This window comes from Rousettus aegyptiacus, unplaced genomic scaffold (genome assembly GCF_014176215.1).
Source record: "Rousettus aegyptiacus isolate mRouAeg1 unplaced genomic scaffold, mRouAeg1.p scaffold_m13_p_5, whole genome shotgun sequence".
In the NCBI taxonomy this organism is placed as follows: Eukaryota; Metazoa; Chordata; class Mammalia; order Chiroptera; family Pteropodidae; genus Rousettus; species Rousettus aegyptiacus.
This window is the reverse complement of record NW_023416308.1, coordinates 117,103,929-117,172,038: the sequence shown is the minus strand read 5'-3', so window position 1 is coordinate 117,172,038 and position 68,110 is coordinate 117,103,929. Positions and strand designations below refer to the sequence as shown.

General features: G+C 50.4%; 6 protein-coding genes and 1 non-coding gene across 13 annotated transcripts in view; 5 read left to right on the top strand and 2 right to left on the bottom strand.

Annotated features, from left to right (window-relative positions):
* Nucleotides 1-5,543: 5,543 nt before the first annotated feature.
* On the top strand, nt 5,544-8,402 carry MRPL11 (mitochondrial ribosomal protein L11). The gene is made up of 5 exons (XM_016119330.2): nt 5,544-5,753; nt 6,094-6,189; nt 6,646-6,739; nt 6,826-6,985; nt 8,111-8,402. The coding sequence occupies exons 1-5, from the start codon at nt 5,631-5,633 to the stop codon at nt 8,214-8,216; spliced, it is 579 nt and encodes a 192-aa protein (XP_015974816.1). The 5' UTR covers nt 5,544-5,630; the 3' UTR covers nt 8,217-8,402.
* A 5,705-nt stretch (nt 8,403-14,107) lies between these two features.
* On the bottom strand, nt 14,108-19,784 carry NPAS4 (neuronal PAS domain protein 4). Of its 2 annotated transcripts, XM_016119512.2 has the most exons (8): nt 19,386-19,784; nt 18,512-18,663; nt 18,249-18,351; nt 17,869-18,130; nt 17,580-17,689; nt 17,103-17,238; nt 15,556-16,991; nt 14,108-14,855 (listed from the first exon to the last, which is right to left on the bottom strand). In XM_016119512.2, the coding sequence occupies exons 1-8, from the start codon at nt 19,558-19,560 to the stop codon at nt 14,827-14,829; spliced, it is 2,403 nt and encodes an 800-aa protein (XP_015974998.2). In that variant the 5' UTR covers nt 19,561-19,784; the 3' UTR covers nt 14,108-14,826. The 2 variants fall into 2 exon arrangements, with proteins under 2 accessions (XP_015974998.2, XP_015974999.2); XM_016119513.2 differs by lacking the exons at nt 17,580-17,689; nt 18,249-18,351; nt 18,512-18,663; nt 19,386-19,784 and having other exon boundaries at nt 14,693-14,855; nt 17,869-18,040.
* Nucleotides 19,785-42,004: 22,220 nt separating this feature from the next.
* Nucleotides 42,005-42,718, top strand: LOC107497473 (anamorsin-like; the record flags this gene model as incomplete). The annotated part of the gene is given in 2 exon segments (XM_036221614.1): nt 42,005-42,154; nt 42,157-42,718. Coding segments are annotated over 2 exon segments (600 nt in total), but the record flags the coding sequence as incomplete, so codon positions are not given.
* Nucleotides 42,719-47,118: 4,400 nt separating this feature from the next.
* Nucleotides 47,119-56,054, top strand: SLC29A2 (solute carrier family 29 member 2). Of its 5 annotated transcripts, none has more exons than XM_016119486.2 (12): nt 47,119-47,364; nt 47,602-47,683; nt 49,052-49,212; nt 49,445-49,584; nt 49,971-50,105; nt 50,740-50,837; nt 51,056-51,140; nt 51,691-51,827; nt 52,071-52,176; nt 52,280-52,365; nt 53,147-53,346; nt 54,035-56,054. In XM_016119486.2, exons 1-12 carry the CDS (start codon nt 47,315-47,317, stop codon nt 54,144-54,146), a joined length of 1,392 nt encoding a protein of 463 aa, XP_015974972.2. In that variant the 5' UTR covers nt 47,119-47,314; the 3' UTR covers nt 54,147-56,054. The 5 variants fall into 5 exon arrangements, 4 of the variants coding, with proteins under 4 accessions (XP_015974972.2, XP_015974973.2, XP_036077314.1 ...); XM_016119487.2 differs by having other exon boundaries at nt 47,120-47,343; XR_001593813.2 differs by having other exon boundaries at nt 47,151-47,683; nt 54,035-54,701; nt 54,788-56,054.
* A 6,312-nt stretch (nt 56,055-62,366) lies between these two features.
* TRNAS-GCU lies at nt 62,367-62,448 on the bottom strand. Its single transcript has one exon. It is a non-coding gene; the product is annotated as a tRNA-Ser (tRNA).
* Nucleotides 62,449-62,922: 474 nt separating this feature from the next.
* B4GAT1 (beta-1,4-glucuronyltransferase 1) lies at nt 62,923-65,246 on the top strand. The gene is made up of 2 exons (XM_016119481.2): nt 62,923-64,081; nt 64,362-65,246. The coding sequence occupies exons 1-2, from the start codon at nt 63,026-63,028 to the stop codon at nt 64,551-64,553; spliced, it is 1,248 nt and encodes a 415-aa protein (XP_015974967.1). The 5' UTR covers nt 62,923-63,025; the 3' UTR covers nt 64,554-65,246.
* A 257-nt stretch (nt 65,247-65,503) lies between these two features.
* BRMS1 (BRMS1 transcriptional repressor and anoikis regulator) overlaps nt 65,504-68,110 on the top strand; it is a 6,770-nt gene continuing 4,163 nt past the window's right edge. The window contains exon 1 of one of the 2 annotated variants that reach the window (XM_016119484.2): nt 65,504-65,659. The gene's annotated coding sequence lies outside the window, so the exon portion shown is untranslated. The remainder of the gene's footprint in view (nt 65,660-68,110) is intronic. The other variant, XM_016119483.2, reaches the window with a different exon arrangement.

Sequence of the window (68,110 nt, the reverse complement as noted above, 5' to 3'; positions counted from 1 at the left end):
AAAACATCAGAATGGGAAAATCTATAAAGACATAAAATAGAGTAATGGGTGTGTAGGGCAAGGATGGGGGGAGCAGAATAAGGGATGAAAGCTAAAAGGTACGAGGGTTTTTTTGAGGTGATGAAAATGTTCCAAAATTGATTGTAGTGATGGTTACACATATCTGTGAATACACTAAAACCCACTAAACTGTACACATTAAATGGGTGAATTGTATGACATGTGAATTATATCTCAATATAGCTCTGAAATAAAATTTAAAAAATAAAAAACAGAACAAAAATTAAAACAAACAAGCAAGCTCACACTGAGCAAAAGAAGCCTACAATGGAATATGATTGCATTGATATAAAGCTCAGAAGTAGCCCAAACTAAACTATGTAGGTTCAAGATGCATACTTCGGTGGTAAAAATAAAGAAGGGCAAGGAAGTCAATAGCATAAAAATCAGGACAGTGTTTGTAAATGGGAAAGAGTACAAGAAGGAGCAGTAGGTGCTGTCCAGGGTGCTGCTCGGTTTCTTCATTAAACGGTACTTACCTGGGTACTCGTTTTGTAATAGTTTGTTAAGCTGTACACTTATGTTGTATGAGCATTCTGTTTGCTTAAAATATTTAGCAAAATATCATATTGGGTGAAGGCCCAACATAATGGCTTCATTTTATCTAATCACTTCTCTAAAGGCCCTATCTCCAAGTACATAGTCACATTCTGAGGTACTGGGGATCAGGAATCTAACATATTACTTTTTGGAGAGTATATCAGCTCCTAACAGAGACCTTCCTGAGGGTAGGGAGATGGAGGGAGCTAGGAATAAAAGGGGTAAAACAGCATCCAGGTCTGCATACGCACAGACAGGGAGACACAGGAGAGCTCAGAGGTAGGGAGGAGCAGGTTGGAGAAGTTGGCCGGGGCGAGCTCCAGGGCCTTGAATCCCATACCAACAAGAACAGACTTTAGTTTGTAGAGTGATGAGTCTCAGCAGGATCCCCTGGGACACTGGAGGAGGATCCCAGTTTTAACAACTGTCTCAGATGGACCAAGATCCACACTCTGGAAAAGAAAGCTGTACGTGACATCAAGTTTTAGACAGGGGCCTGACACTAGCTGAGTTGGAGAGGATCGATTGGTGGGGCAAGAATGGAGGCTGAGAGGCCATAGAGGAGGCTGTCTTGAGAATCCAGCCAAGAAAATATGAAATTTGAACTGACAATGCTAGTTAACCTCTAGAGAGTACTCACCATATGCCATGTGCCAGGCATGAGCTAAGCACCCTTCCTGGGTAATCTCATTAAGTTCTTCCAGCAGTTCTGTGTGAGAGGTATCTTTATTATTCTTATTTCACAGGTGAGAAAATTGTAGCTCAGAGAGGTGAAGAGACTTGTCCTAAGCCACACAGATAGAGAGAAATATGTGTTGGGACAGGCAGAACCTGGATATCAGCTCTCCTCTCTGGGCAGTCACAGAGGAAATGGAAGGATTAGTGGGAGCCACGGGGACATAAGTGAGCAGGACTTGAGAACTAGTTGAATGTGGAGGTGAGGAAGAAGCACAAACTGCCCGTGGGCAATTTCTAGGCCCCAGACTCCCTACGTCTGCAAGCACAGGTTGAAGGGAGCTCAGCCCGCTCCTTCCTCTGCCTTCCCTCTTCTCTGTCTGCTCTTCCATGCTGCTCCAGGGGGCTCCCAGGGTACCAGGCATGGGGCTGAGCATGTGCGTATGTGCAGGGACAGATCTCAATCCCTATTTTCTGTGTGTAAGATACAGAACTACAGAACTTTCCTTTTCTCTGACTCAATTTCATCTGTTTCCATTGATAAAAATGTGGAATCCCTGGCCCTTATTTCAGCAGGACAAATCCGGCACCCGATGCTGTCTGTTCACACAGGTCCCTGTTGAGATGGTTTGATTGGACCTCTACCCTGAGAAGACCTCTGCCTGGTCAGCCTTTCCCTCCAGGGCTGGTGGCTTCTCTGTGCTTGCTCGTGCTCTCTCTCTGTCTCTCTGTCTCTCTCTGTCTCTGTCTCTCTCTGTCTCTCTCTCTCTCTCTCTCTCTCTCTCTCTCTCTCTCTCTCTGTCTCTGTCTCTCTCTCCCCCCCCCCCTTATAGGAGCCTGTCAGGAGCACAAGGACACAGGCATTTCTTCCAAGCCTTCAGTGGTCACTACACAGCTGGTCTTTCCCCAGGGTCTTGCCGCCTCCTAGGGGAATGGGATTAGCCACCCACCGAACCCTGGCCTTAACCACTTTTCTGAGATCCATGAACCCACCTGAGAAGCGGGCTACTGGCCTTTTCATCTGGGAACTCCCACATCTCTCATCACTCCACATCCCTCTTTCCTCTTTCTCTTTGTAGCCAGTGACTCATCATACTGTGTACATTAGTGGTCCACAAACCCCCTATATGCGAACATTTCATCCAGGCTTTTCCATTTTCTGCGGGGTATAGGCTCAGTTTTAGCTTGGTTTCGACTTCTTTACTTTCTTTTTCTCAAACATTCCTCCTGCAGCTTCTGAGATCCTTCACTCTCCTGGTCTTCCTCCTAACTCTGTAGCTGCTCCTTGGTTTTTTTTGCTCGCTCTGTCCTCTCTTCTCTTCATTCATTAAATGCTGAGTTCTCTTCTCCCCACCTGGGGGCAACCGCACTCTTGGCCCTGGCCTCGAGGACTATCAATTTCTGTGCTTCAGATGCCAGCATTTCTGTCAGCAGCTCAGGCTTCTCTCCCAAACGAGGCCCAGTAGCTGAGTGTCACATAGACACTGCCTGTCATGTGCTGGTCTCAGCCTATAGATAACCAATGCTGTGGTTGGCCTGGTCCTTGTGGTTCTTACTATGATAGCGGGCTGTCCTCAGCAATAACCATCAGGGAACTTTGAAAAAAAATAGTTAATTACTCAAAGGTCCTGGCAATTGCATGTTGCAGCTGGGGCCATACAGCCAGGTTGGCAGGGGAGCACATTAGTGCGGGCCTGGGATCCTGCTTTTATTGGGGTTGAGGGGCTAGGGTTTCATGGGCTCACTCTTTATTGGTGAATTTATAACATAATAACTGGAATTTAAAGCATGGGGTGATAAAAACAAGCGTTCCTAATGGATGATTGTTGAAACCAACTGAAATCTCTAAAACAAAGGGTCCCGGGGGTGGGGGTGGGGTACAGCGCAGACTGGCTCTTTATCTAGTAGCTGGCAATGTGTTTATTATAGATAGCCATCTTTGAAGTGGATGCCTCAGCAGTCAGAGCTTAAGTCAGGCATTTACCGTTACAAAAAAGAAAAACCAACATTCAGGGCTTACACTACACTCCCAAACCCAACTCATCATCTTCCACTTAAACCTATAGCTCCCATATCTCAACACTAAAAGTGAAAGGTTTTATCATTTATTTTCCCAAACTTTCCATGCCGGAATCCAGAGCATTACCCTTGGTGCCTCTTTCCCCTCCCCTAACAAATTACCCCTCAAGCACTAAGTCCGGTTGATTGTCAAAGAAGCCTAGGGAGTGGTTAAGAGCATGGACCCTAGAGTCAAAAGGTCTGGGTTCAAATCCTGACACTGCCACTTTCTAGCAGCGTAAGTTTGGACAAATGACTTAGCCTCTCTGTGCTTCAGTTTTCTCACCGATAAAGGGGGGATAACAATAGCACCTATACCTCCCGGGATTGTAACGAGGTTTCACTGGGTTCCTATTCATGGGGATGAACACAGTTCACACTGCACAAGCATTTGCTGATTAAAATAAATTTTATCTTCTAAGTATCTCTTGAATTGGTCCCAAACCACCAATCTCTCTCCACCATCTTCCTGCCCTGGCCTAATGGGTCTCCCTGCATCCACCCTTGCTCTCCTCCAATTCCTCTACATACTCAAGCCAGGGTCACCTTTCAAAATGCAGATATGATGCAAATGCTTACCACTCTTCGAGGCTTCCTGCTGCATAGGCCACAATCCTTAACAGGGCTGACAAGGCCTGTGTGATCCGGCCCTGCTCACCTGTACAGCTTCATTTTCACCACTGAATGCTCTGACCTCACACATTTCCAAAGGTAGGCTAGGGCATTACTGCTTTATAATCTTGAAGAGCCAGAATGATCAAAACTGTCCTTTTATTGTCAGGAAGTGGAAACTGCACTCAGTGGAATCCGGTTTGTCCCGGGCTGCATTCTTGGCTCCCTGAGCACCTGCCATGCCCATCTGTTCCCTCGTTCCTTCATTCGGAAAAGATTTATGTCTTTATTTGTAAATAAAGGTTGGGCAGTGTGGAGGACTCAGAGATAAATCATACCAGCCTGCCTTGTTCTGGACCAGACCCTCTTCTAAGCCCTTTACCTGAATTAACTAATTTCCTATGAGGCAGAAACTATTATTAGCCCCAGGGAAGTTTATTATCGATCCAAGGACTTACAGTTAGTAAATCAGAGGGCCAGCTTGGTTCTAGAGTCTTCATTAAGAGGAATGAGATTGAGTGTTACAGAGGAACTTGATGGACTTTAGAAGCAGAAACAATCATATTTAATTAATGGGAGTTTAACACAAATTTGTTATTTAAAAAGACAGTTTACAATGTGGTTTTACATGGATTAGCTCCTCTTACTAAATGAGACAATATAGTCATAAACGCCCTCCAAGGTTTAGAATCAGACAACCCTAATATTTGCTTCCCAGCCCTGTCACACAAATGATAGGTGTTTTTAGCCCCCTTTTTGTGCCTTAACATTCTCCATAATGATACATGTCATTGTGAGAATTAAATGACATAATGCCTTTAGCATAGTGCTTGACATGTAGCAAGTGCTCAAAAAAAGTTAAATAATGTCCGATAATGATATGTTGCCTTATTTTACAGACACAGATGATGTGTGCGAACATGTTCTAGGCCTGTTAAGCCTCACAATCGCTCAGTGAAGATCTTGTCTTCATTGTACAGTTCACACCTGACTAGGCGCCAGGTATCGTTCTAAAGCACTTTCCTAACTCAACCCTCACAACAATCCCTAGGAGTAGGTGGTACATATTGTAATCCCTACTGTATAGGGGCGGACACTAAGCATAAATTAACTTGATCAAGTTCACAGACAGCAAGAGGAGCAACCGGGCAGTTTGCTTACAGCGTCTGTACTCTTAACCATCTCTCTTTTCAACAGCAGGTGAGGAAACAAGGTCAGAGTGTAAAGCGATTCCCACACCTAAGAACCAGCTCTAGGTTTGTTTCAAACGCAAGGATAATCACCATGACCAGCAGATGGCGCCCTCGCGCACAGCAATCCGCATGATTTGCATAAGCGGTCGAAACTACTATACCAACAATGCTGTGCGGGCATTAAGGCCCTCCTCCTTCAGCTTAGCTGTCCGAAGCAGTGCCTGTGTGCTCTCCAGAAGGAATGTGTGTACCCGAGCCATTTGGGCTCTTCCTCTATCTTCACATGGAAAGGTAAAAGTTTTTAATCTCTTTTATCATCCTCCTTGTCTTACGAGTTGAAGAGCGAAAGGACTAAAACAACGGTGCTCTTTGTTGGTTTCACCTTCCCTAATCTAAGATAAGGACCCTTGACCTCTGACCCAAGATGGCGGCGCCCGGAGTCATGTCTCTTGCAGTTGCCCTGGGGTGAACTGAGTCCGTGAGTCCGGCGTCATGTCGAAGATCAGCCGGGCCACTCGGGCCGTCAGGAAGCCCGAAGCCGGTGGCGTGATCCGAACCATCGTGCGGGCGGGCCAGGCCATGTCCGGGCCCCCACTAGGCCCCATCCTGGGTCAGGTACAGCCGCGGCCGGAGCCCAGTGTGGGAGGCGCGGGAGGGTGGGAGCTAGTACGAGGGTGGAGGGTGCGGCTCAGCTACCCACATGCTTAATGTCCTTGCGTTAGTTGCATAGCCTCTTGGAAGCTCGGCTGCCTGAGTCCTTCAACGAACCGTTGTGAGGACAGAAAGGGATGATGCATGTAAATCAACTGGCACATAAAGCGGTAGTTGACTCTGGGTAGGGAAAAGAGGGTGGGAACATGGAGAAGTGGAAACGCAGGAGGGAACGGACGGAGCCTCCTGGGTGGTGGGAAGCCGTCCCTTCCCCCCTGCACTAAGCCTTTTGCTTCCCTCACAGCGAGGTGTTTCCATCAACCAGTTCTGTAAGGAGTTCAACGAGAAGACAAAGGACATCAAAGAAGGCATTCCTTTGCCTACCAAGATCTTCGTGAAGGTACAGAGTCGGGACTCTGATCCGCAGTTTGTTTTTCCACTGCCTGCCCACCCTGCTTCCCCCCACCCCACCAAGTCTTGCAGTTGGTCGTCTGGGGTCGCTACCCTGCTCTTAACTTCGGGCAAGACTCTTCCTATGATTAGGCCTCACCTTCCTCATTCACACGGTGGGGACTAGGCCACATCTTTTCCGAGCCCCCCCTCCCATGTTGCAGTTCTTCCTTTTGCCCCTCCGCTTCACCGGGGCTTCCTGAGCAGAATTGGGCTTGGAACAGAGATGACAGGGCTGTTTGCTGCAAATTTATTTTTCTTGTGGTTTTGTGGTCTATTGGAAGGACGTCATCGGAAGGCGAGTCAAGGGAAGAGGGGATAGGAGGTTGGAAGTGTCCCTGGGTTGAAGTAGCAGGGGTTGGGAGAGGCAGGAAGAGTTAGTCTCATATTTCTTTTTTCCATTAAGCCTGACAGGACATTCGAAATCAAGATCGGACAACCCACTGTTTCCTACTTCCTGAAGGCAGCTGCTGGGATTGAGAAGGGGGCCCGGCAGACAGGTAAGGGTCAGGATGGGCACCTGGGATTCTGGGGACTCTGGAAGGCAGCAGTGACACCTGAAGGGCTACTTGTTTCTTCTTTTCAGGGAAAGAGGTGGCAGGCCTGGTGACTTTGAAGCACATTTATGAGATCGCTCGCGTTAAAGCTCAGGACGATGCCTTTGCCCTGCAGGATGTGCCCCTGTCCTCTGTTGTCCGCTCCATAATTGGCTCTGCCCGTTCCCTGGGCATTCGTGTGGTGAAGGAGTGAGTGTTCTGGGAGGCGCAATGTAAGGGGAGGGCCTGGAGAGTTTTCGACTCTGGGACAAAACTGAGAGGGCTTTTTAGTGGAGAGTCAACTTCTGAGTCAAAGGATCTTAGAATCTTGGGAGTGGGGAGCACCATTCATCCATTGGGAATACACTTATTAAGTCCTGTTAGGTTTTTAGACGTTGTTTTGGGTATTAGATAAAGCTAGGAATGAGATCTCCATGCTTGGCCCTTCCGTGGAGCTCACAGCCCAGAGGTGGGGGCAGATCCGTAAATTGAACATTCGACTGCCAGGCAGGCATTGTTGATGACAGGAACTACAGGTGTCTTGAGAACAGAGTGTAGAACTGATTTTGCCTGGTGGGTCGATCAGGACTTTGTAAGGGAGGTGACATCCAAGCAGAGAACTGGAAAAGGAAGTCAAGGACTGTGTGCAAGTGTTGCAAGAAGTGGGAAGATTCTGGTGAAGAACAGAAGGTGAGAGAGTGAAGCAAAGAAGTTCACTGTGACCTGGTACTTAGTGATAGTGGCAGCGTGGGAAACAGTATGAGAGAGGCAAGGCAAACAGGGACCAGTTTCCCAAAAGGCCCTTTCCAGCTGTCTCAGGTTCAGACTGGATCCCGAGGCCAACAGGGGCCCCCCTCGTGGGGCTTCAGATGACCTCAGGAATTGTTTCTTTGAGGTGAGATGTTGGGTAGAGCGCTCTGGCCCAGATAGTAGCAGGGGCAACACTCAAGTCTTTTCGTGGCCTCCTGCGGCTGGTGTCATACCCGTGTCCGTGCTGACCGTCCATTGTCTCCTGGGAGGACCGAGATAAATCTGATCCCTTCTTGGGGGGGTCACACATGCACAGCCTGATGACTTCATTGTATGACATGTTTTAGGGCACAGAGGAAGGGCCAATGAATCTGGACTGGGCTATAGCTGAGGCCTGAGAGGACCAGTAGGGCTTTAAGAAGGGAATAAAGGCAGAGGCGGTGGGGGTAGTGGGCAACAGATGAGCAAAGTTACGGAGGCTGGGAAGTCCAGGAGGGGAGAAAGGGTTCTGAGACGGGGAGGCGCTTGAAACCTCCCCACTGATGACCGGCCACTCACTTACCATCTCTCTTTCTGCACCTTCAGCCTCAGTTCAGAAGAGCTGGCAGCTTTCCAGAAGGAGCGAGCCATATTCTTAGCTGCTCAGAAAGAGGCAGATTTGGCAGCTAAGGCAGAAGCTGCCAAGAAGTGACTCCTGTCCTGCCACTCCAGGACTTTGAAGGCAGCATCTGGGAAGGGGGCTGGTGGGAAGCCTGTGCCAAAGGGGAGGAGAGTAGGCGACACCAACCTGATTATTATTTCCCTGACTTTAGATTATATATTTTTACATGTATGGCTGTATCAAGGGATCAAGCCTAAATAAATATCGTTTGTCACCAAGTCTCGACTTCTGTCTTGGGCCCTCAGTGGAAAGGGACCAGTACTGACAGTAGCCGCCATGACAGATATTAGCTGCCCTAGGAAGTAGGACTGTTCATGCTGCTTCTCAGACATGTGATCCGAGGGTCAGCCGAGCAGAGCAACTTGCCCAGGTTCTAAATTCGTAACCAAGTCCTCAGCTGTTGTTTGCGCACACACACGCGTACACACACACACACACACACACACACACACACACACACAATCTTGTGATGAACAGCATTTGCAAAACAGTTTTTGGGTTGCATGTATAGCAGGCACTAGGCTCAGTTCCTATGAAAGAGAACACAAGAACAAATGTCATAGACACAGTTCCAGCCATTTAACAATAATTACACAAAAACCAGTTACAATTATCGGGACAAAGAAGCGCCATGGGCTGGGAGGGTATGAGAGGGGCGGAACCAAGCTTCAGGATTCACTGAGGAGTTCCCAGGGGAACTGATTTTAAACAGATCCGAACAGGTTTAAGGAAACACCTGAATGATGACTAGGACTCAGCTGAGTGTAGCATGGGGTTTTAGCCAGAGCTCTAGTAATCTTGTGCTGTGTAACAGTATTACCACACATTTAGCATTATCACACAATGTTTTATGTCACCATTTCTGTGGGTCAGGAGTCGGCACAGCTTAGCCGGGTTTTCTGTTTCCGGGTCTCACGATGCTGCAGCGAAGGCGTCAGCTGGGCTAGCCATCTCGCCTGAGGCTCATCTGGGCAGGATCCACTTCCAAACACATGTGCTTGTTGACAATGTAGTTCTGGGCAGTTAGACCCAGGACCTCGATTGTCAGCCTGAGGCTGGTCTCAGCTCCTCACTATTGGGTCTTCTCGCTGTGGCTGCTCACGTCCTCGGAGCCAGAGAGAGACAGTGTCTCCTCGCAAGAGTGTGAGTCTCACACAAAGTCATAGCCCCACCATCGTGTACATCCTGTTATCTTTGCCAGATTCTGCTGGCTAGAAGCAAATCACAGACGGGTCCCATCCACACTTCAGGAGAAGGAATTATACAAGGGAGTGACTGCCAGGAGGCAGGGATCCTGTGGCCACCTTAGGGTCTGTCCCCCACAAGAGTCAACAGCTCGAGCACAGTGGGATTGCGGTGCACGCTGAGCGATGTTGTCGGTATTTCTGCTCTCCTTCCCTCGAGCGATGCACTTCCCTGCTTTTTGAAATTAAGTGATGCTACGTGACTTGCTTTGGCCAGTGAAATGTGAGCAGAATTATTCGCTAGACAGTGTGAGACTCTGCAGTGCTTTTTCCCCCTGCTGCAGCGAGCAGAAGCCCCCGTCTTCCCTTCAGCACCAGAAGACTATGGAAGATTCTATTTTGCCCTTTGGCTTTCATCTCAGCTTCTCGGTCTCCCCCACCATTCCAGAGTTCAGTAACTATTCCACGAGGGAGAACAAGCCATGTATTCGGGGACTCATCTAGTTTCTGGTACATTATACCAGATCCTTATGACCACTCAAAAGCTCACTACCAGTGGATTCCCTCTGCCTGGAGTAAACCCAATCAGCCTGCACCCAGAATAGGAAAAGGCCCCCAGCGAAGAAGATGACGTGATCATCAGCTCACCCATGAAGAGCTCTTTGCTCTCTGGAAATTTAGTTCATCTAGTCATTTCTACAGGCCTGTGATGTCCTTAGCAATATGGATTTTATAATTTATTGATGTTACTCTAGTTATCACGATGGAATATTGTATAATAAACTCTCACACTTAGGTAGCTGCCACTGCGTGACACAATTATAGTATATGTCAACAATTTTTTTCTTTGAATGCTGATCTTTAGTGACATGTTTTTATTATATCAATAGTGCGATTTTCTTTCCTTCAATGTACTCACATAACCGAAATATTTTGGATTGTATACTTTCACTGAACTTGACCTAGTATAGATTATAGTAGCCTATGATTCAGTACACTACCCAGACCACAAGCAGTTGGTTTTGAGACAATGTACAAATGGGTCACTCAGCACGTTGCTTGATAAGGTTCTAAGACTGCTGACTCTCCCGATTTTCCATTTCCAATTGAGTTTTACATTTTAATTGTCACCTTTTTTCACTTCTAGAGGTCCTGTTGCTTTTTTTCAAGTCTGCTTTATCGCTGTTACTGTTTCATGTTCCCTGTAAATGGTCTTGACTTTATAATTTATTTCTTTAAACTTGAAAAATATAATCGTTTTAAAATCAGCGACTGATTATTCTAGTGTATAAAGTCTGTGCGAGTCTGGGGCTACCAGTTCTTGTGCATATTGATTGTCTTGCTTCCTGTATGTCTGGTTATATTGGACCGTCCTGCTTAATGCCTGTGACAAAAATTATGGATGTGTTTTGAGGCCTAAGGTGAATTGCCCTCATTCAGAGAGGTTTCAAATTCGTCCCACCAGGCACCAGAAAACACTACAAATTTCCCGATAGTCATCGTATCTCAATCTCAATAAACGGCAACTCTTCACCCAGTTACTGACGTCGGAGGCGCAAGACTCCTCTCTTTTCTTCATCCCCAAGTTAAACCCATCGACAAATAGTGTTAGTTCGGTCGCCAAATTATCCCAACTCCAGTCACTTACCCCGACTTGCGCCTGGTGAAAGCTCTCATCTCCTTTTGCCTGGATCACCGCAGAGGACTTCCTCTGTTTTCTAACCCATTCTTCACAGCACTGTCAGAGGAATGGCTGGAACATGTAAATCATATCACATCATCCCCGGTTCAATCTCAACAGATTCCTGTTGCACACGAAATAAAGTCTTTCTTACCACAGTCAAAAGGCTCTCAGTCGCATTTTTCCTCTTGTCCAACAACTCTTCCTCTTGCTGGCCTTGACCCAGCCACACTGATTTCCTCGCTATTCCTTAAGCAGGTCAAGTCTCTTCCTGTTTAAATACCCCTGCTCTTGCTTTTCTTTGGCCTGGAGCATTCTTCTTCCTGTTTCTCATCTTTGAGGTCTTAGCTCAATGATACCTCCTTAGAAAGGACTTTCTGACACCCCCCATCTAAATGATAACACTCTAAACTAGAGCTGTGATTCTCCACCGCAGCTCCTGGTTCTTACCCTCGTACATACCACACGCCCGTTCCAGACTACTTACTTTTTGTTATGTCTCCCACAACTGGAATGGAGGCTCTGTGAGCCCAGGGGCTTCGTCTCTCTTATTCGCTGCTGCATCCCCAGCACCCAGCACAGTTCCTGGCCCACGTAGTTACTGTAAATATTTATTGCATAAAAAAATAGCTGTAGACCTAACACTTGAGTTCAGTCCTATGACCCCGAAACTTGAGCTCTTTCTCCTACATTTTTCTTCCCAGGGCAGAAGCCAGAATCTGGGAAGGGATCTGGCTTCTGCAGCGACTCTGAGAATGCCATTGGGCAAGCCCTTTCCTCCCTCCTGGCCTCAGTTTGTCCATCTGTTCTAAGCTATGAAGCTTTGAGCCACAGGGACCTTGCCAGGAAAGGATCAGGAGCAGATACTTCTATGTCCAGCAGGTGGAACCATTCACTCTTCTAATTTTTTCTCTGCAAGGAACTTGCCTGCAGGGTTGCGGGAGGTGGGGGGGACGGTGAAGGGGGGTGGTCTGATTCTGAGTGTAGGGGTGCCTTCTCATCAAAACCCACACACCCTCCTATTACCCACCACCACTAATCACCAGTGAGGTGTTTCTTTTTTCTCATATCCTTTTTTTTTATTTTTTTTTATTTAGTTTTACTTTTCAAAAATTTTTTTGATTTCAGAATAGATTTAGATTTATAGAAATGTTGTGAAAATACACAGAGAGTTGCCATATCCTCGGACCTACTATTTCCCCTATTGTTAACGTCTTACACTTATATGGTTCGTCACAATTAATGAGCCAATATTGATGCGTTATTATTAACTAAAGTACATACATTACTCAGATTTCCTTATTTTTAAACCCATGCCCTTTTTCTGGTCCAGAACCCCATCCAAAATACCACATTTACATTTTGTCGTCCTGTTTCTTTAGGCTCCTCTGGTCTGTTACAGCTTCTCAGACTTCCCTTGTTTTTGAAAACCACCAGGGGAGTTTTTAGATCCCATGTGTGTCCTGAACATATAGTCACTTAAGATTCAAAGCTGAGAGTTACATCCCTTTGCCCTGTGGGGAACATAGAAACAAATTTAGGGGGTAGAAATTGGTAACTTTCTACTCAACTCTTTGGGCTGATCTTCAGAAATGGTCCTCTCAATAAAATATATCCAGTGTGCCTGCCACCTGCCTGGCCCTATGCTAGGTGCAAGCAAGGGAACAGAGCTAATACAGGGTCCTTCGGGGGCTTACAGTCCACTTCTCATGTTCAAGTTGGAGAATAGATACACAGGAAGGCAGAGGGGAACACTTCCCCTCCCTGTTTCACCCAAAATTCATCCAAGTGGAAAGGGGCGACAGGTCTCTGGAATGCCTTCCTTCCCATGAGACCCTCTGGAGGGCACAGCCCCACAGCGGGAATGAGAGAAGGTTTAGGGGGACTCTCAGTGTTGTGCTCTCAGGCCTTGGAATCCAGCCCCCACGTTTCACTGAGAGAAGATCGGGGCCTGGTTCCCTCTAAGCCTTGCAGTCACCATTGCCTTCCAATGTGCTTTAATAACTTGTCTGTTCTGTGCTCCTCTGCTTATAAAGACCCCATCAAGTTTTAGCAGCATCTTCGGGAGGTAAGTGCCATTTTTTTTCTAAGCCATAATTTATCCATGAAGAAACTGAGGCTCAGGTCCCACTCAGCAAATAGTCGATGGAGGTGGGATCTGAATCTGGGTCTTTCTGTCTCCTAATTTCCATCCCTCCCACCTCGCCATGCCTTGTGGCTGTTAAGCTCTCAAGCTTGGAGGAAAACAGTATTCCTGGAAACTTTTTCTCTTCATTGTTGTAGTCTGCTCAGAAGTGTGGGGCCTGCTCTAGCTTGCAGACCTAGAGGGAAAGAGGCGCCTGTACTTTTTGGGTAATCCGAAATGGGACAAATTGAAATGGCTTTGGGTGGAGAGGTGACAGCCCAGGGTGTGGATGCAGGTAATGTGGGTACGTTGCCCCCTTATGTCTCTCACCAGCTGTGGGGGGAAATCACTTTTTGACCTGTGATCTTCAATTTTTTCATCAGTAAAATGATGCTAATACGCCTGTTCAGAGGCTTTATTGCAGTGCATAGGGATGCAAAAGCATTTGTGGGCTTTTGAAAGCCCCATGCAAGGATCACGAGTCATCATTTCCAAGGGCACCAGAGGGAAGACGTTTCTCCGCAGGACTAGGCTGAAGAAAGAAATGCGTGTCCCAAAATTTCAAACCCATGTCCAGGAAAACGCCAAGCTGAATCGCTCACTGCCCATCCCCAGGCCCTTCTTCTCCCTCCCACACTGTAAGCACGGCAAGCCTGGAGCAGAGAGGAGACTCCAGTACCCCCTGGTATCAGATGCAAAGTGTAGCATCTGTTTCAGCCCCAAACTCTCCAGCTTCCAGCACAGGGTAGACCACACATTGCATGCCCAGCTGTTGAGTGAACAAATGAATGAGTGAATGAAGAAATGGCAGGGCCGTAAGCAGGCCCAGACTTTACCTCTCGACCCCTGGACCCCTGGAGCCCTGTCTGGGCCTCCCGACCTTCTCAGGTCCCCACACTTCCCTTTTTACAGCAGGGCATGACACCAGGGGTACCAAAAAGGCAAACTGGACTTTATTATAAAGTTGGCTACAAAGTCACCGCAGCACCACGAGGTGGCCACCTGGACAGGCCCAGGCAGTCTGGCAGCCGGGTGAGTCCCGCACCAGGTACACGCACTCGTGCAAGCACACGTGTGACAGCGGCAGGTCTGCCTTTCTCCATCGGAAAGGAACGTAGCATCTCTTCGCGCCCCTCACCCCAGGCGCGGGGCGCAAAAGTCACAAGAAGGGCCGCCAGGGCGGCAGAGTCCATCGGAATTGAAATCCCGTTACTGGTGTGTAGAGAATTCTACGTGGGTGTCAAGAGCCCCTCAGGGCACAGGCTGGCCCCGGTGGGCGCTGCCTTTCCCCCACCAAGGCCCAGGGGTGGCTTGGCCCCCAGGAGTGGAGAACTGGCCCAGGCCCATGGGGCAGCGCGGGAGGGAAGTGAGACTCCCCCATTCTCCGCTTGAAATCCCGTTCAAGGAAACTCACTACGAGTGAATACAGATTGAAATGGAAACTGGGATCGCTGGAAGTCTCTAAATTTTAAAAAGAAGCTCCCCTCCCTTTCCCTCCCACCTCCCCCGCCCCAGTCCTGCAGGGCCTGGGGAATCAGATATATTCCCCTCCGGCCCCTAGAATCCCCCCAGCAGTCCGGGGGGGTGGAGAGCAGCTCCACGTCTTGATGACAATATGCCATACTTGACGACGTTAAGTCACAGACTTATTCAAAACGTTGGTTCCCCTCCACTTCCATCTGCAGAGAGAGAGAAAGAGAGAAAAAAAGACGGTCAGTAGGTCCTTTAAGAAAGATAGGCTGAGGATGTGGCACACTGCTGGCACCTAGTATGGGCTTCGAATATGGTGGCCCGATGACTAAGGCTCTGCAGGAAAAGGAGCAATTTGGATGGATGGAGTGAAACTATGGTTATAGTTTTGGAAAGGCTGGTGCCGTAGCAGGGAGCCTCGATGGGGCCAGGGGTGAGTCCCCCTGCCTTACTTCCTCAAACTCCTATGAACTCTCACTCTGTATCCTCTTTAAGGGGCAAGAATACTGAGATGGCACTCTAATCCTTCTCCTATCGATTTGTTGCATGACCTTAAGCAAGTTTCTTTAACTCTGGGACCCTGACTGTCTTCATCTGTAAAATGGGGTGGTGATGGCTGATCTAGGTCCTTCATAGAGTTAGGAAGCACAAATCATTAGCCAAGGATTCTCTCGCATTTTATCCCATCCCATACCCCTAACTCCTTTCCTCTAGGTCTACTTGTCTGGAACATCCATATTAAGTTTTTTTTTTTATGAGTTCTTATCCTCACTGCTATCTTGGGGAGCAGATGATGTTATCTCATTAATAAAACTGAGGTACCGAGAGGGGAAATACTCATTTAATGCCACCTAGCGTCTCACTGGCAGGACGGAAGCTTGAGTTCTTAAACATTTTTGTGGGACTCACCTTCATGGAAGCTGTCTTGAACTTGGCTCTGGAGTTGATGCAACTCATCAGTAAACCCATCGTAGGGGAATGCTGAGACACCTGTCTCAAAGGCGGTTTCATATGTGGCCAGGTCCTCCAGGAAGCTGTGGTCTTCTGGGGACAGGTTGTTGCAAGGCGATGGGGCCCCTCCTGGGACTGCTGCCTCGGGATCCTCCAAACTCCATTCCCCATTGGGGTCTGGGGTAGAGAGATCCATGAAGATGTCTTCCACAGGCGTCTCTTCCAGGAATATGTTATCAGGGTCCACCAGGAAATCCAGCTCCTGGCATTTCCAGGGTTTCAGGTCCAGGCTGAGCACAGGGGGGCCGGCCCCTGACAGGGAGAGGTTGGAGTCCAGGGGCTCCAGCCCCCCAAGTGGCTCCAGCCCGCCCGTGCCAGCCTCAGCTGAGAAGGGCCTGTCCATGCCATGAGCCAACTGGCTGATCTGCTGGATGAGACGGTCTATCTCATTCTGCTCTTTCTCCGAGTAGTGGAAGAAACTCTGCTTGACTGGAGAGGCCTCAGGCGTAAGCAGGCCTTCAGGCACCAGGGGGACATCCACAGAGAGGGGACCCCGGAGCTGGGCTAGGGCCAGGAGTGTGCAGTCCCCATTACCAGGGCTGCTAGGACTTGGGGGCAACTTCTCATAGAGAAAACTGCATCCCTCCTGGGCGAAGTAAGTCTTGGTGGGATTGGGGCTCAGTTGTTCTGGGAAAGTTTGACTGGGGCTGTTCAGGTGTGCCTGGAACGCTGTGCCGGGAGGAGTCAGCTGCTCATGGGCAGGGCTGCCCAGAGGCTCTGGGAAGGTGGCCGTGCTGGGAAGCAGCTGCTCCGGGAAGTTGGAGGTGCAGGGAGTCAACTGGTCTTCATAGCTTCTGGCTGAGGCTTCGGTCAGCTGGCTCTGTAGTGAGCTAGTCAGTGGATCTGGGAATGTTGCACTGCTGGGTGTCAATTGTTCAGAGAAGGTCATGGTGCTTGGAGTCAGCTGTTCTTGAAGAGAGCTAGACGGAGTGGGCAAGCGGGTCTGGAAGGGCTCATGAAGACTGAAGAGGAAGGCACAGCCTCCCGGCTGGTGGGGCGTGTAAGGTGGGGTGCACACAATGTCCTTGCTCAGGTCGGCTTGAAGGGAAGGCTCAGGGCCAGATGGGAATGTCAGGTAACTGAAGCCCAGCTCTTTGGGAGGTCGAGGAAGCTCTTCCGATGTTGAGACAGCACCCAGCTGAGGAGCACTGGGGAAATTGGTGCTCCTGGGAGCCCCCAAGGCTGGGGTGAAGAGTGGGTGAGCGCTGGAGCACTGCTCCTGGGAGAGGACGTTCTCAGGGAATGAGGGCAGCATGGTCGGGGTGCCCAGGACATAGGCTGCCTGGGTGTCTTCAGAGTTCAGCTGCTGGCGGAGGCTCCAGGCCTCTGTGTCACTGGAAGGGAGAAAAGAGACAGCTGGTAAGGGTTCGGTGTCTATTCCCAGAGTAGTTCCTTGATATGTATCCACCTCAGCTGCCCCCACAGTCCCCTGCCTTGCAGCTCACCTGATTGGGTAGTTATTGGCAGTAATGGGGCCCTCCGGACCTTCTGAGTATAACAGGCAATAAATCCATGCCCAGCCTCCGAGTTTCGCCTGCAGCCTCACCACCATCTCTGCCTGGATATCTCCACTCTCAGTCACTGAGGGGAAAGAAAAGATGCGGAGTTAGAATGCCCATCAAGCAACACCACCTAAACTATCACCCCACTGACCTCTCCGCTGAGTTGGGGTATCTACGACATTCTCTTCTGACTACGCTCACCTGCACCACTCAGCTCCCTATCTTAACTTCGCCACTTGGAGTCCCCAAGTTCGGATTCTATTCTTGCCTTGACTCCTCGCCTTGATGTTCACCCTATAGCATCCAAAACTGTTGGTCTCTGGTATTTCCCCAGCAGTTATGGTCACAGCCCTTCTTGGTCAGGTCTCCCATGCCCTTTCCCAGCTCCCTGTCTTGTTCCCAGCTTCTCTGGACACTCACACAGGCGGTAGTGTTGAGCAGAAGCGTGGCCCAGGTCCTCAGGGTGCAGCAGTCCATACCATGATTTACAGAGCAGTTCACTGCGCTCAAAGCCCAGGTAGATTAGGACGCTGGGAAAGTGGAAAGGGTGAAGTCAGCTTTCTGTTTTTCCTGCTTCACCCGGGCATCTCAATCCCTCCCAGGTTTTCTGCCCCCTTAGGTCCCATCCTCCCTGCCCCTGACTCCAGAATCTAGGGTACCCTCATCTCTGGCCTTCCTTCCTCCTGAGGTCTGAACACTCTGGGCTTACCTCTCAGAGATATCCAGTAGGACCAGGTCTTTAGCATGACGGCTCTGGAACATGGCCAGGAAGAGTGAGACAAGGCCAGGGCCAGGTCCAGGGCGGGGTCTTGGCTCCAGTGGAGCACAGAAGGCTGTGAAAACAGGGTTTCCTGCCCAGTAGGCTCCAGGTGGGTGAGCATGGAATCGGCCTCGAATAAGCACCAGTTTGTTGCCTGCGCTCTGGCGCCTGAGGGACTTGGAGGTGTTGAAGCGACAGCGGAAGAGGCGATCTAGGTGAGTGAAAAGGAAAACTGATAAGAGGGTGGGTGGCCTTAAAGAGGTGGTCAATGGGGAGGAGGAGGGCAGCAAGAGAGCATTGGATTGAGGAAGGAAGAAAGGAGTTCTCACCAGAATCCAGGGCAGAAGGCAGGGTAAGTTGCTGGCGCACAGTTAGGTGGTCAGCTGGGTCAATGATGTCGTAGATACTGTCACCCTGGGCAACCAGGTCCACCTGGAGGAAGGTGAAGGAAAGATGACCATTAGTGAAGGCAGTGAGAGACAATCCTTAGCATCTTTCAGGGTATGAACCCTCCCTCCTGATTAATCCTCAAATTCTCAGAAGTATAAAGCTCTGTGCCCCAGCCCAAGCTTAGAGCACCCTTAGCACTCACCATGGAGTGGCCCAGATGCTCGCTCACACTCTCAGATAGATATAGCAGCTTCCCCTCAGCCGTGAACACAAGCAGAAAGCCAGGTAGTGCCGCCACTATGTCTTCAAGCTCTTGAGCTGAGAGAAGCCCTGTGGGGCCCGCCAGAGGAGTGCCTGCAGGGTAAGAAGACATGATGAGTCAGGAGTAAGACTAGGATGCAAAGCAGAAGTGAGGAAGGCATGGAGTTAATTTTAGAAAATCCAGAGGAATTTGTCATGGACCTGCCTCTGCACACACTTGTTGACCCACTGCCCGCGGCTCTTGCCCAGTGAACCTGTTGCTGGATCTTCCCAGCCAGCGAATCCAACTTCTAAGTTGGCCTGAGCATCCTCGGTCCTAGGTTTCAGGACCAGGGACAGCGCCCCCAAAGCCGCCTTAGCGTTCAGCACCGCGGGCAGCGCCTCACAATCTGGTGGTGCTGTCTGCACCATGGACAGCGCTTCAAAAAGGCAGAAGAGCCCTTTCAGGATCGTGAACAGAGACTGCGCTCCCCCAGGTTTTGACAGCTCCATCCCTGCAACTTCCCGGGCTTCCCTCTCCCGGCTCGCTCTCGGAGCGCCTCTGCGTTGGTGTCCTGTCCTGGCTCCCTCCTCTTATAAGACCAGCACCAGGGAGAGACACTATCCAAGCTCTCTAACCCTCACCCGGAAAGAACTAAGGTGAAGTCTAGACAGAGCTCAGGAGGAAAAGTAGGAAGTCCTCAGTCTCCCAAGTTCCTTCTCTCCCCAGCTCGCCAACAGGCTGCCTAGACATGCGGCAGCCCCAGCGGGTTCCCTCAGCCCCACCATCCCCGGTGCCCGCCAGCTCGGGTCTCCGGCAGCCCCAGTTTGCTCACCTCCAGCGAAGAAGACGCCCTTGCGAGTGTAGATGCAGGCAAGACTCATAATGTGCAGATAGGACAGCCGGACCTTGTCCGCTTCGGCCAACGGCAGCAGCTCCTTGAGGTTCCGGATCTCAGCGTTGATCTGGTCGCGGCGCGCCTTGGAGGCACCCTTGGTGGAGCGGTACATGGCTAGCGGCTGTGGAGCTCCAGCTCGGGCGCTCTGAATGCCTGCGTTCCCGCCTGGACGCGCCGGTGGCTTCCTCTTCCTTGCTTCCCGTCTCTCACTCAGGCTCTCTCCTCTCCTCTCCTGGGCTCCGCTCGGCTGCGCTGCCCCCCTCGCCTGCCTCGTTCCGCCTTATATAGCTCCTGCCAGGCGTGGGGGGCTCGCTCTAGAGAAAGGGGGGGCGGGAAAGCGGGAGGCTGGGCTAAGCAAGCTGCAGCGGGAGCTGTTGGCTAGGGAGGGGGGCCCTCCTCCTCCCTCCCTGGCTTCCGACGTCATCTCATGACGTAGAACGAGAGCGGGAGGGGTGCGGGAGGGAGGGGGAGAGCGGAGGCTGCGGAGGGGGCCGGGACTGGCGGCAGCTGAGCCGAGCGGCTGGGAGGCAGGCGCTGCGTTAGGAAGGCCTGAAAGGAGGTGCAGGGACCCAGGCGTCCGAGTGTGTTCCGCTGAGGGAAGCGACAGGTCGAGGGTTCGGGCTCTGGCAGGAGAGGACCGGGCAGGGCTGTTTCCGACCTCGGGTTTTCTAAGGAGATAAGGAAATGGAAATGGGCAGCGTTGTCCACAAATGTCCCCCTCGCTATTTGCCAAACAAATGTCACGCTCACATGGGGGGGAAGGACCTTCCTTGGTCTCTGTGGGATGGGTCACAGATGGGGGCAGTATCTCTCTAGGGATTCCCTTGGGCACTTTCAAAGAACAGACCTCCTCCCCCATTTCCAAACTCGGGCCTTGGCGATTCAGCAGGGGAGGGGGGTTACATGCGGGGGTCTCTGTTCCTAGCGTGGGGTGAAAAGGGGATCCTGAGAAAAAAAAATGACCAGCTGAATTCGGCCTTGGTTCTATTTTCCCACTGTCGGGGATAGGAATCCCGACGCCAGGGATGCAGTCTGCAGTGCTTCTTAGCTTTCCTGTCAACTAACCTCAGCCACTGACGGGGGAAATCGAGGCAGGGTACCAGGGCATGGAAAGATCTGGATCTGCACCTAGGTATCCCTCACCCTCCCCCCGACTCGCCCCCGTTGCCAGGCCCCAAAGCGAGCGGTTCTCCCCCCGCGGATTGCAAGCCGGTGTCTCCCCGCGGGCCGGGGGCGGGGGCGGGGCCGGGGGAATCCCAGCTCCATATTTGGATAGGAATCCTCCGGCTGCTGCCGCCGCAGCGTTGGCGGCGGGCGGGGCCTGGCTGTCTCCGCACCGCTCCGGAGGGCTCCCCCCTCTGCCTCCGGCGAGGAGGATGGGAAAGCAGCATAGAAGCGAGGGGGGCTGTGCTGGACCCTCCGAGATCCCCGCACCTCCCAGGGGCCCCTTTACTGAGTCAGGCTGTCCTCCACGTCCCCCTGCAGCCTCCTTCCCATCTTCCGCGCTAGGGCTTCTCTCCAGTCTCTCTACCTTCAACTCTGCACACCCCCCTCCCTTGGCCAGAACTAGTTTATCTCATTGCCTGCTTGGTGGTCTGTCTTGGCTTCGTGCACCCTTTACCCGCCCCCCAACCTTCCCCTTCTGCTCTCTCGAGTCTCCTTCCTTCCATCATCAGTTCTGTCGCCTTCGCTCTATTTCTCTGGCTCTTTTGAGCACAGACAATTGCTCTCTTCAGGGGCTGAAGGGCTTTCCTTCCTCCAGAACCCCATAAAAAGGGAAGGAAGCAGGCCGAGGGACATTTTGTGTGAAGCTTCATTTTGGGGAGTAGGGGTCTCTATGAAATAACGTGAGGGGCTGGAAACGAGGCCAATTAAAAATTGGGAGAGAGAGAGAGTGGCCTGATTGTAGAAAGTCGCATAGCAACGGTGGAGATGAACTTTGACACTAAGAAGTGAAATTTGAGATTAAGAAACTCCTCACTCCTCATGGGAAAGGGTAGTGGCAAGAGAGGCAGACTGGGAGGCGGAGACAGCTACGGAGAATGATGCCTGAGAAGAGCGTCTGTGCACCCAACCCCGACCTCTTGTGCCATTTTGGCAGAGGTTGGGGCCATCCCCATCAACCATCCTGAGACGGAGGGAAAGGGTGTGTGTGTGTGTGTGTGTGTGTGTGTGTGTGTGTGTGTGTCTGCTTCGATCTCTAGCATTTTTTATATGGGCAACAGAGAAATGGCTCCTTCAGGAAGTACATCTCTGTTCCACTTTTATCTCTATCCGACCCCTGATGGACCCACCTGCTCCTCCCTCAAGCTTCTATTTGGATAAGCCCTTGATCTTTGGAGGCCCTTCTTGGATGAAAATCCAGGGCAGTGTTCCTGTTTTCTTCACTCACTGATGAAGTCTTAGCCCTGGCCAGGAGACATTCTTAGTGTCCCTCTCTATGATAAGTGTCTGTTGATTAGGTCCAGCTGGTCTCCACCAAGCTGAGCAGATACTGCGCAGTGAAAGAATAGGGCGCTGGTCGCTGTCCGTGGTCCTGATATGATCACCAGTGACGTCATACTGGCATTCGTTTGGGACATCCAAGTACAGCTTGAGTCCACGCAGGCCTCAGAATGAGGCCCCAGTTGGCTGTCCCCTTCTCTTCTGAGGGTGAATTTTGGAGGGGGGTTTCAGAGGCCAATATTTCTGAGCTCTGGGAGTGAAGTAAGCATGGGCAGGGGACTGGGCTCAAAGGGACTTGGATTTTTCCAGAATAGACCAAGGAACCAAGAGTTTGAAAGAAGGGAAGATGCTGGGTGGAAAGAGGTGAATTAGGGAGACGCACTCTGGAAGGGAAGAAGGGTCTGGAAAGGGACAAAAGAGAGGGTAGAGAAGGGCTAATCCTAGTTTGCCCATTCTGATTCAAGTTGAGAAGCTCTGTATGCCCCAATGTCTCCTCTCCCTAGGCCAGCTCCCACTCTTCTTGCCTCCCACCTCCGTGGAGCTATTTTTAACAGTGCAGAACCAAAAATAGCTTGGCAGCAGCTTCAGGCCGTGGGAGAGGAGCTATTTATATCACCAGTGACTGCTTCAAAATAGCAAGCAGGAGGAGGGGGGCGGCTGGCACACTAGAGAGCTCCTGGCTGCTGCTAAAAATACTGGCAGTGTGAGTCATCCTGGCCTGGCTGAGTCACCCCACTCTCCACCCCCCCCCGGCACCAAGCGGCAGGCAGCAGCAGAAGAAGAAGCTAAGAATTGGAAGCCTGATATGGGGGAGGTATCAGACAGAGCCAAAAAATATAGGAAAGTGGGCAAGGGAGTGAATTGAGAGAGGGGCTTTGGGGTGAGCGTGTAGAAGAAATGGGGGTAGCAGGAGCCATCCAGCCAGACCCACTGGGTGAGCCTGCAGCATTCCCAGCTATGCACTGCTGTTCAGGGATTCTTGGACAATTGAAGGGAAGTAGACAGCTGTGAGGGTGTGTGTGTGTGTGTGTGTGTGTGTGTGCGCGCGCGTGTGTGTGTGTGACCATGACTGCAGTTGTATGTCTCCGTGTGTCTGTCTGCATGTGTCTTTGTAGTGGTGTGTCTGTACCCCCTGGATATCTACGCATTTGCCTATGACTAAATCCGGGCCTGTCTTTATATATATAAAAAAAAGTCCATGACTTCCCGTGCTGTGTGCAGTTCTATGTTTGTGCCTGCGTGTCTTTATGTGTTTGCAGTTTTCCGGGTGCCTCCCTGTCTATATGTGTGTTTGTGTCCACATCTGGGCCCGCCCTGCACCTTTCCCTCTTGGCACTGATGGCGCGTGTGTGTTTGCAGGCATCCCCGGCCTCCATGCACCTTCTGTTGTCGTCCTCCTCTCTGATGTCACTCGTTGGGCCCTTGCATCATCTACTCCTAACTCATCTCTCTCCACCCAGCACCTTCCCTTCTTTACATCCCTTGGCTCTCAACCATGTATATAGTTCTCTCTGTTGCATGCAATCTCTAGTAAAACGATGGAGAAAGAGAACCCCACATGACCTCTCCCTTTTCTCTTGAACCATTCTGAATCTTCCTTGGCCTGCAGGAGTAAGTGGTTTTCCATCACTCCATATTTGGGGAGCTGAGGGAAGAGAAGGACTTTCTTTAGTTCTAAAAAAATTCCTGGTGTGGGCACAGTCATGCGCGGCACACACACACACACACACACATACACACACATACACACACACACACAGCTGAGAGAATGAGAGAAAAAAATATCAAGGTCCCTTCTTTACTGAGAGGAGCTTGCATCTGTTGCCATAGCAACCCGCCCACTCCTTCCCCGAAAAATCACCAAGAAGAGGTGATGGCATCGAGGAGGGATTGGCTGATTTCTTTATTATTTTTTTTCCAAAAAAGGGCTTTTTATAGCAAGAACGGGCCATGAGATCCCTTGCCCCTGTCTTGCATAGCTTTACTGGGGACATGAAGGGACATCACCCTTTAACATGTGTAAGAGAAGAGGAGATATATCTTTTCTATAGATTTTGGGGAGGATGACCTCCTGGGAGGGAGCTAGAGGATGAGTAGGGAGTCTGCTTCTTTAGAACAGCATGGAGCCTACTGGTTAGGGCTGCCTTTCTAGACATTCGGGGCAAGGATCTGGGCAGAGGGCTGTCAAAGTGTGTCATGTCTTACTCTGGACAAATGTGTATGAGAAGGAGAAAAGGAGAGAGGGGGGGAGAGAAAGAGAGAGAGAGAATGACTATCACATGAATATAATTTGATGGGTCTTCAGAGCACATGTGACAAAGAATGCAAGCTCTCAGTGATGGTCAGACCAGACAGGTGGACAAGATGGCTCAAGAAAGATCTCTTAATGCAGTTGGTGGTGCTGCAAGTCACCACCAGACCACAAGTGTGGCTACTCGATTGGCATCCCAGGGAAACTGGGGCCATAGGTGAATGATCTAGGGGACTATTAAAGCTTACTTTCTTAACTCTAGTCCCAGCTTGTCTCAGAGACCTGGCCACAAGCCATTGCAGCCACATCGCTCTCTCAAGTAAACTGTAGCCTCTTGCCAAATGACTGGATGGTATAAAAGAAGGGATTCTTCATTTCCTCCTGTGCTTGGCTTGCTGCAGAAACGGGGTCACTTGGGGCTGGAGGTTGTAAAGCCAAACCAAGAATCTGACTCTAGAGAGAAACACCTTCGCTTTCCAGTGGACTGCCACCACCCTCAGCAGTCAAGGACATGGCCTGGGCAGCGGTTTAGCTCTACACGACATGATGGAATAGAGGAATGAAAAAGACTTCAGATTTGCTCTGACCCGTTAGACCTATTCTCAGGACAAATCTGACTGATATTATTATGCTCATTTGATAGAAGGTGAAACAGAGGCTCAGAAACAGACGATGACTTCCTCAAAGTCACACAGCAAGTCATTGGTAAGGCTGGGTCTTAAGCCTGGCTCCTGCCCCCATCCCAGGATCTTGAGGTAGAGCAGGGGTCTACAAACTCTGGCCTATGTGCAGAATCTGGCTCACTGAGTATTTTACAAATAAAGTTTTATTGGCATACAGCCACATCCCTTTGTTACCATACCATCTACGGCTGTTTTCACCCAGCGAAAGAAGATTTGAGCAGTTGCAACAGAGACCCTATGGCTTGGAAAGCTATGATTATTTTCTAACTGACTCTTCATTTAAAAAGTTTTCTATCTTTTAGAGTAGAGGATGAGTTCAAACTGAGAATATTTTTGGACATCTCTCCCTTTTTCATCCCTAAGTTCTCTGGGACCAGGGCATACCAAGACGTCATTTCATCCCTCTTTACTTTTCCAAATGCCACAGAACAATAGTGTCCCATACTCCTTTAGAGTGGGGAGATTGGGAAGCTCTGTGGGATAGGCTCCTTACTAGCTTCTAGCTTCTTTGTACCTGTGTAGACGTAGCCTCCCCATGCAGGAGTGATGCTCCTGTTTCCATGGCAATGTGAGTGGGAGTTGGCAGTGAAGAGTCAGGGTACTCCATTCCATCCCTACCCCAACCCCAGCCTCAGGACTGTATTTTGGGAAGGGGGGTGTCCCATGGTTGGTGGTTAAAGTGCCATCAGGAAAACAAAGTGCCCTGGTCAGAGAAAAATGACAGCACCGTGGGTTCTCAGGCCTCCTGGAGCCTCCAGGGGAAGAATCTCTATACACCTTCTCAGAGAAGGTTAGTCACTTGCCCAGGGTCATGTGGCTAGAACGAGATAAATCCAGAATTAGAATCCAGGTTTCCTGATTTCTATGTCTTTCTATTTTTTTTTTTACTAGATTATTCTTTCGGATTCATGGGTTTGAAACCATGGAAAGGTTTTCGAACAGATTCCCAAGTATCTCCCGCGTCCTGGGTCTAGGGCTCGCTGGTCCGTGCAGTGAAAAGTATCACGTAGCGCTGGTTTGTGCGATGCCTGCCTCGCTTTCGGCGGCACCTGAGCAGGCTGACTTCTTCTTCCTAAGGCCTTTCATTATGTTATCACTCCCCCGTTCCTACTTGCACAGAGAAGTATTCAGAACATTTTATCTATTTATGGTTATGAAATCAACAAATCTCATGTGAAGAGGGTACACACTGGCACCCACGCATCGAGACGGTCAGAGCTGGGTGAGTGGGCTGAGCGGAGAAGGTAAGGGACATGCAACCATTGCGGGGGTGGGAGGGAGAGAGTGTAGCTCAGGGGGGAAAAGATGAAGCTTTTCTGAGCAAGGGCCCGAAGGCAGAGCTGAGAGACGAGGATACAAGTAATGCAGTGAGGAGCATGTCAGCCCAGCCATGTTCCCAGAGGGAAGGAAAACCGAGCAACTAAAAACAGGGTAAGCACAGAGCAGGCACCCTGCACTTCTCAGCGCTGTGGGAGAGACAGGCTTGCGGGACATCGTCCTTGCCCTCAAGGAGCTGGGGGTCTGGAGGAGGAGACGGACCCTCCATCATTCATTTATTAGTTCAGCCCAGTGTTGGAGTCCCCTCTGCCATCACGCTACACCTGGTTAATTCCTCCTTGTCCTGCAGGTCCTCCAGTGGGCTCCAGAGCCCCTCCTCGACGGCCCCCATGGTCCGCTGTGCTTCTTCATCAGTGAAGCTCTCACCCTACTTTGTTAGTGCTTGTTTATTTGTCTGTCTCCCCTGCCCGCATCTACTCCTGGTCTCCATAATCTCAGTGTCCAGTGTAGGGCCTGGCCCAGAGCGGAGCCTCAGTGTGTAATTCATTCATGCACACACATCTGAGGGTCGAGTTTGTACCTGGCTCTGTGCTAGGCGCTGATGATGCACTGGTTTGGAAACACACACCTAGTCTTCACCTCACGGAGAATCTGGGCTAGTGAGAAAGTGGCAACTCGATCAAGCCGTTCGGGTGGTCTGCAGGGGGCTTGGGAGAGCAAAATCAGGTGTGGCCTCTTAAGAAGGCTTGATTGAGTTGAGTTACTGGGTGTCGAGCGACTGGCTGACTGGGCTAAGCTGTGCTGGGTGGGGTGGAGCAAAGCATCATAAATGAGGCTACACAGGGACAGGTAGCCATAAAAGAAGCCTGAGGCTGTGTCAACAGAGGTGCAGAGAGGAGGTGGCGTGAAGGTGTTACAGCCGGTGCTCAGGACGCCTGCGACTCTGACCAGGAGGTTTGGCTCCTGTGCTGCAGGCGGGACTGAGGTGAAACCACTCAGCCTTCAGCGGAGGGGTCCATGGGGAAAGACCGATACGTTCTTTGTGGACAGACAAGCAGGCGGGAGGGAGCATGAGGCTTAGAGAGGCACAGAGGGTGGAGGTGAGGAGGGAGGGTCTGGGGCTAGACGTCCACGTGGAGTCCTGGCTCCTTCACGTGGGGCAAGCGATTTAACCTCTCGCGCTTCAGCTCACCTATCTGTTGAATAGGAATGTGAGGAGAAAAATAGCAATTACATCAAAGGATTGGTGAGAAAATTAAATGAGTGAAATCATTAAAGCCCTTGGAAAAACGCCCAGCGCACAAAGGAGCACAATAAATGTCGCGTGATGAAATGTTAGTCATTATTTTAACCTTATGAAGAATATTATTTCGAACGAGGCTCTGAAGAGATGGCATGGGCTGGTTTGGGAGGCAGCACACGCCCCGTCACTGCTAAGTGTGGAGACAGGGGCTGGAAACCCACCGGCTCCTTGCAGCCTCGGCCCAGCTTGCTCTGGGAGCCCCGGGTTGGGCCAGGCTGGGGGCCAGAGCTGCTCCGGAGAGAAGGACGAAGAAGACAGCGGGGGACCTGGGGAGGCCAAGGGATATGCACCTCCTGAGGGCTCCAGCCTGGGCCCCAGTGTGCTCCTTCCCTGGGCATCACCGGCTCCTTTGTCTCAGTAAGTCCAGGGATGGAAGCCCAAGATGCGCCCCCAGGGCTCAGCGACTGGGCTCCCTTGGCCAATTTTCAAAAAGCCACCCTCCCCCAGCTTAAAACCCTCACGGGCCCCATCACTTCTCATTACCCAAAGCCCTCTTGTGCCTCTTATCCCCTTCTACCCGCTGGTGCCTAGGCCACCGTAGGCTCCAGGTTCAAGGGTCTCCTCATTACCACCTGAATATACCTTGTAACATGAGAGCTTACAGGTGCAGCACTTACCTGCACCTTATATGTCTAATGTGTGCATTAACTCATTCAAACCTCACAGCAGCGCTACGACATCCGGGCTATTACTATTCCCACTGGCCCTGGACCCAGCAGAGAGGACATCTGAATGGTCCCTGGGATCCCAGGAGAGACTGACGGGGTTAACAGCGGGGGTGATCGAGGGAAAGCTGTAGGCTTGGGACTAGGCCAGTGACAAAAGTGAAGCCTAAAAGCAAACCAAGAGACCCCCCCCCCAAGAGCAGGGGCATGATGCCCCCCAGCCTTGGGAATGCTGGAACTTCAGGGAGTGGGTCGAACCATGCCAAGAAGAGGGTGGAGGCAGTGATGGCCTATTGATGGAGCAGCTTCTGGAAGCAAGAAAAGCTGAGCTTTGGGCAAATAAGGAGGGGACACTAGGAAGCTTGAGGAGAAAGGACCGTTCGGCTGAAGGGAAAGCTGCTGAACCAAGCAGTGCAGACGAGGAGAGGGATGGAGGAGCCTCCTGTCAAGGATTCGAAGATCTGGAAAGAATCGGAGGTGGGCTCAGTCTAGATGCCAGTGGGTTGTGTTTGATGCAGAGGAAAGGGTTTTGGGCAGAAAGATCAGGAGACACTGATCCTGCTCCTAGCTCTGCCACCAGCCTATTGGGCTGCTATGCGAGCTTCTTCCCCTCGCTGGGCATCAGTTTCCTTATTTGCAAAATGGTAGGGTATGGGTCCGCTCGGCCTGGAAGAACCTCCCACCTCTGGCACTCTGAGCATCTCTAGGCTCAGGTCCCACCTGGCCAGTGCCTCTCAGGCTTTGGAAGCTGAACTATGCCACCCTGAAATCCAGTTTCAGGTGGGGATGAGCCATGTGCCCAGCGCTAGGGTCTGAGTGGGTCTGACGTCTCCCACAGCACCAAGTCCTTGGCCCTGCACGAGCAGGACCACTTTAGGCCTCGGCAATCTGGCCTGTGTGGACCGACGGGGGGAGCAGACCAAGTACTAGTGCTCGCCCTGTGGTTTTCCTTCTTCAAACCCAACCCATCAGGGGCCAGTCTCACGGGCCTGTGCCAAGTGCACCAGGGGACTCACCGTTGGAGAGATTCGATGGGTTCCGAGGGGCGTAGAACAGATGCCTAGGCCATCCTCAGAGAGGTCTGCACAGCCTGTGGCTGAAGCAACTCCTGCCTCTGTATTCCTTAGCGTCAGTCTAGTGGGAGGAAGAAGACAACCCCAGGAGCGTCCCGCAGACCACCACAGAGAGATTCCACAGCCTAGCAAGAGAGCCCACTTCGGAGAATCCCAGACTCACGGTTGGAGCGGAACCCCCTCAGAGGTCATCCTCCTGGTGTGACTGAGGCCTAGCGGAGAGTATGGAGTGGCTCAAGCAACATGGTCAACACTTAGTAGAGGTGGATTCTGAACCAGGTCCCTGGGTCAGAGCTCAGTGACCTTTGCACACCTCTCAAAGGCTGGCTTCTGGGATCAAGGTGCAGAGAAAGGGCCTGAGCCAAGAGGCAGGTTTCTGGGTCCTAGCCTCAACAGTGCAATGACTTGCTGTGTAACCTTGGCCAACAACGTCTCTTGAAGAGCTGCCTCAATTTCCCCTTCTGTGCATTGAAGGACTTGGCCCTGGCAATAGATGCTTTTTGGAAGAGCCACTCAAGGCTCAAGGCTGAATGCTCCAGAGCATGACTCTCTCTCTCCTTTGCCAGGCTTGGTTCCCACAGCTGGGCTGGAGCGATCCACCTCTGGGTCCTTAGCCCCGGTCCAGAGTAAGGGTCCGGGGAAGTCTGGAACCTACACCGTTCCTCGGACATGGTCAGGTGCTTCACAGCTGTCTCCTTCTGTAAGTCCTGGTCAGCACACTCACAGGTGCAGCAGGGAGAGTATAGGCATTGTCAGAATGGGACAGAGGAGTCCGCAGAGCTGGGTCCACGTGGCCCTGGGAGCCCTGCCAGACCCTGCAGGCTACACCTCCATCCAGAAGCCAACTGGCACTTGTAAGCAGTCTGGAAAAGGTTTTGACTCCAGAAAGTTCCAGGGAGCTGGTGGGCTGCATGAAGCCTTTGATGGAAGCTGACGTTTACAAGCAGCAGCCGGGCAGTTGGTCACGGGGTCCATGGGATCCAGAAGCTTGTCCAGGAGGAGATCGGTCCAGAACGCCTGCCCAGGTCTGGACTCTGCTGGGGAGCGGCGGCGGCTGGTGCCAGGGTGGGACGGCGCCCTTTCTGGCCCCTCTGCTAGGTGCAGGGCCCCTCTACTGCGCCGGCTATTTACGACGTCAAGAGAGGGGACAACCCCCTGGCTAGGAAGTCAGCATCCCTGGGTTCTGGCCCAGGCTCTCCAGAAACGTGCCATGTGACCCTGGTCAAGTCACTACTCTTCTCTGAGCCTCAATTTCCCTTTCGGTTTAATGAAGGGGTAGGAGAAACTGCTAAGCAGTCTTCTAGCTAAGATCTTAACCTGACCCCAGGCTGAGCCTAAAGAGAAAAAGGCGAAGGCAGGAGGCTGGAGGAGGCGTGGGTCTCCAGGGACCCAGGGTGGCCCCGCGGTCAGTGAAGTCCTCACCTGGTGTTTCCCTCTGTGGCCTTTTCCAGAGAGGATCCCCACACGCGCTAGGCCTGGCATCTGGTTTCCTTCCAAGGTTCCTACGGAAAAAGAGTCTCTCCTGTTGGGGTGGGGTGGGGGGCGAGGGGGCGAGGGGCAAGGGTAGTGCCTCCTTTCTCCATGGTTGAAATTTCCCCAAAGTGAGTGGAGGGTGTTAAGATAGGGGTGGGGTGGGGGAGGGGGATGGTGCCGGGGGCTTCCCCGGCCCGGGCCCGGTGCCGGCTCGCGACTCGGGGGCGGGGGCAGCTCCCAGGCTCTGGCGAAGCCGCCACTCCGCCGGTTGCCTTTAAAAGGCGCCAGCGCGCGCGCATCAGCAGAAGGGCTGCGGCTCTCTTCCAAAATAGGCAAGAACTGGGAGGCCGCGAGAGACGAGCTGCGAGCTGCACGGACGTCACCCGGGGCCTCCCTCCCCACCACCTAAATCAGGTCTCCATGGCAACGGCGTACCGCGGCGGCAAATGAATGAGCTATAGCTAGCCGAGGAGGAGCGCGCACAGATGCGCGCTCCCTCGTTCGGCCTTCCTGGCACCGAGGCTGCCCCGAGGAAGGGGAAGCAGACCTGGTGCTAGGAGGAAGGGGGCGCCCTCGTATTCAAAAAGGCTGCAAGACTCCGGGAACCCAGGAGCTGCTCCGTCCAGGGACCCCCAAGCCTTTAGTTCGGGGCTACCCAGCTCCCAGGGTTCCCCTTTACCTCCACCTCCGCCCTCACTCCATCCTCTGTACAACCCAAACTCTGCGGAAAAGCAGATCTCAGGTGCCTTAGCGCCACCGCGTGGCCGGTGGTGGTGCTGAGTGAGGGGTGGGGGCCGCAGTGCGTGTGGTTGCGGTCCCGCTGTCTATGTCGCCCTCTGGTGTTTGCGAGAGGGAAAAGCATAAAAGATCACAAAAGTCTTCGCATCCGGACCCTAACTAATAAAAGCACCATCACAACATCAGTAGTTAAGGTTGATAAGGTTCCTGAGGTGTTGGACGCCGCTAAGCGCTTTCTCATATCGCTTCATTTCATTCTCACAGCAACATTTGCAATGCAGATGATGATGATGAGATAATTTCTACTCCGACTACTGCCCTTTTACAGGTGAGAAACACAGGCTGCGAGAAGTTGCCACTTGCCCAAGATCCAGCAGCCGTGAGGGGCAGACCTGCCACCAGCTCTTAACTCCTCACTTCCAGTCTCTTTTGATCCACCTCAGAGCCTCTCGAGGTAAGCACGACAGCACTTATTAAAATTATTACCATTTTACAGATAAGGAGACTAAGACTCGGAGAAGGGAAATGTTTTGCCAAAGTTTCAGCAGCCATGGATAGAACACAGGTCTCTAGGCCCCTGATCTAGGGATCTTTAGGATGAGGTGGCTGGATAAGAGGGGTCCAGTCCATGAGACCTCGCTCCTTAGTAAGAGAAATGGAGGAGCTAGCTCATCCAGGGCCACTCCTCCAGCAAACGGAGCAGCCCAAGGTCAGGAGAGGGACAAGGACTCTCCCCTGTTTCCCAAGGTTTTAAGAGTTCATAGAAGATAGATGCTCCTTTTCCTCTCCATTTATATATGGATATATGTATTATTATATATTATATTATATATTATTATGTATTATACACATGTATAATATATATCTCTCATTCAGCGTTGTTGACTTCTAATGCGGTCTTCCTGCGTATGCTGGACCCTCACGCGCCTCTGCTGTTGGGGTGAGAAAATGCTTCCTGGTCTCAGCTTGCTGTTCTCAAATTGACCTGCCCTGTTTTCCAGTGAATAACTGTCCTCAGGTCTACAGTTTTCTCATTTTTCCTGCAGAGGTGTTGGCTCCATGTGAGTCTCTGCAGACTGTTGGTGGTTCGTTCTTACTGGCTTATGTTTTGCGGTGAATGGGTACCCCTGGCCCTAGTTTTGTTGTCAGTTTGACCATGTGACTTGGTTTTATTATCTAGTTGCTCTGGCCTTAAGTGACGATTCCTGGAGATTCAAAACCTAGGTCCCCACCGCTGCTGTTGTCCTTCCCGTTATTCTTAGCTAACGCACCTGGGGATGCCAAGGGTTTGCGTGGAAACCGTTAAAGGGAATCCAAGGGACTGGCAGTTACAATTTCTAAAGCTCCAGGTAAAGGCACTGCTGCCAGCGTGGTTTAGATTTTTCAGGAATTTTTGGTGAAGCATCAGCTACAAGGCATGTTGTCCCCATGTGGGTAACAGGAACCCCACATACCAGACCCTGAACTTCCAAGGGCCATCAATGGCCATCTCATCCCACTCAAGGGCCACCAACTCAGTCAGCATCTGTCCTCCATCCCGGATGACCCCGATGTTTTCCCATGAGCTCGTTAATAGGATTTGCTGCCATTACTGCAATCCTAAAAAAGCTGCAGAAATCCACCAGAAGTCACCTTTGTCTAGACTCCCCCAATGTGCCTCCAAGTAGCTTCTCCTAATTGCTTTCCTACTGTTTCCTCCAGCTGCTGACTGATACTGGGGGTTCCCCCTCTTTGTGACCCCAAAGTTTCTGTCACAGGGTTGTGTTTACAGCCATCCACAAAGATCCTGTCTGTCTCCTGACATGACTGTCCTGTGGAGTAGCCAGTGACTCCCGGAAGTCTATCAGGTTGTGATGATTTGGGATCAGTTGATAAATTCCCTATCCACTCATTGGGTTACAATCACCTGCTTTTGAATTTTATATAATTGCAAACACACTGTATGCATTTTACTACAACTTGCTTTTTTTTAATTCAAGATATTTTGGGGGTATATCAGTCAGGGTCCAATCAGGAGAGAGAAATCACATCAGTAATTTATAGAGAAAAACATTTTAACATAAAGAATTATTACTGAGTAAATAAGGCTTAACTACTAAGAGAGTTAGCAGAGAACTTGAGGTAGATGGGAACAGTAGGTGTTTGAAGTAGCTACTACGTCTGGGGCTGAGAAGGGCATACGAGGCAGAAATAGCTGGGAAGAGCCCCCGCCCCCAACCAAGACTGAAATTCAGACCTCACTGTAGAGGGAGTGCCCTGTGCTCCGCCAAATGGCAGAGAAGTTCACTGAGGTCTCACCAGCAAGGCCGGCAAGCAGAAAACCACCTGCTCGAACTCTGGCACACGTCCCTGGGAAGACATCTGCTGGCTGCATTGTGGTAAGAGAAAGAATAGAAGCCTCAGAGGCAGGAAGAGGAGCCTTTTCCTCTGGCAGTCTCCCTCCAGCGCCGCTATCAATAAGGCCTGATGTGCCAGCTGGCAAAAAGAGACATTCGCAGCGTCCAGCTCTTTTATCACAAAGCAGGGCAGGGACAGGTCGATCGAGCTGAGAGGCAATAAACTGGTGACTGGCACCGGGGCTCGATGGATATTGTGTCCGGCTGTACTTCACTCAGTTTCACTGTCCGCATCCTATTATATGAATATACCGCCCTCTACTGATACATCTTCCTGTTGCTAGACATATGGGTAGTTCCCAGTTTTCTCTATCGTGATCATTGCTGCTCTGAACATTCTGTGCACATGTGCAAGGGTTTCCAGGTGGTGCTGCAGATGGAAGTCCAGACGGGTACAGCAGGCTACTGCTCTTTTCAGCCCTTGGGGTGGCTGAGTGGGGCCTGGTGTGTCAGGGCCCCATTGACCAGTCATCTCTACCTGTGGGTCCCCCAACGTGCCGATGACATTTTCTGCTTTTCTACGTGTACCATTGTGTAAGAAAGGTTGGGAGACGCTGGTTTAGGGCTACCCAGGAGTGATGCTTTGAGATCACAGGGCATAAAAAGTCCTATTTCAGTAACACATCCAAATGGCCCCATTTATGCTCCTGCTGACACTGTGTGAAAGCTGCTCTGTAACCTCACCGATATTTGGTGTTGTCAAGGCCGTGGATCTAGGGGGCTGGAAAGGCCATCTCTCTGTGGTCACCCTTTACGTTTCCCTGAACGCCGATGAAACTCGACATCTTTTCGCATTTGTAGACCTTTCATATTTTTTCTTCAGGAATGCTTGTTCATGTCTTTTGCTTACTTTTTAAATTTTCCTTGTTGATAAATACGAGCTCTTTCTATATTGTGGATACTGTTTATGATTGTATCAGTCAGGGTTCCAATGCAGAAAAAGCTCTTCCTAGTTTCAGCATTAAGGGATTCCATACAGGCATTTCGTGTTTATAGAATAGTTGGAAGGACAGGATTTCAGAAATGACGTTCATAACAACCCCGCAGAACTGGCCTGCCCAGGGAACTGCGGAGCCTCCACAGCCAGGAGGCTGGAGAATCCTCTGTGTCAACATCTGGCTCTGGACCCACATTGCTTTGGCCAAGGACTGGGAAGCTGCCATGGAGAATGCTGGTTCTGGGAACCCTGGTCTGGCATCTGTGGATAAGGAGTCAGCCTCAGAGCCCACGGCACCTGATACGCTGTGCAGCATGACGCTGCCCCTGCCCGGTGCATGAACCAGCCCGGCAGGCAGGTCTCACGTGCGTGCCCCCAGCTGGCAGGGCCGAAATCGCACCCCAGAACCCGCCTATAAGCGGGCCTGGGAAGTGGGGCGTTGCTCTTTCCAGCCTCCGAAGTCTAGGACGGCGCACAAGCCAGAGGCCAGGAGAGACGCCGAGGGAGCCAGCTCACCACGTCTGCCGAGTTCCAGCCTCTCCGTCACTTGGCACTCACGTGTGACCTCTTCTCATCCTCGAACATCTCGGCGACGCATCGACGACCACACAGCCCCAACATAACGCGACTCTCACGCGTACAAACGTGAAAACACTCGCGCCCTCCTCGAAAGGAAACAGTAATAACCGGTCTTCCATCTGTCGTCACATCCACATCCGGGCATCGTTCGTCTTCGGCTCAGCCCCAGTGCCATCTCGTTATCCTATAATTTATGGACTAAAACATGAGCCACCACCGACGTGCCTTCTACCAGCCTTTCTCATCCTTGACGCTGTGACAGTTTGAGTCACACGATGCTTCGCTGGGGGACTTTTCTGTGCACCGCAGGGTGTTTAGTGGCATTCCTGGTCTCCACCCACTAGACGCCAGTGGCACCTCCCCCCAATGTGACAATCAAAAATGTCTCCAGATATTGTCAAACGTCTTCTGTTCATCAAAAACACCCCTGGTTGAGAATTACTGCCTTTGATGAAATAGAAGAGGAGGAGGGGGAGGGAAATTAGTTACATGACAGGGCAAGAGAAAAACATAAACTACCCATTGAAATGCTCACTTTTGCAATTGGTCTGGGGCTCTGGTTGATGTTACCTTTTCTTCACGAGCCTCCCCACATTCTCTTTGCCCTCAGCCTGCACCTTGGTCGATTGGGGTTGACTCAAATTTTCAATCCTATAAGGTTTGAACCATTAGTGATTCTACCTGATCTTTTTGTTATGAATTCACAGACCTATTCTTCCTACCAAATCCCTGACAATCAGTCGTCGTCATCGTCATCATCATCATCATCATCATCACCACCATCATCATATCTAATCATAGCAGGTAAATTTACATAGTGCTTACTATGTTCCAGGCACTAATCTAGGTACTTCACCTGTATTAATTCAATTATCAGCACAACGACTCTAAGAGGTAGGTACCATTATTAACCCATTTTAAAGAAGAGGTAACAGGTGCAGACAGTAATGAGTTGCAAATAGTCGCATGCACAGTAAGTAGCAAAGCTAGGATTTGAATTCAGGCAGGTGGCTCAAGTCCATGCGTTTAACAGCTAAGTTGTTCTCCACCACCCTGGTGTCGAGCCACAGCTTAGACCATGTTTCCTTTGAAACAGAGTAGACTAAATGTGCCTCTCAGAAATCTGCCCACTTAGATTTCCCTTCCCACCGTCCGCTGACACCGGCGTGCGGGGTGTAATGCTGCAGCTGTCCGCTTCCAGCCGGTGCCAGCACAGCACACAGAACCTTCTGTGCACCAGGTCACAGGTATGGGTTGAGGAAGACTGCGCAGGGACAGTGAGAATATCAGTCTCCTGCTCACTAAACTCACTTCTGCTCTCAGCCTGCGCTCGATCTCGATCTCGTATACATACCACTTTCCCTCGACGATGGAGAACAGAGCTGCATGCCCTGACCGTAGCTCAGTGGACAAGTCGCGATCCAGCATCTTAGCTTGGGGAGTCACTTGATGTCATATCGTCAGGTGCTTGATCTCACCCAGAGTCAAGAAGCGAACCAGAAATCGTCTCTCAGAAGAACATGAATTGCTTTCTGAAGAGAATGATACCACGAAGTTTCGCAAACTGGGTGTCTTAAACACATACGAAACATCATTTCTCACAGTTCTGGAGGCTAGCAGTCTGAGACCAAGGTGTCAGCAGAACCGGTTCCTTTGAGGGGCTTTCTTCTTAGCTTATACATGGCTGTTTTCACCCCATGTTGTCATATCACTCTGTGTCTCTATGTCCCAATCTGTTCTTCTTATAAGGACACCAGTCATGTTAACCCATCTTAACGACTTCATTTTCATCTTCTTACCTATTTAAAGACCCTGTCTCCAAATACAGTTACAATCTGAAGCACTAAGCACTAGGGGTTAAGACTTCAACATATAAATTTGAGGGAGACGGGAAAGACACATTTCAGCCTGTTACATGGGCTAAAGTTAAAAAGTGCAAGAACGTATCAACTGATACCGAAAAACTTTCAGGAAAATGAGAATAGAGGAAAATTTCCTAAACTGAATAAGGAGCATCTGCAAAAACCCTACAGCTAACATCAAACTCCGTGATGAAAGACTGAACGTTTTCTAAGATTGAGGACAAGGTAAGACTGCCGGGTCTCACCACTCTCATTCAGCATAGTACTGGAAGTTTAACCACTGCAATAATCATTTTCATTAAGGCAAGAAAAAGGAATAAAAGGCATATGGATTGGAAAGGAAGAAATAAAACCGTCCCTTTTCTCAGATGACATGATTATTTACATAGAAAATAGCAAGGAATCTACTAAAAAACACAACTCCTCGAAGTAGCAAATGAGTTGAAAAAGTCTAGCTCCTTTCACCCAGCATTATTATTTTGCGATCCATCCATGTGTATCTGTACATCTTCACTTTTTCATTGTGGGCTTCATTCCTTTGTGTGGGTATACCATAATTTGGTTTATCCATTCACCGGTTGATGGACATTTATGTTGTTTCCAATTTTGCTGTATTGCAAATAAATCCACTATGAGTATTTGCACACAAGTCTTTGTGTAGACAGGTGCTGTCATTTCTCTTGGATCAAAACCTAGAAGTAGAACGGCTGGGTCATGTGATAGGTAGATATTTAACTTTTTAAGAAACTTTCCATTTTTCCCAAGATGATAGAACCATTTTATATTCTTATTAACAATGCATGAGAGTTCCAGTTGTTTCTGTCATGGCCAATTCTCGATGTGGTTAGTCTTTTTAATTTAGTGATTCTAATAGGTGTGAAAATGGTATCTCATTGTGGTTTTAATTCACGTTTTTCTAATAATGATGAATATATTTTCCTAATAATGATGAATATATTTTATTTGATGATTTATTATCTGTATATCTTCTTTAGTGAAGTGTCTGTTTAAATCATCTCCATTGTTAAAATGAGGTTGTTTGACTTGTTGTTACTGAGTTTTAAGAGCTCTCTATATATTCTAGATCCAAGTTTTTTTGGATATATGTTTTGCAAATATTTTCTCCCAGTTCATGACTTGTCTTTTTCACTGTAGTGTACTGTATTTTGAAGAGCAAAAGCTTTAAATTTTGATGAAGTCCGATTTTTCATTTTATTTCTTTTATGGATATACTCTTGGTGTCATATCTAAGATCACAAATATTTTCCTATATTTTTAAAGAATTTTAACAGTTTAAGCACTTACACTTAGGTTTGCTATTCCATACCCCACTAATTCGATTACGGCACCGCACTTCTGTAGTCTGGATTATGATTTGTGTCCGAAGCATGCTCACGGTTTCCATTGGAAATGTAAGAACATTATCTTTATGGTTTTAAAATAGAAAAATTTCTTGATTTGATTTTGATTCATTTATTTTTAATTATGCAAATGACACTGGAGAATTGAATGTACAAAAAGAGCAAAAAGAACATGGAGTAGAAAGTGAAGGTCACTGTGGCAAACAGTGAATGTTGTTCATTCATTTAAGAAACCCGGGTGAGCTTGCCACTTACATGCTATTTGCACAATTCAGGATTCATTAGTCGCCAAAAATACTGTATCGGTGTCTTGTTGACATAGGATGACATGTAATGTTACCATCTTCCCATAGCTGCAATTTCTTATTCCAAAGACAACAAAATGAAAATCTTTGTATCATGACCAAGACTTTCATGTGCAAATTTACATTTTAAATCTAACTCAGAGGATGCAGGCTCTGGAGACAGAAGAAATCCCCGAGTGGCGAATCGTGTCTTATTCCCCGAGACTACAATGAGAAGACGGCTTAGAGGCAAAAGTTGTGTGTTTTTTAAATCTAACTTCAAATGGCCATCGTCATGGTCCAGCTTCTTGTTCACTTTCCCTAATTAACCGAATACGGAAATCTTAAGAAAGACACCTATGATGTCCTCAATATAAGCTCCAGGACAGAGCCGTGTGAGATCACCAACCACGGCTGCATCTGGGGGGCGCTGGGATGTTTCTCATTTGCTTCAGCTGGAGAATGATTATCCGGGCACGGTCTCCGCCTGTAATCAGGTCCCGCTGATCATCCACTACTTTCTTACTGTGACTCTGGTGTCCTTCACAAACTCCTACTGTTTCACCTCCATAAGCAAAATAGATCAGTGTCATTTCGGCAGATTTTAAGTCATCAAACACTGAATCATTCTGCACTGAAAGAGTACCACTCACATGGTCAAATGTACCTTTATTTCTTCTACCATCTTGAAACCTAGAGCAGTAAAACCAAGGAGCAGCTCACTTGTGTGGGGGCTCGGGTCCCCTGAGTGGGGTCTCCCTCTTTGGCTGCAGGATCCGACCGGGGCCTTACACATTCCCTGGACTCCCACCTCCGCTGCTTTATTAGCGCATCTTTCAAAAAATGCTGTCCCTGTCAGCAGAGTGCTGACAGGACCCTGGAGGAGGCAGGGTTCTCCTAGTTCTGGGGTGGCCCTTGCTGGCCTCCTGCAGACCCCTTTCTCTGGTGCTCAGCTCTTGGTCAGGCGGGTTTCCCACACCAGGCTCCTCCAGGACATGGCTTCCTCTAGCATCTGGCTCATGCAGATGGTTTTCCCAGTGCCCAGCTCCTGCTGAGCTCAACTTCCGCAGCTCCTGGCTCCTGAGTCGGCAGCGGCAGCCAGCAGCTGCCCCTGGCACATCCTCTGGAAGCTTCGTAGTGTTGCCAGAAAGGCACTTCAGTGACTTCTCATCGCCCTCTCCGGTGGCGTCTGGCCCCCAGCCTGTGGGGGAGTAGAGGGTGCAGGGGCGGGAGGTCTTCCTTGGGTGCTCCGACGGATGCCATGCCAGGACCATCACTGCCATGGTAAAACCAGTCCCAAAGTGAACGTTCGCTCGTCTTTCTCCTTCTCGCACTGGCACACGTGCTGCCCGGGAGCACAGACTCAGAAGCAACACAGCCTGGTTCTGCCCCTTTTCACCATGGGACCACAGACAAGTAACTTCTCTGTGCTTATCAGTAAGACGGGGACTTTAACAGCACCTCCCTCATAAGATTGTGATGATTACGTGAGCGGATCTATATAAAGAGCTTAAAATGGTGACCGGCACATAGTAAGTGCTCAACAGATATGATTTTTAAGTCTCTAAAAGAAAAGCAAACAAACGACAGAGACAAGACGTCGAGCCTCTAATGCTCACCAGCCCCCTGGGACTGCTGACCTCTGGGCTCACAGGCTGTGGCTCTGGCATGCCGGTTCTCCTCTGCTCCTGGTACTTGGAGAGTTTGTGTCCTCCTTACAAGCCTGGCCTGGCGTTGCATTTGTGGAGTGAGAGATTTTATTCCACATCTCTACGGGTTGAAAGTACTCAGCACTAGCCTGATCTTCCATTCAGACCAGAAGCTCTGCCTTACATTTCTGGCCTCCCCGCCACTCACCACTGAAAGCGTCCGAACTAAACTGGAAGGCGTTTTCAGGGGGGTAGCTAAGCTAGTGACGTGAACGGGCCCCAGAAGTGTTTGACTCGCTCTCACGGAACAGTTTAGAGTAACAGGTCCAGCTTGATGGGCGCTCTGCCCAACGCCATGCTGACGTCAGAACCGCCATCTTCCACACAGTGCTTCCGTGAGCTCTGCCTGTGGCTATTCCAGCCCTCAGGATGGGGGAGGGCATGGAGGGCACACGTGGAAGTTTCTATGAGTCAGTTCAGGAAGTGGCATGTGTCACTTCTAGTCATTCTACTAGAGAGAACTAGCGCAAGGCCAAACCCAGCTCCCAAAGAGGCTGGGAAGTGAAGTGTAGATGATGTCACGTGCCCACTATAAGCCTATTATTGCCAAAGAAGAGAAAGAATCTTGGTGGGTAGCAATCGGTCTCTGCCACTGAAGGAAAAAATACTGGGTCCAGTACCTATATACAATGGAATATTACTCGGCTATAAAAAAGAATGAAATCTCACCATTTGTGACAACATGGATGGACCTAGAGGGTATTATGCTAAGTGAAATAAGTCAGGCAGAGAAAGACAAACACCATACGATTTCAGTAATATGTGGAATCTAAAAAACAAAACAAACGAATATACAAAACAGGAACGGACTCATACACGTGGATAACAACCTGGTGATCGCCGGTTGGAAAGGGGGTTGGGGGACTGGGTAAAAACAGTGGAGGGACTAAGAAGTACAATTGGAAGTCACAAAATAGTCACAGGGATTTGGAGTACAACATAGCGAACATAGTCGATAATATTATAATAACTACGTATGGCGCCAGGTGGATATTAATCAGTGGGATCGCTTCGTAAATTATATAAACATCTAACCATTATGCTGCACACCTGAAAATAACATTAAATAATACTAAATGTCAACGCTAATTGAAAAATTAAAACTAAGTACTGGATCTTGGAACAAGGAGGCCTAAATTGATTTGAGGAGCGGGTCGGAGAAGATCAGTCGCCAGGACCTCCCTCAGAAAAAAATATTTTATGAGGAGTCAGAGTTACTCAGACAGAGAGGGTAAAACCTTCCGGCCGGCCTCGGGAAGAGAAAACCTGGAGGATCCTGGGAAACAAAAGGGGGCGGGGCGAGGGGAGGAGCCAGCTGGGCCCCGTGTGTCAGGGGCCCCTCAGCGGGAATCTCACAGGCTGTGTACAGTCGCAGCTCTAACTCTTAGCGCAGTGGGAAACCACCCAAAACCATAAGCAGAAAATGGATATCATTCGATTTTCATTTTTTAAAGGTCACTTCGGCTCTCAGTGCCCCGGCCTGGGTTTCTAAATACAGAAGCGGTAATGAACCTGGGCACTTTCTGGCCTTGTGGAAGTGAAAGAGCTACAGCAGGAGTCCTTGAGCTCCGAGGAGATACAGTCTGTCCAAGAACACCTGGGTTACCATAGTGACAGCTTGCTCTCTGCAGATCACAGGCAAAAACAAACAAACAAAAACAAAACAAAACAAAAGCCAACTTTGAAGTGGGCTCTTCTAGTCAACTTAAACTTTCTATTGCCAAGAAGTCTCCTTTGGTGAAGCCTGCTGTGGACCCTGCAGCTGCCAAGCTCTGGACCCTCTCAGCCAATGACGTGGAGAAAGAGAGCGTGGATCTCTTTGACTCAGATGAGCTGCTGGATCCAGATGATTTGAAGAAGCCTGATCCGGCTTCCCTGCGGGCTCCTTCATGTGGAGAAGGGAGAAAGAGGAAAGCCTGCCGGAACTGCACTAGCGGCCTTGCCGCAGAACTGGAAAAAGAGAAGTCATGGGAACAGATGAGCTCCCAACCCAAGTCGGCTTGTGGATACTGCTACCTGGGCGATGGCTTCCGCTGCGCCAGCGGCCCCTACCTCAGGGTGCCAGCCTTCACACCTGGGGGGCAGGTGCTCCTGAGCAATAGCAATCTCAGTGATGGCTAGACGGGGCCCAGCGTGGGGCACATCTGCTCCTCCGGCTGACTCCTGTCCCTCAGAACCCACTGCCGTGGTTCCTCGCGTCTCTGGATTTGCTCACACCTGTCGGAAATCCCTTCGTGGGGAGGGTGCTTAGCAGACAGAGTGAAGCTGGCTGTGGGGTGCGGCGGTGAGTGGCGCTGCTGTGCATCAAAAGACCAGGCATCACGGGACCCGGTTACCGTGAGCCGGGGCGTTTCTTCGCCTAGTGTTAGGGAAACAGGGTGTGTCCCGAAGAGACCCCTCGTGGTGTCAACGTGCTGACCGTAACAGTCTCTGAGCCCAGACGTCCTTAAGACGAACACCCTGACAGAGAGGGCCTGCCCCTGGTCGAGGCTCAGTGACTGTGCCGCTGCTTGTCTTCCGGAGTTGGTGGTTTTTCTCAACATGAAGTTCCCGGTGACATGGTCAGGTGTCTCATGACCTCAGGGCACCAGAGGAATCACTCCTTGGTTGCTGCGGTCATAGCCAGAGTCCCTCTACCCCCTTCTCCCCTGACCCGCCCCTGCGTTAGTGTATCGCATCTGTGTTCGGTCGTCCTTTCTGTTAATCTACAGTTATTAAACTTGTGTACTTCCACACATCAAAAAAAAATATTATCTTTGGTATTATCAGGGAATTCTTTAATTCAATCAAAGAAATAGTAAACATCGTAATTGTGATATTGCAAAATGATGTCATATATCGTTAGGTATATTTGAAAAGTTTACCTATTGGAAAAAAAAAAAAAAAGATCGAGCCCACTAAAAAGATGGGACTTATCATGGGATCATGGGATTTAAAAATAAGCCTTCTTGTGAGGAATTTCTAGTTTCTATTTTTGTAGTAATTTGATATGATCAGGCTTTAAGATTCTCTATTTTGGATTCGTTTTTCAAGAACACAGCCATGATAACCAGATTTAAGGATCAGTTTGAACTTCCAGGACTGGTTTGCGTATTAAATCCATCTGAAGCAGATATGGAGCGTTAGCCAGCACTGACGGGGAAAGGTAATAGAGCTTTAAAACTACATTCGAACCCCAAACATGACTAATAAATCTATTTCTTCGGAAAGAACTAAATCATGTATGGTAGTATTTCTAGCAACATATTTTGAAATTCTCATTGCACCAGTGAGAATGCAACAAAAGCAACAAAGCCAGTCGTAGATATGCATCAGGAGAAATCTAAGGAAGACTCCTTTGAACAGACTTAGAACAAAATGTAAATTAGTGGCAATAAATGCAGGGATCTCGTTGCATTTCATTAATAAAGTTGCTCTAATAAATCATGTTAATAAAGCCATAATTAAAAGTATATATAACCCAATGTTAAGAAAGCTACAACACGAAAATTACATTTTGTAATTATTTACTAATTCCGGCATTACCTGGATGTTAAAAAAAATCTTACTCAGATACTTTTCCCAGAAATAGACCCAACCAACCCCGCGACCTCTGATATTACTGCTTGTTCTTTCTTACCCGCCCATACTCCTTGTCGCCTACCCACATACGTTATGGTCTCCAAGTTCGTAAGTACTAGGGACGCACTCGCGACCTTCGTCTGAAGCCTGAAGTGAGATTTCAAAAACAGGAGACATATCTCCTGACTTGTTTCAGTACTGTCCCAATCTCGTATCATTACATCAGGAATTATCTTCACAGGAAACTCATAAATAAAACTCGGGTCATTTACAAAAACATCATAGCTTCTCAGTTTCTCTACTTCGGCAGTCTGTAGTTTATTTCAGCATGATCCACAGATGTCAATGAAGATTCTTTCAGTCTGCCCACAAAGAGCCTCGCTTTGTCTTATACGCAAGTAAGACTGGCCTGTTACTACTTACGGCAGCTGGAGCTTTCATTCTGGTGTTTGCCGGTATCCTTGCGCTTTCATTTCTCTGCTCTTCTTGGGTTGAACTGATTTCTGATCCTCTTACTTCTTTCCCTGACATGTAAACATATTCATTAGAAATGCGAGCATCAAGACTCTTTATTTTCAAGTAGATGTGCCCAAAGACTTACATGTTGAAATACATACTCTTTTATTATAAATTATTCGATTTTAGTTTTCCTTCGCACTACACTTAGGGCATTGTTATTGTTTTTTGTTTTTTGTTTTTTTTTTTACATTGTGGGGATGGGTTATGTTACTTGTGAATCTCTTTTAGGATTATCAAAGTGATGTCACAAAATATGTTATAAAAAGTGTCTGAGTCTGACAGAGCTCAGAACAAGTGCCTCAGAGCAGCAGTTCTTAACCAGGGGCAATTTTGCCCCCAGGGGACTTTTGGTACTATGTGGAGACTGCTGTACATCACAGCTGGGGGAAGGTGGTCCTGGCCTAGTGGGTGTGGTCTGCTCTGCTGCTACACATCCTGCAATGTGGGGACAGCCCCACAACAAAGAATTATCTGGCAAAACATGGGCAAAATATAGAAAGCCTGATCCATAGACTCTCCCAGACGCGGTCCCTCGCGGACGCAAACCTCACTATGCGGCGCGTGACCATCATCAGAGAAACGGGAACGGGTGGAAGGGAAAGTATACAGAACTCGACGTCCTATTTGCTCTACTATTCTGTAAAGCTAAAACCATACTAAAAATAAAATCTATTACTTATTTTTGAAAACCGTGTTGGCAATTTTCAGAGCCTAGACCCTAACCTCATTTTATACATGGACACAATGTACTATTTGTAAGATTTGAACATACTCCCCATTTTTTCAGCAACGCAGCTACCGTCTATGTAGAGGGACAGCTGCACTCTGTTTTGTTTGGAACTTTGCCAAGACTTGGTAACCATTTTGGAAAATCGCGTTCCCGATGGCCAGCTAGTGGTCTTTCAGTGGCGGGTTCCCACTCGCCTGCATTGTGCATTCACTGGGGTTTTATAAAGAGAGGCCAGTATCCAAATGCTTCACTGCACCTGAGTGTTCAAACACTCGAACACACATTATTTATTACTAAACACTTTAAAAATTTTTATCCCACATCTCACAATTAGGATATTATATTGACATTACATTTTTGTGTATAGGTAGGTTTCATTATCTATTAATTTCGTCACAAGATAGTAACAAAATATTTGTTATTAAAAGAGTGACCTATTCTGATTGAACTGAGAACCTCTCCGTTAAAATGAAATCCGAGCTTCTTCCTCAGCCCTCAGGCCTGTCACAACCAGCCCAGCTGTCTGTCAGAGCCTCTGCCCCTTCCTTCCACCATGCCTGCCAAAGGGATCTATTTGTGTGTCCCAGAAAGTGTTAGCATTCTCACGACTCGGGTCTTGGTACAGAATGTTCTCTTCCTGAAATGCCCTCATCCTCTTCAGCCGGGGCCTTCGGGAATGTTCCCCAAACCTCAGCTCTTCCTTCCTTGAAAACTTGTGCCACAGCTGTGCTGCACCTGCAGTCCCGTTTGGTTCATTTTTTTAAATGACTCATTTTTCATAAATACATTTATTTTGAGTTAAATGTATAAACGCATTTATTTCAAAATTTAAAAAATCATAAAAATGTGTGGTTTCATTATTTTAGCAAATTTATATTTTTAATTTACTTACATTTCATTTGTGTTAAATTTTACTAAGTGGATTCTAATTTAATTATATTTAATTTTAATAAATTTATTTGTTCATTTACTAAACTATACAAAATTTTATTTTTTACAAAAGCGTGTGTCTTTATTATAAATATATAAGTAGGAAACTAGCATGCATAGCCCTAAAAATAAAGCAACTATAAAAATAGAAGACACATAAAAGTTTTTAATCTCAATTTAGATGAAACCGTCAGCAGAAGCCCTGAGGCCAGCTCTTTGGAAGAGAGAGACAGTAATTAACAGGTGTTAGAAACATGTTAGTATACTAAATTGAGACTCTCCGCCTTGATATAGTCCGGGCTTGAAAGCAAATAGCTTCTCTTTCAGTGTAATTTAAAGCTGTCTCTGTTTTCCCTAAAATCTCTGTGTGTCATTAAGATCCGTTTATTCACTGAGCATTTATCAAGCACCTGCTACGGCCCAGGCAGTGGAACACTGACCCAGACAAGCTGTCTTTGCCCCAAAGACTCACAGTCGGCTGGGGAAAAAAAAAAACACAAGTAACCTGGGAGTGGTGGCCACAAAATTTCATTACTTACGAAAATAATTTGTGACTTAGAGCCTCTCACTTCTCCAGCATCCGCTATATGCACGGTGATTGCAGAGGAAAGCAAACCCGCTCGTAAATTGTACGAGTCAGAGTAAATTAATCTCAAAATTACAATGGTCTAGAATTTTTACAAAGTGTTTCGCAGAAGAAAAAAAATGGGAGGTGGTGCATCTTCCCAAGTCAGCCGCCTCTAAGCCGCGCTCGGCGGCGTGAGCGGCAGGGGGAACCGCGGAGCACCAGCCCTGGGTAGGCAGGGAGGGGGTGATGCGACCTTCTGTCCCCGCCCCGGGGGCGGAGCCGAGGTCCGAGCCTGCGGAGCTCGGGACCTGCGCTGCGCTCGGACCTGCGCTGCGCTCCAACGCGCGCTCCGCTCCCACCGGCGCTCACTCCTCTCGCTTTCCCTTTCGGGGAGACCTGACCACTCCCCCGCCAACTGCGGGCGAGACCCGGCCTCCCGGGTCCCCTGGTCCCCCGCCTGGCGCAGGTGCAGGTGCGGCACCCCGCCTCTCTCCCACCCAGGCACGTTCCGCTGGGCGGCCATGGCTCGAGGAGACACCCCGCAGGACAGGCGAGTTGGGGACCGAGTGGGGTGCGTACGGGGATCCCGGCGGCCGCGGGCAGCGCAGATCTTGGGCAGCTTCCTTTGGGCTCCCCAAGGCTCGCAGCAGACCTGATGAAACTACAATTCCCATCAGCCACCTCCCTTGGCTGCTTGAGTCGGGGTGATGGGGGCTGTAGTCTGCTCACCCGAGGGGACGCCTTGGGAGGCGGGAGGGGCGGCCGAGGAGCTGCGTCCTCGGGGTGACCTTCTTACTGATCCCCACAGCTACCACCTGGTCGGGATCAGCTTCTTTATCCTGGGGCTGGGCACTCTCCTGCCCTGGAACTTCTTCATCACAGCCATCCCGGTGAGACACGCGGCTGGAGTGGCGGCCCCACGGCCACCGCCACCGTCTGTCCCTCCAGCCGCCTTGGACCTGAGGGGTACCAGAAGCTTTCCCTTCCCCGCCGCCTTCGACTCCTCATTATGCCTGGGTGTCAGCTGAAGCCAGGAGCCTCAGCGAGGGGACGTGCCTCTCTCATGGCTAGGAAGGCCAAGCTCGCAGGGATGCCCAGACCTTAGAGGGCCAAGGCCACCAGCTCAGGGGGTCCTGTGGAACCAACACTTCTGTTTGTCATTATTCCTGAGCTAGTCACTCCAAGAGTGGATTTCCCAAGCCTTTGTTTTTCTTTGAAATAGCACAAATTACATTCATTCATCCAACAAATAGTCAATGTGCACCCACTGCAGGCCAGGCCCCATTCTTGGCACTGGGAACATAACAGAGGAAGTCTCCATCCTCATGGAGCATATATTCTGTCAAGGGGAGGCAGAAATGTGGGGCTTGCGTCCCCTTTGGGCCTGGGCTAGTCATATATATTCAGTACAACAACTTTCCAGCTGCCTCTTCAGTGCCTGGCTCAGTCCTGGGCCCTGGAGACCCACAGAGGAATCCACCTCTGGTCTTGAGAGCAAGATGGGTACTAAAGAGCTATTAATAATGTAACCTGACACGTGGCATCGAAGGCTTGGAGCAGAGTCCTGTGGGTCCCCAGGGGAGGGAGCAAATCCTTCCACTTTGTAGAAGAGGGGATTTGTAACTTAGGGGAAAGGTAGGTAAAGCATTGGGGGTCCAGCAGGAAGGGGGGGGGCATTCCAGGCAGAAATGGCACCAAGACAGGGGAGTGCCAGCCTGTCCAGAGAAAGGGGTGCCTGGAGCTTCGTAGAATGAAGCAGGAGATGGGGCACAGAAGGGAGGCTGGGGTCTGGTTCTGAAGGGCCCCAAATGCTGTTCCAAAACCTTGGGGCTTTGCCCTTGGGGGGCAGAGGTGGGGCAGGACGTGTGTTCTGGAGAGAATGCGGTTGGTCAGAGCCCGGCTCACCTTGGGTGCTGGATACTCAGAACTCCAGGAGCTGCTGCAGGAGTCGGGGCGGAGGCTGGAACCAGGGCGCTGAGGAGGGAGGGTGATCTGAAGATGGAGCAAGGCCCAAGTTGAGGGTTCCTACGGCTTGGGCTCTGTCCCAGACTTTAGCCGTTCAATTCAAAGTGTATTCACTGAGCTCCAACTGTGTGCCAGGTGCTGGGACGGCACAAGGACACACAGAGACAGTCCCCACAGACATTAACCAAGCCATCCCAAGCGCAGGCCCTGGGGGAGGCAGTGGGAAGGCCGGGGGGTTCCTGAGGGTAGGTCGTAGGGTGACCCTGTACAACCCCTCCCCTGGCATCTGGCAGTACTTCCAGGGGCGGCTGGCGGCCACCAACAACACCGCCGGGACCCTGTACACCAACCACACGGGTCCTGCAGACACCTTCAACTTCAACAACTGGGTGACGCTGCTGTCCCAGCTGCCCCTGCTGCTCTTCACACTCCTCAACTCTTTCCTGTACCAGTGGTGAGAGGCCCACCCTTGAGCTCTGTCCCAGGCCACCCCTGTGTGTCCCTCCCTGTCCCGCCCCCGCTGAGGCAGCTCCATCTGGGCCCAGGGAAGAGCCCCCATCCTCCCCGCGCTCCCCTTGCACCTCCCCCAGCCCCAACTGTGCAGCCCTGGGAGGGGGGCTCTTGCCCACCTTGCCCTGCCTGGCCTGGGCCGAGCCGGTGCCCACTCTGGCCCTCCTTGTGAGCAGCATCCCCGAGACGGTGCGGATTCTGGGCAGCCTGCTGGCCATCCTGCTGCTCTTTGCCCTGACGGCGGTGTTGGTCAAGGTGGACATGAGTCCTGGGTCCTTCTTCTCCATCACCATGGCCTCCGTCTGGTTCATCAACTGTGAGCACCGCTGCCCCTCCCCACCTCCCCGCCAGCCCACCCAGGCTTCAGCCCAGCCTTTGTTGTAGCTGAAAGGGCCCAACATATGCAAAAAGAGAAGACAGTGGCATCACTGCTAGGAAACCGAGGCCGGGAGGGAGAGGAAAAGGCCCTTGTCCCAGACCCCACGGCGACCTGAGAGCTGGCCTCCTGGCCCCTAGCCCTACAGGCTTCGGGATGCACCTCAGAAGAGGAATGAATGGGGGAGGGATATTAAACCAGAGCACCAGGAGTCTCACGCCTGCCAGCCTAGTCCAGAACCCTCTGTGCACCCTGCCGACACCTCCTCCAGGGGGCCCCTGAGGCCTGCCTACTTGAGCGGCAGCCCCATTCTTGTCTCTCCACAGCCTTCTCTGCAGTCCTGCAGGGCAGCCTCTTTGGACAGCTGGGCACCATGCCTTCCACCTACAGCACCCTCTTCCTCAGCGGCCAGGGCTTGGCGGGGATCTTCGCTGCCCTTGCCATGCTCATGTCCATGGCCAGTGAGTGGACTTGGGTGGCTGGAGGGTGAGATGGCCTCTGAGATTCTGCAGGGCAGGGAGAGTGTGCCAGGAGTGAGATCCCTTGGAGGTGGTGGCGGTGGGGCGATGGGGAGCTGGGGGTTGGGTTTGGGGAGGAGCAGGGCTCTCGGGTTCTGCAGCGAGAGAGTGACTGGGTGAGGATTGGGTTAGCCTGGGGCAGGGGCAGGAGGCCTGAGGCCAACACTGGTTTGTGGCAGCAGGTTGAGGACTGGGAAAGGAGGGACCAGTTTGGGATTCAGATAGACCTGGGTTCGAATCCCAGTTCCCCTGCTCCCTAATGGGAGGACGTTGTACAAGTCACCAAACCTGTGTCCCTTTCCCCATCTAAACGATTATTATAGCACTGTCCTCAGATTGTAATAATGCATGTAGTAATAATGAGCACATAGTAGGTGCTCAAAAAAATGGCACATAGGGAACAATGAGAGTAGTGCAGGGCTGGGCTGGGGCCCTGCACAAGACTCCCGAGTTTGTCAGGAAGAGGCCCGGAGGTGCACCTGAGAAAGTTACAGTGGGAAGCGGGACGAGAGTTATTAGCTCTGTGGGAGCCAGTGGGACCAGCCGTCGCCCCTCTGCAGCTGGAGTTTCTGCGCAGGTGACGTGGATGCCCAGACCGCTGCCCTGGGGTACTTCATCACGCCCTGTGTGGGCATCCTCATATCCATCTTGTGTTACCTGAGCCTGCACCACCTGGTGAGCTTGGCAATGAGCTTGAGGTCACACTTTAGAGCATCTCGGAGTCAGAGGTCCCAAGAGAGGCCAGGGGAGGTGAGGTGGGGGGAGACCTGGGTCCAGTCTTGATCCCCAAAGGAGTCAGCCACTGGGGGACCCCCAGCCTCTAAGCCAGTAGGATGGGGAGGGATCCAGATACCTCAACCAAGACAGGCAGGGCCAACACTTTCTTTCTGCAGGAGTTCGCCCGCCACTACCTGGCCAAGAAACCATCGCAGGCACAAGGTCAGGAGCTGGAGACCAAAGCCGAGCTCCTCCAGTCTGGTGAGCCCTGAATCCTGCTGGGGCGGTGGAGAGCCTGAGGAGGCTAGGGCCACCTCCACAGGGAAGCAGTCCCTCTGTCCCCAACTAGAGCCCTCACTCCTAGTGGCCTTGTGTGAGCAGAGGCAGAAAATCATGAAGGGACGTCAGGGGGATTAAAGTCATCCCTGCCGCCTTTTGGGCCTCGCTCTCCTCCTCTATAAAATGGGGAGGCAGTAGAACTTCAGGCATGCAAGCTCTAGATCCAAACGCATCTGAGTTTGAATGCCGGCTTCACAACATCCAAGCTCTGTGACCTTAGGCAAGTCACTTAACCTCCCTGAGCTTCTGTTTCTCTGTAGCACAATGGTAGTGAGTGAGATAATCCGCCAGGATCCTTAGTCTGCCTGGCACGTGTGTGTGCTTATTGAATAGTAGCTAAGCGTATTTCTGTTGTTAATTCTCTTTGCCTGCACGCTGGGCTGAAGGAGGGCCATTTGTTTTAACCGCTGGGCATCTCCCTGTCACAGGCAAGGGTCACAGGCATGATCCTGCCCTCCCCCTCTTGCCCCAGATGAGAAGAACGGGATTCTCAACAGCCCCCAGAAGACAGCCCTGACTCTGGATCTTGACCTTGAGAAGGAGCCAGAACTGGAGCCCGAGGCACCCCAGAAGTCAGGAAAACCTTCGATTTACATTGTCTTCCAAAAGGTTCGGCTTGGCTATAACTCCCAACCGCCATCCCTGGGGAAGAGAGGGCCGCTCTCTCCAGCCTTCCCCAGAGAATGGAATGGGGCCTTAGTACTCACCTTGTTCACCCCAAGGTGACAGGGTCACAGTGAGTTGGGGTCCAGCCGAGCCAGGCCCCAGGTGTCCTGCTGTCGGGCCAGGGTTTGGGCAGGAGGGTCGGGGCCGAGTGCCCCGCCTGCTCACACGCCTGCCTCCGGCTCCCAGATCTGGCTGACGGCGCTGTGCCTTGTGTTGGTCTTCACAGTCACCCTGTCCGTCTACCCCGCCATCACAGCCATGGTGACCAGCTCCACCAGTCCTGGGAAGTGGAGTGAGTGTTGGGAAGCAGAAGAGGGCAGAGCAGGGGAGTGAAGGGGAGAAAAGGAAGAGGGGAACTGGGACCAAGCCGAGCCCTGTCCCCTCCCCGCCCCCAGGTCAGTTCTTCAACCCCATCTGCTGCTTCCTTCTCTTTAACATCATGGACTGGCTGGGACGGAGCCTGACCTCTTACTTCCTGTGGGTGAGCACGCCCAGGCTGGGGTGATCTCATGGTTTGAGGAAGCAGTTGGGGGTCAGAGGGTGTGAAAGAGCAGAGAAAGGTGATTTCCCAGCAGTCCGACTGGTCTGGGCCTGCCAATGGATCAGCCCACCGGGGGGTAGTGAGCACCTGGCTTCTGGAGGTATGCAAGTCAGGGCTCGGACTGTAAGCTTTTTGGAGCAGAAGTTATGTCCAATTGACCTGTGTCCCCAGCAGCCAGCTCAGGACCCAACCCTCAGTGCTTAGACACTGTTATGTGGAGGCAGGCCCCTGTGCCACCTGAGAGTTGGGACAAGCTCCCTAGTGTTCAGATTGCTTTGAGCCACAGGGCTGCTTCTTTAAATGAAATCTTCCAAGGAGACACGACAAAGTACGTCAAAGAGGAGCCACTTTGATCCAAGCTGGGGCGCACCCAACTTCCGATCCACTCCAGCAACCCCATCTGCCCCAAAGGGATCTGTGGAACCCCCAGGGCCGTTCAGAGGAACCAAGTTTGAAAACCGAAGATACCGTCTAAGTCTCTTCCAGTTCCGCCGTGGGGAGCGCAGGCTGGAGGCCCGCAGAGGCAGAGGCTAGCCTCAGGCCGGTGCTCGATTGCTGGGTGGCCTTGGCCCAGCCCCTGGCTCTCCAGAGGCCCAAGAGCTGGGTCCCCACTAGCGCATGTGGGGTAGGGCAGGAGAAGTGAGGGACGAGTCTATCTGAGGTCCCCCTGGGGCGGAGGGCGCGTCCCCAGGGACTGCCCTCACGCCAGCTCCCGCCGCAGCCGGACCAGGACAGCCGGCTGCTGCCCCTGCTCGTCTGCCTGCGCGTCCTGTTCATCCCGCTCTTCATGCTGTGCCACGCGCCCGAGAGGTCCCGGCTGCCCGTCCTCTTCCCGCAGGACGCCTACTTCATCACTTTCATGCTGCTCTTTGCAGTTTCCAACGGTTACCTGGTGTCCCTCACCATGTGCCTGGCGCCCAGGTCTGGGGGACAGCAGGGAGGGCCTGGGAGTGGGGAGGTGGGCTGGCTCTTGGGGCGGGGACAGCCTGCAAAGAGAGGGCGCATTCCGCTCTGGCCAGCCCAGCCCAGCCCAAGCTGTCTCTAGACCTCGCTGGCGCCCACCTGTTGGGTCAGGCCTGAAGTGCCGAGTGGGCCCCAGGCCAAGAGCTGCCTAGTAGAAGAGCCCAGGCTGTGATTCTGGGCCCTCCTCTCTGGGCCTCAGTTTCCCCATCTGTGAAGTAAATGAGGTAGACTATCATTCCTTAGAGCCTCGCTACTCCCAGAATTCTCATTTGAAAGGGAACTAAAGTTTTGGTCAAAAGCAGGGTTTGTGGGCTGATTTCTCTAGGGACAATGGAGTTGAGAATCCAGAGAGGTGACAGGGTAGAGGGGACCAGTTTGGGGGCATCTTATCAAGAGGGAAGGCAGTCGAATCTAGAATCTTATAATATTGGACCCCAGGGGCCCAAGGAGATGTCCTCGTCCATAGGTTTCATGTTACAGATCAGGAAACTGAAGTCCAGAGTCAAGGACCTAATCACAGTGGCCGGGAGGTTGGGTCAGCGCAGACCAGAACTCCGGTGTCTTATTGTGAGGAGGACGGGGGCACTGGGGCGGGTCCAAGTTAGGCCCAGCACTTTCTAAGAGCTCCTATTCCTGTGCGTTCTAGGCAGGTGCTGCCACATGAGAAGGAGGTGGCCGGTGCCCTCATGACCTTCTTCCTGGCCCTGGGGCTGTCCTGTGGAGCCTCCCTCTCCTTCCTCTTCAAGGCGCTGCTCTGAAGTGCTCCGTCAGGGGCTCTCCCAGCTCTTCTTGCCGCCCCCTTTCGGAGCCGAGACCCAGCACAGAAGAGTGGTGACCTGGACTCGAGCCTCTGCTGGGCAGGGGCCCCTTGGTCTGGACGTGCCAGGAGCAGGCAGGTGCTGCTCTCCTGCCCGGGCTGGCGGCCACTTGGGGTGCTGCAAGGAAGAATTCACCACCAGTCATTCCAACCCTCACCCAGGAATGGAGGTGACAAACACATAGGACACATAGGACCTCGCTGAAAGGGTGACCATCAGGGAAAAGAGAGCCGAGGGCCACGGCCCTTCCTCGCCATCAGGAGTGCATTTGTTCATCGCGAGAAGCCTACCTGCTAATCGCCGTGGATCAGAGGCCACTAGCAAGGTCTTGCCGAAGGTGTGGCTGGTGTGGCCCCAACCTCCAGTTCAGAGTGGGCGTGGGGACCAACCCGGGGCAGGAGCTCTTCTCTCCAGGCCTCGGCAATGCCATGGTCGAATCTGCTGGACCCCAGGACAGAGGATGCCAGGGTGGGTGAGGGGAGCAGAGAGAAACAGGTATTAGGGATCTCCGGGTGCTCAGAGGACCCCCTGGGCCTCAAAAAGTGTTCTTGTTGCCAACGCTTACTGTCTCTGTTTCCCAGAGCCCTGCTGGGCCTGGTCCCAGGTTTGCAGTCGGCCTGCATGCGTGCACTGCACTTTACAGTTTGCAAAGCTCTTCTACACCGTCTCTCTCACTGAAGCCACATTGAGGCCCTTGGAGGGAGCCAGGCAGGGATTGTGCTCCCCCTTAGTACAGGTGAGGAAACAGAGTCCCAGGGGCAAGGGGCCGGTCCGTGGCAGAGCCAGGACCCAGCCCCCCGCCCCCCTCCTCCCTGCCGGTGCTGCCCTTCCTGCCCGATCCCTGCTTCTCTTCCTCAAGGGGCTCAAGGCAGGAGGCCTGGGTACTTACTCTACCTTTTTGCTGTTTCTCCCTCTGACCCTGCTCCTGGGTCTGACAACAACCCTCTTCATTTGCACAATGAATTCACTGAATCTTTCTTTCCAAAGTCCTTTCAGCTCTATCGGCTTTGATGAGCTGGGTGGGGTGGGGTGGACTGAACCCATTTGGCAGATGGGATGACCGGGGCCCTGATTGGGGCAGGGATTTGTGCGCATCCCTGTGATGGCCAAGGGACATTGGCCTGCAAGGAGCCCTGTGTCCCGGGCAGCCTAGCTGCGTGGACAACTGTTGCTCTTCCACTCCCGGTGCCCTCCGCCTTCCCAGTCCCCTTCTTCTCAGAAATGGAGCCTCCGAGAGGCAGTCAGCCAGTTCTCTGGAGGACGGAGGAAAGGCTTGTTTCGCCACACACCTGCACTACCCTGCCTAGCACGGAGGAAAGCAAGGGCTTTTTGCCATTCTAGGTCCCAGCCTTTCTGCCCACAGCTATTACACACTGGGAGCTGAGCCAGCACAGGGCCCCTGCTCAGAAGCCGGAGGCTGCTGCGTATCAGAGGAAAGTGAGGCCGTGTACGACTTTGGTAGCTGAAATAAAGCCACAGGGCGGATCCCAAGTGAGGATTCATTCCTTCAACCACTATTCACTGTGCCAGGCCCTGGCCGGTCTGGTGTCCCTGAAACAAAGGTCATGTTCCTGCTCTCAAGGCCATGGGAGGCAGAATGAAACTGTGACGGGGCTTGTGACAGTCCTGCAGAAGTGTGTCATGTAAGGCTCCAGAAGGGGGCCACTGATCCCACCAGGAAGTCAGGGCTGGCATCCCAGAGGCGGCGTTCCCCCAGCTGGGCCTTGAGGGATGAATAAGAGTTTGCTGGGCTGGAGTGGGGGAGGAGCATCCTAGGCAGAGGTACCAGAGAGTGTGGAAGGCATGGACATGGAATATTCAGGGAACAATGGGGACTTCTGGAAGGGGGTGGGGTGAGGGAGTCCCTCAGGTATGAGGGAGGGGAAGGGACGGGATGGGAGTGGAGCAGTGAGTTGGGGACAAAAGGCGAAAGGCCTTAGTGATGAGGCCTCCACAGGGGATTAGAGAGAGAAGGAGAGCTACAGGAAAGGTCAGCTGCCTCCACAGAGGCCATTAACTTAGCAGTGGGAACTTCCATAAACACGCAGTAGGAACTTGCCCAAGTTTGGTGTCCTAGACCAAGGTCAAGGCTAGAGTACAGGCTGATATTTACTAAATAGTGGTTGTAGTCCTGGGAGCATTTTGTGCAGAACACTAGGTCTAGCTGTGCCCTCTGAGTGAGACTGGTAGGGGCAGGAACCCAATACTTCCTGGGTCCCTACTCCTTCTCTACCTTTAGACACTATTGTCTGTTGTACCCACAAGCTCCCTAGACCTGCCAAACCCACCTTCACAGGCCAGGCTACAATCCCAGGAAACGCACTGGTACTGGTCCATGGTTATCTGGTGCAAGTTTGGGCTAAGCAGTGGAGAATGGGCCCAGAAAGAGGACATTCACCCTCAGATGTCCTTACGACAGCACAAAGTAGAATCCCTCTTCCCATCCTCTTTCCCAGTAAACCCAGCCCAACTTTCCCATCAGATCAGCATGCAGCTGGCTTTCGGTGTTGGAATCAAATACTTAGGCTGATGGGCTGCACTTGCCCATCCGTCTCCTCATGCCCAGTCCCCCAGCTACTGCCGTACCCCCGGCTAACACTGCTCCAGCAGCAGGCCCCGGCTTCCTCAGAAGCAGCCAGTTTCCAACAGCAAACACTCGGAGAGGGCCGTATGTGAGGGCACTGAGACAGGCTCGCCGGAGGGACACAAGTACTTGAAGGCCAGTCTTTACCCTCAAGTTGCTCACCCTTTTATGAGGAAGAGGCCTCCTGGCTTGTAAATTGATTCAAATCTTTAAAAAGATTTTCAGAATGGATTAAAAAATGATTCAACTATATGCTGTCTACAAGAAACTCACTTGGGAGCCAAAAACACAAATAGGTTGACAGTGAAAGGATGGAAAAAGATATTCACGCAAACAGTAACCAAAGACAGTGGGGTGGATATACTAATAGCAGACGAAACAGATTTTAAGTCAAAAATCATTTAAGAGACAAAGAAAGATGTTAAATATTTGTAAAAGGATAACTATCAAGAAGATGTAAGCATTATAAATATATACACCGCAACAACAAAATCCTAAAAAATATGAAACAAAAATGGACAAATTGAAAGGAGAAATAAACACTTCTACAGTAACAGCTGGAAACTTTAACATCCCACTTAGGATAAAGGGTAGAACAACTAGACAGATCAACAAAGACACAGGACTTGAACACACTACGAACTGACTAAGTCAAACAGGCATACACAGAACACTCTTATCTAAAACAGCACCTCCTCAAATGCACATGGAATGTTCTCTAGGATGGGTCATATGTTAGGCCACAAAGCAATGCTGCAATAAATTTTAAAAGATTGACATCGTACAAAGTATCTTCCAATCACAATGGAATAAAACTAGAAACCGTTAACAGAAGAAAAATGGAAACCACAAATACGTGGAAATAAAACAACACACTCTTAAACAACTGATGAGCTAAAAAGAAATCAAAAGAGAAATTAGATGGCAATAACTACATACCTAGCAACAATTACTTTAAATGTAAATGAATTAAATGCTCCAATCAAAAGATAGGGTGGCTTAGTGGATAAGAAAACAAGACCCTCACGTATCCCACCGATAAAAGACTCACTTCAGGTCAAAAGACACAAGCAGACTGAAAGTACAGGGATGAAAAAAGGTGTTTTATGAAAATGGAAACAAAAAAAAAAAAGCTGGAGTGCCAATACTTATACCAGACAAAATGGACTTTAAAACAAAGGCTATAACAAGAGACAAAGAAGGATCCAGTTATCCCACTTCTGGATATTTATCCAAAGAAACCCAAAACACTACTTTGAAGGAACATATGAATCCATACGTTAATTGCAGCATTATTTATAGCAGCCAAGATATGGAGGGATCCCGGGTGTCCACCAATGGACAAACGAATAAAGAAGAGGTGGTGTATCTATACAATGGAATATTGCTCAGCCATAAAAAAAGAATGAAATCTTGCCACCTGCAAATATATGGATGGACCTAGAGGATATTGTGCTGAGTAGAATAAGTCTGACAGAGAAAAACAAATGTCCTGTGTGGAGTCTAGAGAGCAGGATAAAGAAACAATAGAAACAAGATCGTAGATACAGAGAGCATTTTGATGGTTGTCAGATTGCAGGGTGGGCAGCTGGGTGAAGGGGGGAGGAGGTTAGAGGTACAAATTGATAGTTACGAAATTGTCGTGGGGGTGTAGAGTAAAGCATGGGATATACATTCAGTAGTATTGTAGTAACTATGTATGGTGACAGATGGGTACTGGATTTATCAAGATGATCACTTCATAAGTTAGATAAATGTCTAATCACTATGTTGTACATCTGAAACTAATACAATAATGTATGTCAACTACGATTGAAAAAATAAAAATATAAAATTTTAAAAAATAAAAAAGTAATTAGAAAATTATTTGAGACAAATGAAAATGAAAATACGGCATATTAGATTTTATGGGATTCAGCGAGAACAGTGCTGAGAGGAAATTGATAGCTATAAACACCTACATTAAAAAGGAAGAAGGATTTCAAATCAATAACATCACTTTATACCTTAAGGAACCAAAACAAGAGCAAATTAAACCCAAAGCGAGCGGAAGGAAGGGGATGATAAAGATTAAGGTGAGATAAACATATGGAGGATAGAAAAATAATAGAGAAGATCAATGAAACTAAAAGTTGGTTCTTTGAAACAATCAATGAAATTGGCATACCTTTGACTAGGCTAAGGAAAAAAGAGGGAAGACTTTGAAATTACTAAAATCAGAAATAAAAGAGAAGATTTTAAGTTACTAAAATCAGTCTATGGCCATACCACCCTGAACAAGCCCAATCCTGTCTGATCTCGGAAGCTAAGCAGGGTCGGGCCTAGATGGGAGACCACCTGGGAAGACCAGGTGCTGTAGGTGTAAAAATAAAAAATAAGGGATTGTAAGCTGACAAGGTCCTCGCAGTCTGTGAGGTCAACCAAGGGTTGCCTTGCCTAAAATAATTTTTAAAAATAAATACATAAATACATAAAATTACTAAAATCCAATATGAAAGTGAGGCTGTTACTATGGATTTTACAGAAATAACAAAGGCTTATAAGAAGAAAAGCTTATAAGAGAATATTATGAACAATTGTACACCAACAAATGAGAAACCTAGACGAAATGGGCAAATATCTAGAAACACACAAATTAGCAAAACTGAGTCAAGAAGAAATAAGAAATATGAACTAGTAAGATTGCTCCTTTGTTGGGAGCAATCAAAAACCTCCCAACAAAGAAAATTCCAGAACCAGATGACCTAACAGGCTAATTCTACCAATCATTTAAAGAAGAATTAACGCCAATTCGTCTTAAACCCTTCCAAATTATACAAGAGGCAGAAACACTTCCTAACTCATTCCATGTAACCAGCATTAATAACCTTGGTGCCAAATCCAGAAAAAGACATTACGAGAAAAGAAACTACAGACTAATATCTCTTATGAATATAGAGGCAAAAATCCTCCACAAAATACTAGCTAACTGAACCCACCGGCATGATAAAAAGATTATACACCATGTCCAAGTGGGATTTACTCTAGAATGCAAGGCGATTCAACAATATGCAAATCCATCAATGTAATACACCACATTAATAGAATAAATGTGGTGTATTACATTTACCACATGGGAAACTACATGGTCATCTCGACCGACACAGAAAAAGCATCTGAAAAAATCCAACACTTTTTCAAGATAAAAACACTCAAGAAACAAGGAGTAGGTGGGAACTTCCTTAACATGATACAGGTCATTTATGCAAAGTCCCCACGCCTAACGTCATGCTCAGTGGTGAAAGACTGAAAGCGCTTGTTCCTGCTGCCTTTTCATCTACTCGCCTTTGTCCTGGAAGGTCGAGCCAGAGAGATTTGGCAAGAAAGAGAAATAAAAAGGCATCCAAATTGAAAACGAAGACGTAAAACTATCCAGATTCACAGATGATATATTATATACATATATACAGAATACACACACAGACACACACACAGACACACACAGACACACACACACACACACTCACACACACCATTAGAGCTAATAAATGAATTCAGCAAAGTCGTGAGATTCAAGGTCAACACACAAAGTTCAGTTGTATTTCTACACATACAATTCTGATGCCAATTCTGTTGTGTGGGGTTTTTTTCTCCTTACTAAACAATGCTCTGATATTAGCTGAGTGCCCTGCAGTATAACAAACACAATTCTGACACCAGCTACCTGGAGGCAGCATCCGATTCCTTAAGTTAAGAACTCAATTCTGCAGGACCGTCTCCACTCCAGGTGTCAGTCGCTAGTCCTTGTTACCTGTGCTTCTAACCAACTGTCTATTAATCATATTTCAATGGCCCCCTCCTTGGGTTCAATTAATTTTCTAGAGCAGCTGGCAGGACTCAGAGCAACATTTTGCTTACTAAATTACAAATTTATTATAAAGGGCTATAGGTCACGAGCAGCCAGATGCATATAGCAGGGTGTGTGGGAAGCAGAACCCTTATTAATGGTTTTTAACTCTGATCTTTGAATGTCTCATGTCCCACTCCAACACGGCCAGGCCCTCACCTCAGCCAGTCACTTTTTGCCTTCCTCTGGTCCCTTCCATATGGCTTTCCTTGACACCCCACCAAGGCTCAGTCGCTACTTTTCAGTTTCCCCTTACAGCTCCTGGAGACACTTCAGAAGCCTCCGATTTACCCATCCGACAAACATGAATTGATGGCCGCTATGTGGTTAGCATTGTAGGGGGTGAGGGAGGGGTATTGTAGGCAGATGCCCAAGGAAATCTTCAGTCGAGGTAGAAAATGTGTATCAAGTGAGTACTGCAGATGAAACACAAGTGCTCAAAGGGCTGGGGTGGGCAAGGAAGGGACAGGGTTGAGACTTTGGCAAAGAGGAGACTATTTGCAAAGGGGGAGCCACCTACACTCTGGCCGATTGTCACCTGTGGGAATGAAGGCCTGGTATTGCCAGATCTTCCGGAATTTAAAACAGAAGTTGGAAATGCGGATTTTATGTGAAGTCTCCTGATTCACCAAAGTTAACAACTAATGTGATTCAAGTTGTTATTTTTAAACACTGAGCAGGTCAAAGAAAACCCAAATGGCAGCAAATCTGGTATCTCAGCTCCCAATTTGCAAGGTCTGTGCTGACAAGATCTGCTCATACCTTTCCCCTCTCTCCTGGCACAGGTCACCAGTGAAACCTTCAAGGAGGGTGCCTGTGTCTCCTGCGAGGCCCCATCCCCTGCACCTGACACAGCCCCTGGTCTGAACAGGTGCTCGGCAGGTGTCATTGGTGGAGGCTGCAGAATATAGGTCTCTTGGTCATTCCTCAGTTCAACAACCTTGGCGCCTTACTGCCTGTGGAGTGATGGACGAACACCGTACCCCGCACTCCAGGCCCTCCCTAGTCTGTCCCAGAGCGCCTTCCTAAGATTCACAGTGCTCCAGTAGTTATTACATGTAATTAATTGATTTCGCAGTGGACGTGCCTGCCCTTCCCCACAGCCTCTCTTCTAAAGAATCCGTGGATCAATTATTCCACCAACACTTATTGCCGTCTGTACAGTTGGCTGGTGTTAGGATATTCAAGACCTTCTGCGTATGTGTCCGTGTGTGTGTGTGTGTGTGTGTGTGTGTGTGTGTGTGTGTGAGAGAGATGGGGAAGGAAGTGTGTGGAGACAAGCTTTCCCCTCTAGGGGAATCAATGGGCTGGATAGAGTAATAATTGAAGTGATGAAGCACCACAACCTTTAAGTCCCACTACAGGGAGGGCGGTGGGTGGGGGGAGAGGGAGTTTCTTTGCTTAATATATTAGCCCCTAATTTGGCAGTGACCAGAATTCCGGTTTTGGTCTTCTAGGTGCCACCGAACCCTGGGCCCTCTTTCTGGGTAGAAAGAAAAGAACACTGCTGGACCGTACACAGGGTCGGAGTCCCAGAGCATAAAGAGCCTGACGAGGAAAGATATGCGTTGTGAACAAGGAGGCATGGGCTGTGTTGAACCGTGCCCCCAATCTGGTAGTCCAACCTGGTGCTTCAGACCCTCAGGAGGTGGATGTGGAAAATTAAGAAACACCTCCCGTGTAAAACGACCGACGAGGATGGGATTCGAACCCACGCGTGCAAAGCACAATGGATTAGCAGTCCATCGCCTTAACCACTCGGCCACCTCGTCCCACGTAAAAGGCCCTTTTTCCCACATTCTCTTATCTCTCATCGCCTCTGTATTTTGTGGCTCTTCTACATTCATTCTTCGGTGGGGGCCTAATAGGACTTAAAGGAGGGAAAGACAGAATAAAGAAAAGGTTTTTCTGTGTTTTCCTTCCCTCCCGCCGTGGCCGGGAATCCGCACCGCCCTTCGCCGAGCTGCAGAGGAGCTCTGCCAAGGTTTCCCGTCCCTGAGTAGGGGGCGAGCGCGCCGGGGTTTCAGGACGCGCTTGGTCCAGCGGGGTCGCGCACTGACCGGGAGGGAGTGGACACGTGTCTCTGGGAACCCCGCGGCGCCGCCACGGGCAGATCCAGCGTTTGCAAAGCGCGCCGCACGGGCGACTAGTGCAGTAGATCCTCCTCGCGCGCAGGGGGCGAGCTGGGGCACCCGGAGGCCAGCGCGGGTGGGCGGGGCTGCTCAAGGGGCTCGGCTCGCCTCGGCTCGCTTCGGCTGCGCTCGGCAGGCTGCGGTAAATCCGGGCTTGCGGTGGCTGGCAGAGGCTGCGGCCGGGTGGTCCCTGCTGCGCGCTCGAGCCCCGAGAGCCATGCAGATGTCCTATGCCATCCGATGCGCCTTCTACCAGCTGCTGCTGGCCGCGCTAATGCTGGTGGCGATGCTGCAGCTACTCTACCTGTCGCTGCTATCTGGGATGCACGGACAGGAGGAGCAAGACCAGTATTTCGAATTCTTTCCTCCGTCTCCGCGGTCCGTGGACCAGGTAAAAGCCCAGCTCCGCACCGCGCTGGCCTCCGGAGGCGTCCTGGACGCCAGCGGCGACTACCGCGTCTATAGGGGCCTACTGAAGACCACTATGGACCCCAATGATGTGATCCTGGCCACCCACGCCAGCGTGGACAACCTGCTGCATCTGTCGGGCCTTTTGGAGCGCTGGGAGGGCCCGCTCTCCGTGTCGGTGTTCGCGGCCACCAAGGAGGAGGCGCAGCTGGCCACGGTGCTGACCTACGCGCTGAGCAGCCACTGCCCCGATATGCGTGCCAGGGTCGCCATGCACCTTGTGTGCCCCTCGCGCTATGAGGCCGCAGTGCCCGATCCCCGAGAGCCAGGGGAATTTGCTCTGCTGCGGTCCTGCCAAGAGGTCTTTGACAAGCTAGCCAGGGTGGCCCAGCCTGGGATCAATTACGCGCTGGGCACCAATGTCTCCTACCCCAATAACCTGCTGAGGAATCTGGCTCGTGAGGGGGCCAACTATGCCCTGGTAATCGATGTGGACATGGTGCCCAGCGAGGGCCTGTGGAGAGGCTTGAGGGAAATGTTGGATCAGAGCAAGCAGTGGGCGGGCACAGCGCTGGTGGTGCCTGCCTTTGAGATCCGCCGAGCCCGCCGCATGCCTGCAAACAAGAACGAGCTGCTGCAACTCTACCAGGTGGGCGAGGTGCGGCCCTTCTATTATGGGCTGTGCACGCCCTGCCAGGCACCCACCAACTATTCCCGCTGGGTCAACCTGCCAGAAGAGACCCTGCTGAGGCCTGCCTACGTGGTTCCCTGGCAGGACCCCTGGGAGCCATTCTACGTAGCCGGAGGGAAGGTGCCCACTTTCGACGAACGATTTCGGCAATATGGCTTCAATCGCATCAGCCAGGTGCCCATAAGGGAGAGGGCAGGGGAAATGGAGCAGGAGAGGCGGTGGGGTCAGGAAGCTATGAGTGGAAAGGGGACAATGAAACAGGAAGGGATCATACATAGTTCAGGAGGTGGTTGGATGAAGGGGGCAATGAAGCAGGAGGGATCATCATTTGGGAGGTGACTGGAGGATTCAGTGTGCCTCCAGAGGAGTGGGGATGCTGGAGTCAGCTTTAGGGACGTCAGTCTAGGCCCTAGGAAAATAATCAAACTCTGCTGACCTGTCTCTCCCTCTACAGGCATGTGAACTGCACGTGGCTGGATTTGATTTCGAGGTGCTGAATGAAGGTTTCTTGGTCCATAAGGGCTTCAAGGAAGCCTTGAAGTTCCATCCTCAAAAAGAGGCAGAAAATCAGCACAATAAGATCCTTTACCGCCAGTTCAAACAGGAGTTGAAGGCCAAATACCCCGACTCCTCCCGTCATTGCTGAGACCTTCCCTGCCCTAGTCCGAGAAGTCTCAGCCTCCTCTCTCCTTAGGCCGCCCCTCAGGCCTGTCGGGGGTAAGAAATGTCACTCCGGGGGTAAGATGTCACTCCACTTTACGGTGGTAGCTGTGGTATTGGAACACTGGACTTGAATATGGGGTGCTGGGATCAAGTCCTAGCTTTACCACTAACTAGCTGTGTGGCCTTGAGCAAATCCCGTTCCCTCTCTGAGCTTCAGTTACCCTGTCTGTAAAAAAGGGAGGTGAGAATACCTACCTCACAGAACTGTTGGGAGGCTCAGATAAGATGCTATATGTGAAAACATTCTGTAAGCTTCGTACAAATGTGAAGTATTATTAATATTATTACAGTATTATTATTGTTGTTATTATTGTTATTATTAACAATCTTGAGTGGGCAGGCAGTAGGAGAGCAAAGTATGAATGAGGCAAAGCTGAGAAGTCTAAAGTACTTAACAAAATGGGCTTTTTGGAAAGAAATCGGATAAAGGTGTTGAATTTAGTTTATAGCTTTTGAGCAGAAGCCTAAACTCCTTGGTTCTCCCAGGCCTCCGCTCTTGGGAGCTCTGGAGAGGGAAGGGTCTGCAGGTTCCGTACCCTGTCGAATAGGCTGGGTTGGGTTGGGTTATTTGCCTACTATTGACAATGTGTAAATAAATAAATGAGTGTTCACACTACAGCTGGCTGAATTACTCTCCTGAACTGGGCAGGCGGAGAGATTGCGGGTTCTCCCCTTTCGAGCGGGGGAGTGGGGAGGGAGGTGACCGCGGAGCGAGGAGCACCGGCTGTAAAGCAAGGAAACCACAAGTGTCGTTCTGGCGAACTGACCACCAGTGTGAATTTCGGCCGGTTACTATGGAGACCGCCCCGCGGTATCCCAGCATGCCTCACCAGCAGCTGTCCAATTGTGAGCGTCCCAACGGGCGCCTCTTGATGACGCATGCGGAAGCGCGGGACAGGCCCTGCTTCCCAGTACAGCCGGAGCAGCGGCGCTGCGCTTCCCGGAGCGGGGCGGCGGCGGTCAACACCCGCGGCCGCGGGCACCTGACAGGGAGTCTCGGACGTGAGGCCGGAGGCTCCACTCCCTGCGGTGCGTAACGACACCCATGGCTCCTGGCTCGACCTCTCTGGCGAATCCGTCGGAGCCCGCCCAAACTCCAGGGCCGAAGCAGAGACTTAACCGGCCGGACGCGTGCAGGGCCGCGGGCCACAGACCGGTCGCGAAAGATCTAGTGATTGCCCTGCCCGCGCATAAGGGAACGGAGCGGGGCGGGAGGCTGCGGGCGGGCCGCGGAGGGGGTGTGTGTGCCTTTTCGAGGGTGGGGAAGAATCTGCCTTCCATGGTGGCCTGCCTTGGAAATGCTCACTTTCTGAGAAGATAAATTGCCTGTGCACAGCGCCTCACAATTTTCTTTTCCATCCCTTACCTTTTGTAATCTTTACAACACTCAGTAGCAGTGGTCATTCTCTTTTTGCACCGGAGTAAGGCGAGAAGGTTGTTATTTAATTGAGCTCATACAGTAGAAGGAGAGCAGCTGAAGTGACTCCCATTTCCCCTCTCCCGCTCTTTCTGGTCCCGATTAAGTTGCATTTTACAGTATAAATATATTTAACAGTGAAGAGGAATTGCAAATTTTGGAACTGTAGGAACTGAATCTTGAGAATGGGAAAGATGGGACTAGTTTGGAGAACCGCAGATCAGGTTGAGATTATTTGTGAAATTATCGAGGAATGCGACTAAACTGTTTTTTGGTCCACTCATTTTACACGACTTGAATTGGTGTCTTAGTTTAACAGAACACTTTGAGTTTGCTAAAACTACAGAGGCCTGGGGCTACCAAGAAGTAAAAGCCAAACCTCGGCTCGCAAAGGTTTTGTTTAATTTGTATTTGCGAATTCTCCAGTCATCAGGTGACTCTATACTGTGCTAGATGCATAGGGTGTATGTGCAGCCCTTCCTTGGTGAGGTTTAGGGACTGGTAAGGGAGACAGACATGAAAATGAGCAAATAGGAAATGTAAGAAAATAAGACTTCCTGGAAGGAATAGGGTCTTCTCTCATCTAAAGGACCACAAAGCCACGCCCAGAGAAGTTGGAAGGACATCACGGTGAAATAGAACCCCTAGTAAGCAAAGAGGTTATCCGTTGAGAGTACTATTTAGCCTTTCTCTTAGGTGATCTCTTAGTAGTATTTGGCATTGTCACTTCTTCTGAAACTCTCCATATGACAGATTTTCTCTCCTCTACCTCTTGCTAATTTCCTTTTCCTTTGTAGGGGTCTCGTCATCTGCCCCTTGGTGACCCTGGGACTTCCATCATGGATGTCTTCTCACTCCACACATTCTGCCTTGCTGGTTGCACCCTCTCCCAGGGCCTGAAGAACTTGCTCTATGCCATTGACCAGATCTCTGCAGCCCAGATTTTTCTCTGAGGCTTAGACCCATGTGCCCCCAACCCTGTCCCTTTCATTTTGGGGTCTTTGCACATATTACTCAGAATGTTCCCTCCCTCCACTTGCTCTGCTCATCCGTCTGGCCCATTTTCCTCTGCAAGCTCTCATGCTGCAGCAGCTCCAGGTCCCAGTTAGATGCCGCTTCCATTCACTGCCCACTCTCAGCTCATCTCACACCACACTGATGGTCCGCTGCTTTGTCTTTTTCTCCCAGGAAATTGTAAACAACTTGAAGTCAGAGATGGTCTGTCATAGTCGTGCCCAGCACCTACCATAGTGTCTGATGGTACCTAGCATAAATTGGTTTCAATAAATATTAGATGAGTGAATAAAAGGGATGCTTAACAGTGTTGAGTGTTGCTGAGAAGTCAACTACGATAAATAATTGCTGAAAAATATTGGCATTAGGGATAAGGCGGTCGTCAGTTACCTCTCTACAGCACTGGGTTCACCTGAGAGCGATGGTACAGAAATCAGAACAGTGGGACATGAAAGCAGGAAGAGCAAGTGTACACAGACCTTGAAAAGTGTAGCTGTGAGGTGGAAACGGGAGCAGTTAAATGGACTAGGGTGAGGGTTTGTGCTTCTCTGTTTCCTAAATGGTGGAAAATACCTGAGTGTGTCTAAAGTTTCATGGGAAGGAGCTGTCAGGAGGGAGGGGAGCACTGCTGACATGAGGTCCCAGAGGGAGGAGGAGGAGATGGGACTGGACCCCGAGCACAGTGAGAAGACGAGATTATGGCGTGCTCTCAGGAAGACGAATGGGTGGCATTATAGGCAGAAGGAACACCATGAGGGGTGGGAGGGAGGAAGTGCCAACGGTTGGCCATTAGATGGTGGGGTGAAGGAGCTGGACCAGTAGTTCCAGTCTAGTCTGTGCAGGACCTTGAAAGCCCCAGTCAGAAGTTCCCAGTCCCATAGGCAGTGAGGAGCCCACGCTTGGCCTTCCCCATCTTATGGATCATCACCTTGACCAGCATTCCCAGGACTGGGATCACCAACAGTGTCTAAGGGCATGGGCGTTTCCATGGCTTCTGGGAGATGTCCAGGCAGGGCCATTTGCATCCTCCCCACCCAGTGTGTGCTCAG

Excerpts from the sequence above, each read along its gene's own strand:
- MRPL11 (XM_016119330.2), top strand. The coding sequence starts at position 5,631 with ATGTCGAAGATCAGCCGGGCCACTCGGGCCGTCAGGAAGCCCGAAGCC. Across the intron at positions 6,190-6,645 it reads CTACCAAGATCTTCGTGAAG|CCTGACAGGACATTCGAAAT; the intron begins GTACAGAGTCGG and ends TTTTCCATTAAG. Across the intron at positions 6,740-6,825 it reads GAAGGGGGCCCGGCAGACAG|GGAAAGAGGTGGCAGGCCTG; the intron begins GTAAGGGTCAGG and ends TCTTCTTTTCAG.
- NPAS4 (XM_016119512.2), bottom strand. The coding sequence starts at position 19,560 with ATGTACCGCTCCACCAAGGGTGCCTCCAAGGCGCGCCGCGACCAGATC. Across the intron at positions 18,131-18,248 it reads GCCTTCTGCCCTGGATTCTG|ATCGCCTCTTCCGCTGTCGC; the intron begins GTGAGAACTCCT and ends TCACTCACCTAG. Across the intron at positions 16,992-17,102 it reads GCCAATAACTACCCAATCAG|TGACACAGAGGCCTGGAGCC; the intron begins GTGAGCTGCAAG and ends TCTCCCTTCCAG.
- SLC29A2 (XM_016119485.2), top strand. The coding sequence starts at position 47,501 with ATGGGGGCTGTAGTCTGCTCACCCGAGGGGACGCCTTGGGAGGCGGGA. Across the intron at positions 47,684-49,051 it reads TCTTCATCACAGCCATCCCG|TACTTCCAGGGGCGGCTGGC; the intron begins GTGAGACACGCG and ends GGCATCTGGCAG. Across the intron at positions 49,585-49,970 it reads CTCCGTCTGGTTCATCAACT|CCTTCTCTGCAGTCCTGCAG; the intron begins GTGAGCACCGCT and ends GTCTCTCCACAG.
- B4GAT1 (XM_016119481.2), top strand. The coding sequence starts at position 63,026 with ATGCAGATGTCCTATGCCATCCGATGCGCCTTCTACCAGCTGCTGCTG. Across the intron at positions 64,082-64,361 it reads GCTTCAATCGCATCAGCCAG|GCATGTGAACTGCACGTGGC; the intron begins GTGCCCATAAGG and ends CTCCCTCTACAG.